The 72,089-nt window shown below is 34.3% G+C and overlaps 4 protein-coding genes across 4 annotated transcripts in view; 3 read left to right on the top strand and 1 right to left on the bottom strand.

Moving 5' to 3' along the window:
* The first annotated feature begins 1,929 nt into the window (after positions 1-1,929).
* On the top strand, positions 1,930-15,036 carry LOC130796750 (uncharacterized). The gene is made up of 9 exons (XM_057659123.1): positions 1,930-2,245; positions 2,340-2,439; positions 7,595-7,775; positions 9,882-9,954; positions 10,037-10,216; positions 13,067-13,164; positions 13,336-13,424; positions 13,512-13,685; positions 14,409-15,036. Exons 1-9 carry the CDS (start codon positions 2,203-2,205, stop codon positions 14,596-14,598), a joined length of 1,128 nt encoding a protein of 375 aa, XP_057515106.1. The 5' UTR covers positions 1,930-2,202; the 3' UTR covers positions 14,599-15,036.
* Positions 15,037-17,474: 2,438 nt separating this feature from the next.
* Positions 17,475-18,605, top strand: LOC130828587 (uncharacterized). The gene is made up of 6 exons (XM_057694552.1): positions 17,475-17,529; positions 17,647-17,717; positions 17,856-18,059; positions 18,179-18,248; positions 18,341-18,422; positions 18,470-18,605. The coding sequence occupies exons 1-6, from the start codon at positions 17,475-17,477 to the stop codon at positions 18,603-18,605; spliced, it is 618 nt and encodes a 205-aa protein (XP_057550535.1).
* Positions 18,606-26,622: 8,017 nt separating this feature from the next.
* LOC130796715 (NAC domain containing protein 52-like) lies at positions 26,623-34,882 on the top strand. Its single transcript, XM_057659085.1, has 4 exons — positions 26,623-27,187; positions 28,088-28,365; positions 31,544-31,711; positions 34,169-34,882. Exons 1-4 carry the CDS (start codon positions 26,977-26,979, stop codon positions 34,691-34,693), a joined length of 1,182 nt encoding a protein of 393 aa, XP_057515068.1. The 5' UTR covers positions 26,623-26,976; the 3' UTR covers positions 34,694-34,882.
* A 29,480-nt stretch (positions 34,883-64,362) lies between these two features.
* LOC130797200 (glucose-6-phosphate 1-dehydrogenase 6, cytoplasmic-like) overlaps positions 64,363-72,089 on the bottom strand; it is a 10,767-nt gene continuing 3,040 nt past the window's right edge. Inside the window, exons 9-16 of the mRNA XM_057659695.1 lie at positions 71,871-71,907; positions 71,491-71,562; positions 70,567-70,714; positions 70,279-70,374; positions 68,403-68,473; positions 65,470-65,585; positions 64,796-64,841; positions 64,363-64,697 (exon numbers count right to left, since the gene is read on the bottom strand). Coding sequence (XP_057515678.1) covers positions 64,530-64,697; positions 64,796-64,841; positions 65,470-65,585; positions 68,403-68,473; positions 70,279-70,374; positions 70,567-70,714; positions 71,491-71,562; positions 71,871-71,907 — 754 coding nt within the window. The 3' untranslated portion in view covers positions 64,363-64,529. The remainder of the gene's footprint in view (positions 64,698-64,795; positions 64,842-65,469; positions 65,586-68,402; positions 68,474-70,278; positions 70,375-70,566; positions 70,715-71,490; positions 71,563-71,870; positions 71,908-72,089) is intronic.

A 72,089-nucleotide genomic window follows, 5' to 3' on the forward strand; every position in this document is an offset into this window, starting at 1 on the left:
CCATTGGAATTGTCGCATGATAACTATTGCTATAAGAAAACTCGACGTGATCCAAATGGTCATCCCACGACCCCATCCACTCTATGGCAATAACGCATAACATATCTTCTAAAATCTGATTCGTCCTCTGTTTATTCATATGTCTGCAGGTGAACGGACGTACTATACGACAACGTAGTCCCCAAAGCCTATTGTAACTTCTTCCAGAAATGTGACGGATAACGAGTACCTCGATCAGACACAAATGTACGGGCACACCATGAAACCGTACAACATACTTAACCTAAGCACGAGCCAACTTTCCATCTCTCAATGGTAGTTCATAGGAATGAAACGTGCAAATTTATTCAACCGATCCACTCCTACCCACAATGCATCATTTTCCGACTTCGTTCGAGGCAACCACACAACAAAGTCCATCGGTATAACATCCCACTACCACACTGGAATCTCCAAAGTTTGAATCAAACCATCCGATCGTTTATGTTCACTTTTTACCTTTTGATATGTCAAACAGCGTGAAACATACTCAACGATGTCCTTGTTCATCCACGAACACCAAAACATAAGCTTAAGATCTTGATATATTTTATCACCCCCAGGATGAACATAAAACTTTGAACTATGACCTTCGTAAAAAATGCGCTCTTTCAAAGTCGGCTCCCCTATCGGCAAAGACTACCGACCCTTGAACCTCAACCTTCATCCTCAAGAACAAAGAATCCCTCAGCTTTTCTTACTCGAGCTTGCTACTTCGACTTTACCAATTTGAGGTCCTTATCCTGCAAAGTCAGAATTTCTTTGAAAAATGAATGTTGTATAGCCAAAGCCCTCAGACAACGTTGTAGCTTGCCTTCTCGTATGACCTCCAAATTCATCTTGGAAAAATATCGCTTTCACTCCTCAACCCCTCTCAAAACAACTAATTAATGACCAGAGTTCCTGCTTAAAGTATCAACAACCAATTTGACCCACCCCTCACGATAGATGAACTCAAGATCGTAATCAGTCATCAATTTCAAACTCTGCCGCCGCCGCATATTTAGGTCACTTAAGGTGTAGAGATACATCAAACTCTAATAGCAACTAACTCCAAATCGTGAGTAAGATAATTGACTTCATGCGTCTTCAATCGCCGTGAAGCGTACGCGATAACCATGGTATCATAACGGGTGTTACATTTATTTCTAACAACATCATCATCAACTATAACAACATACAAGTTAATGTATCTATTAGAATCTACAAGCCTGAAACCTTTTTGTGCATCAACTATATTACTAACATTTTCCTTCCTTCCCCTAATGTTAGTCCATCCCTTTTATACTAGACTTTAAAGGGTTTGTTGAAGTATAAGGCCCTTCTAATATACCCGTAAACAATTTTAAGAGTGAAATTCTCCTCCTCCATTGACAACCCAAGTATATACATTATACACTCCCATTTTCTTATATATTTTGCAAATTTTAAATCAATTCTAAACCTATCACTTATTAAAAAAAACCCTAATTTTGATAAAATCTTATACCCTACTCATATGAGAACTCAAACAACAATGCAATTGAATTAATACTATTAAAATTCAATACAGAATAACAATCAACAACAAAATTAATGCATAGACATTCACCTTGAACTTTGAATTACAGAGATAACACACAACAAAAAAATGAATTACAATTTTTATATCGAAATTCAACATGAATTCCCAAAATGGTTATTGTAAATTAAACAAAATTGAGAGAAAAAAAATCTTAACCACAATATACACTGTTGACGATAAATGTAAAAATAAAGATGATGTGGATATTGAAGTGTGAAGAATCTAATTAAAATTTAAATGGAGAGATGGTAACAATTGTAAACCTTGGGCTATATGTGTATGGTTAACAGTTAAGTTAAAAATAAATAAAAGAAGTCGATGGTCATTAAAAAGTTCGGTCATTTGGCTACAATAACTGAGTGTTTTAATTTGTTGTGATTATAATTTATAAAAATTTAATTTTGAAGTTATGATTAATAAATAAGCGAAACTATGTGACGATAGTTAATAGTAAATAATTTAATTAGTAGTTACAAATAGTTGATTAATTGTATAAAAAATCAAACAGACATTTATACGGAATACAAGAGACTTTAAATCAACGAGATGAATACAAGAACACTATACAGTGGGATGAAATAGAAGATCTTTGTTCCACTATGACTAGCGTTGTTCCTAAGGTTGCAGTAATTGGCTGTGGAAGTATGTTACCCTAACTTCAAATTTCTTAAACAACGAATTTGATGGAAATTATTCTACACCAATTAACTGATCAATTTGTTTGTTTGATCTTTAGTTGCAGGAGCAGTTTGTGCTTCAAATCTAGCTAAAAATGGAGTTTCAGTCACCGTTTTTGATTTAGGTCGAGGTCCTGGCGGCCGCATGTCTCAGAGAAGGTATCCATGATTCTGTTTTTCTTTTTGACTGCATGATTTGGCCTAACCAAGATATTTGATATTCAATTTCACAATTGGAAAAGTGTAGAAGATTTTAGGGTTTGTTATTTTTTTTTCCAAAATTGGATTGCTGGAAATTTATTTAATCAGCTTGTTGAATTCAACTTTGATATTACGTGGGGGTTTGCTGTTTAGTGTAAGGAAAAGGTACGGTATGCAAACATGACAACTTTTGACTTGAAAATATTCGAATTATGGGTCAGAGAATCTCTTTTTTTAATGGGATTATTTAATGTTTTAAACAAATGTTTTGATTTGAATATATTAATTCACATTCTTGGTTTCACACCATTTGTACCCTTTTTCTGTTCATTCTTTGTGGAATGTCTTGTTTTCACTATATTAATTGTCTAGACATGTGGAGTATATTTGTTCGAAATGGACCTATTCCAGATTTCTAGTTTCTACACGTTTAAATTTATACACTTGAGCTTGCAAATACATACAACTCCAAACCCCTTACTTTTTCTCTTGTGAATCCTTGACCGTTTCATTAATGTGAATGAGACCATAGCAATGGCAGAGATTGGTTAGCTATTTTGCTCTCAAACATTTCATAGTGATTGTCCTTATAAAGGATGGATCACTGAAGGGAATAGCACCGAAATTTTACAATCAAAGTTTTTAATCTATGTTCAATATGATGGATTGGTGAGAGAAGAGGATGAGCTAAGTAATAGTAGTACAATTTAGTCAATGTTTTGGATGAGCTGCGTTCTTCAACTAAAAATATCTGAACTTTAGCTCAAAGCTTAGGAATAAAACTTTTGATACTATGTTTGGATAAGAATTTTGAGATAAAAGGAAGGGTGAATGATAAGAACATTTTACTTATTTGTTTAAGAGGAAAAGGAATGGAAAGCATGTGAAAACCCACTTTCTTTCTAAATGTTTTTACTTATGGAGATATTTTATCGTTAAAATAATGAGGGAACTAATCCATTTAAACCCCTTCTTTTCAAATCTATTCCCTCTAAATTTGTTATTCTAACAAAAGACATGGTATCCTGTCAAATCTCTTCCTTTTCTTTCCTTCTAATTCATTCTATTCAAAAAAGTGTAAAAGAAGAAGTCTAGTTTAGTTGCTTCAAGATATGAACTCTTAAGTAAAAGATTAAATACTAGACAAAGAAATTGGCTTTATTTAGGATAAATCGTTAGCTGTTAACACCTAAAGCTAAGTTAATTAGAAGTAAACTATTTTTCTTTACTGGGTTCGCTCTATAGGTTTTGAAGCTTATAAAGTAATCCCACTCAAGTTTTGCACTCAAGTGTAACTAGGCTTACTAGACACAACATGATAACCTGACACAAACTTGAGACAGCCATACTCAACACACCTTACTTGATAGGCGCTAGCGCTATAACATGCTCCACAAATAACCTCTCATGACATGCATCACAAACCTTCAAATTTCAGCTCAATCAAATCTGAGCTTTTTATACTACCATCATCTATTATTATTTGGAACAAACCCAATACGATTAAGGCAAGTCCATAACTCATACATAAGGGACTACACGATGTTCACACAAAGCTAACCACATGCCTAACATTTTCTGATAAAGTCAAGCAGACTATGTTTCTGTAAACCAGTTTAAATGTAAAATCCTACTTGCACATTCAACTACATATTGTAAACTTTTGCTTGAGTTGGTGATTCAATGATCAATCCATGTTCATTATTTTTTTGGCAACTTAGAGTTATATAAGGTGAAAATGGAAGATGCACGGCGAACTAGATGGACCATTCTGCCTTATATTGTTTTTTTAGAGCTTGAATGAGCACAATTCCTTAAGCCTTGGTTCAACTTTAGATTAAGAGCTATTTCAAAGTGACTGTGGAGCCACAAAGGCTATCTTTTATAGAGAGGTATCTCTTGGCAATCCATGTTCATTTGTGAGGAACATTAGTGGAGCTTCTTGCTTGAAATTTCTTATGAACATAGCAAAATTATCAATACAATTGTGTTCCATTGTTTTGGTGAGTTTTACAGTCATTGAGTGGATTTTCCTACCGGAGTTTTCCACCTTCCAAAATTCTTCAATTTATCTTGATTTGTCAAATTTTCATTTTTAATTGTTCTTACTCTAATTTTAACCAACTAGTATAAAAACCCGTGCAATGTACAAAGTTCTAAGTATGAAGATATATAAAAATATAATTTTTAAAGATATTTAATAATAAACATACTTTATACTAAAGATGAAATAATAATTGTTAAGATATGTTAATATTACATTGTTTATCTGTGTAATAACTTAAATAGTTTGTAGATGAACTTGAATATCAGGAATATACTTGTCTTGTAAATTAAATATAATTGATTTATTCATTCATCTATTACGTATAAATTCTTTTTTTAATAGATCATATTATCTTTGTTGTTTCCTAACGTCGCTCCACACTTATAATTAAATTCTCCATAAAACACAAAAAACTTATACAACGGTGCTAAACTTGAATTTACGAAACTAATTTGAAGTATATAATCTCATCATTATTTGTATTTGGACTAAGTTGCTAATTGTTCTTTTGTTTAAATGGTCAACCTCTACGACGCTTAAGTAGATTTTGATCATTCATTTGAAATTTACTTTTCATATCACTATATTTCTAAACAATAACATAAATAAACCTATTAAAACTATTAGACATTTTATATAAAACTAGTTTAGAAGCCAGTGCAATGCACAAATTTATAAAAATCGACATATGTAAATTTTAATTTATAAATACAGGTTAAATTATATATTCATTATCAGATTTCAAATTTCAGTATTTAACAATTTGATAATAGACATTTAGATGTATATATTGATGCAACTAAACATATATATATTTTACCAAATTTAGATTTATAAATAAATTATTGTTTGTTAATTTCTCATAACAACTGTTTATAAGGCTGTAAGATTCAACATTAAAATAATGCTAAATTTGCATTTGATAATTTCCTTATATATGTGTTCATTATAGGTATCAAATATTTTAATGCAATATAATGTAAAAAATGCCAAATTACATTAGAAATAGTTTAAATTCAAAACTCTTTTAGTATGTAATTTTTCTTTTTATAAAAAAATTTCATTATTTTATCCAAGTTTTATTTAGTTTACATCTAAGTAGTTTTTGGCCCACTAAAATCTTGACATTTGTCTGGGTGATTAAAAGAGTGCCACGTGGAATTTGGCAACTCTTTTAATTAGGTGTATGATAGTTTTTGGCCCACTAAAATATTGACATTTGTTTGGGTAATTAAAAGAGTGTCACGTGGAATTTGGTAACTCTTTTAATTAGTTGTATGATTTAAAATTGTTTAGCATGTAATTTATCTCTATTTTTTAAACATTTCATCATTTAATCTAAGGTTTATTTAGTTTACACCTAGGTAGTTTTTGGTCCACTAAAATCTTGACATTTGTCTAGGTAATTAAAAGAGTGCCACGTGGAATTTGGCAACTCTTTTAATTAGTTGTATGATATTAAAAATGAAACTAATGATTTTATTAATCTAGTAATTAATTAGTCTTACAAATATTATAAATAATCAAGACACTTTTAGTTAAGTACTTTTGGTAAACTGCAACCATGTTACAACGATGACAAAGCTAATTAGAAAATTTATGGCTGACATTTTCCTAATTATAAGTAAATATATATTATAAGATATAAAATATAAATAAAAATAAAACCATGTATTTTGGACTATTATTTATGTCAATTATGTCATTTAACTAAGTAACTATTCTAGAAGGGTCATCTCTTATGCCTCGTTATTCTTTTTTTATACTATTATTGTTATGTTATTATTATTACTATTCTGAAAGACTCCAATAAAATGATACAACTCGTATTTAAAAATAACCAATTATGTCATTTGAAAGTACACAATCAATTACTCACAATAACATTTCATTTCATTTTCCCAAGTCTAGAAGAATCTAAATGCTTTTTAATTAATCGGTCATTTGAAAATAATTTGCTTCCAAAAAAATCCTTAAAAAAGTCCAATTTCATATTCAAATTAATTAAACCACTATGTTGGATAAATTTTAATAAATGTATAATCCAAGTTATTTTTGAACCTTATTTATATCATTCGATGCAGTAAAAATTCAGCTGATTAGTCTTATAATTGCATTCAAATTATTTAGTTTATAAAGATAGTAATCTTACGGTATGTAATAAATTCAAATCAATAATTTATTTAATGTAGCCTAGTCTAAGCCAAAATCATTCAAAATATTGTTTTTTTATAAATGGAAAATTACTTCCTAATTATAGGATGGCTAAAAATGACAGGTTGGTTAATTTTTTTGCCACGTAAAGCCAACATCATAAGGATGACATGTTGAATTTTCCAGTTTTTTTTATTAAATTGTATGATTGCTCTAACACTCTTTACTGATAGCCATGAAAAGTGTACCTATCACAAGTTGCAAGAAGCCATTAACCAAACAGGCACATGCACACCAATAAGAACCACTCGAGTCAGCCCCAACATATTGTTTTTTATGGTCCCTCCATCTTATGTATTAATCTATCGCCCATCCATCCTCCGTACTTGTTTGCTAATCAAAGCCTAATAGATTGTTAAAACACCTAGAACTAAGTCATAGCAACTTGATTATGGCTGCGGACCGACACTTTAAAAGTTGCGTATCCTAAAGAGGGATCTACCTCCATTTTAGCTTTAATAAAAAATATAGTAATTCAATCCCTAAAATTAAGATTCTTAAAGAAGTTAACTCCAAGATCGAACTTGATATACTTTGAAATTTGAGCCGTATAACTGAATAAATTTTTATTTTGTATATAGATGAAACACGTCATTCACCATGCTTGTTTCTGATGAATCTGCATTATTGTTTATTTGGTGTTTTGTTGAGTTAATTGATCATTTTATTCGGTTCTTGTTCCTAAATGGGCTATAACCAACACTCACACAATATATGCGTAATTCTAGCTCTATGAGTAACTTTTGTATTTTGGTATCCTTTGTTGTTTCATTTTCTTATGTTATGTGCTAGTGGATGTAAATTTAAATTTCTTTTCCTGATTTTTGTCAATCTCTTTATGTAATGTAACAGGGACATTACAAATGAGGGAAAAGAATTGTTTTTTGACCATGGTGCTCCTTACTTCACCATTGAAAACACTGTTGTTTTGGATGTAATTAAGGAGTGGAAGTCAAGAGGTCTGATTGCTGAGTGGAAAGAAAAGTTTGGAGCTTTTGATTGCATTTCTAAAAGTTTCATTGATTCTGGGGAGGTAAGTGTCTCTATGCTTCTGTTCCATCTAGTATTTACATCATTCTTTCTCTATGATATCAAAGAAAGATATAGAGATCTTCAAAAGCACCTGAGTAAGTTTAATACAGAGTGCAATGGATTTCTATTAGTTGTCCACTAAGGTACAAATATATTGATGGGTTGATGCAGCAAGTGTTTGACTAAGAATAGGATGAATAACTGAGGACTCACTAAGGAAAAAAGAAAGATGTTAACCTTACACTACGATTAATCTACTCTCACTTTATTTGCGCACTAGGCAGGTAGAAACCGTACAAATTTAGATTTCTGTGCCCTGGGTAATATGTTTCAATGCACTGCACCTTTGACTTTGTACGAATTTGCTTCTCTCGTCACTTGCATGGTTAAGCTACGGTTGCTAACAGTTCTCATGAATATAAAGAGAATCTGCAAACTCTTAGTACATATTTTTCAATTTTAAAAGAATGGTGTCAAAGATGTTTGCAAGAGGCGGTAATTTAAACTTGTTGAAAAGCAGATTTTCCAGCTTGCCTATTCATATGCATCCTTTATATCATCTTGTGTGACTTATTAAATCTTAAATTAGAAAAACAAACCATGATTTTCATAAGGGTTTGATTGGGTCAAGTGAAAGTCAGTTGCGAACCCAAGGATGCTGGAAGTTTGGTGCAACTCCTTGTTCGATTTCAAAATTAAGAGTGGTTTCATTGTCTTGGTTTTTCATGACATTTGGTTTGAGGATTAAATTAAAAATCAAACTTTTAATTCAATGTTAAATCAAAATGTTCTTATCTAGAAATCTATCAATTCTGAAATAGTAGCTTGAATGGTGGCTAAAAATTGAAATGTTATAGTTTTGAGACTTTCTAAAGATTGAGAAGAAGATTAAATTTTTGGAGTTTTGTCAAGTCTTTCTTTTGAAGAGGTTTCTTTGGTGAATTTAAGGAAATTGTTGGAGGATTTGGCAGCTTGGAAAGAGTGGCTTCTTTTGTGTTACGAAGTTCAGAAACTCTTTGAAAGAAAATTTCTCATCCTTTACCCTGGTTCTTACATTTTTGAAGACATTTTACAAATTGTTACAGCGAAAAACTTGAGCTCATGTTGGAGAGGAGCAGAATCTAAGGATGTTTTTAGTGATCTTTCCTACTTTAGTTGGTGAACTTTGTGCTAGGGATGAAGAGCATATAAATCATCTTTTTTTCTTTACTTGGTTTCTCACTCTTTGGCACTTCTCGCAAGCTTTTTCCTAGGAGCTCTAAAGATTTTCTTGTTTTTAGAAGAGAAGGATGATAAAAATGTGGCGTGCTGAAGTGTGAAGTTGGTTCCTCTTAGGCCTAGGCAATTTGGTGCTTATCTGAAGAACAAAGGTAACCTCTGGAGCTTTGAGGGTTTATGTTTAGCACATTGGAGGTTTCAATTTCTTTTTTGTGTGGCTTTTGTGTAGTTGGACTGATTGAGTCACGTATCAGCTTCTTAGCTGTTCTTCTGTGAATGAGGCGACACCTCCTGGGGGATGGCGTTACTTTTATACAAATCTTTGTAATTTATGGAATTAAAAAAAAAACTAAGGACACTGTGATTCCAAATCAAACATTTTACTTTATTCGAAATAGGAAATTCATTACAATATTCAAGCATTAAAAATTACGTTCCAAATTTTAGAATTTCCTATATAATACTTGAGAAAAGGGGTACCCATGCTTCCATTGACGCAAATGAAAGCATGTGATACGGGTGGGAGGTCAATAGTTCAAGGTTGCTGGTAGGAAGAGTTTCATTTTCTTGGCTTACAATAAGTAGAACCCTAGGAGCACAAAAAAGGGGCTATCTCTTAAGGATGTAAGAATGTGTGAAGTTCAAGTTTTTTAAAGTTTTGTATTGCTTATGTTCCTATATATTCTTTCTTTTTTAGGGAAGAATCACTTCATTATTTTCTTTCTTTTGGGGAGGACCAGACATTAAAGGTTAATGATAGGGTTTATAGGGGACCATTGCCTGTCAAAATGGAGGGGATATAATTTTGTAAAAGAGAAATTGTAACATTTTAGTACAAGGGAGACCATTTGCTTAACCATTTTATGATTGGTTTTGACCAATAATGCAGGAATTATCAAGCAGGAAGTATGTAGGCATTCCAGGAATGAATTCTATATGCAAAGCATTATGCAATGAGCCAGGTATTGGTGTTATTATTTCAAGGATAAATATTTGATTGATATTCGTTTTCTTCCGAATTCTTAAGGTCAACTTTATGTATAGGAGTTGAAGGTAAATTTGGTGTTGGTGTTGCAAAGATGGAGTGGGCAGTTGATCAAAAAACATTTTCACTGATTAGTTTAGATGGGAAGTTTCTTGGTAATTTTGATGGTTTAGTAGCAACCGATAAGATTCTTGCATCTCCTGGGTTTACCTACATAACTGGACAACCACCGCCACTAAGTAAGTATGTTGGTTGGTTCTTATTAATTTTTGGAGCTAAGTGTTTGGTATTGTTATTGCATTATTGAATATCTTTTGGATTATTCTGTATGCTGAAATTAGCTCATCAAATGTCAATTATAAATGCTATCTCTCTGTTATCATAGGTTTAAGGCTACATTTATGACCTTCCCTTGCCCTTTAGAGTGCTAGAGCGCCTTTGATGTATCTAACTGAAGATATATGTCCATTGCATGTTATAATAGACCATTGCTGAGTTTACCTTTGATTTAGTAGTGGGGACATTGCTTTGTCTAATCTGTTAGAACAATTGAAGTGTGTGATTAGTTAAGTTGGCTAGCAAATACAATTAAGTTTTTATTCTAAAACGATCAATTTTCTAGTGTACATGTTTGGAATTGATTATTTCCATTCTCGATGACAATGAACTATAGTAAAATGGCTAATAAATAATGTGTCAATCCAATCCTTTTCACGTGAAATTGCTGATGATGTTTATTTTTAATGATAAGTTGGAAACTCTTAGTTATTACATGTCTATTTACGAGTAACACGACAAGTAGTTTGTATAATTGTGTCCATAGTGCTTGGTATAACATCGTCTGTTTTATTATGTGACGATGGATGCAGACCCAAGAGCTTCTATTAAAGGTCCTACACATGATGGTACTAGATATTGTGGATTCTTTGCTTATATTAATCAATTATTTAGTGTCATTTACATTTCTTGTTGTGTGTTAGTAAGATGGTCTTCTCTACACCTTTAAGATGATAAATTTTACATGGAAGAAAGGCTAGTTTCCTAAATCTAGTAGGATAAGGAGTCTTAATATCTATGTCGTGTAGGATTAGGGGTAAGGCTGAACGAGGAGCTTCTTTTTGAGCTTTGTTTTGAAAATATATAGAATAATGAGTCACATAAAAATATTAGCAAAAATAAGCAAAAACGCTGTTTGAGACAACGTTTTCAAACCCTAATGGGCTGAAGTTGGGTTTCGGGGCAGCAGAGGGGAAAACGCTATCGGAGACTATGTTTTTACTGTCATGAAAAATCTGTCACAGACAACGTTTTCCATGACTTGCAATTTCCCAACTAGTTTAGCTTGATACGAATTATATACCATTTTTTCATCTCTTTCTTCCTTTCTCTCTCTTATTTCTTTCCCTGTCTTCTCCCCACCACCTTTTTTCATCTCTTTCACCTCATCATATATACCATATTTTTAATCTCATCTTATCTTAATTTTACAGTTAGAATTGAAACAAAAAAATAAAATCATATATACATGCTGGGTACTTCTAATACTTCATCTTTTAAAGGTTCTTTGTGGGAAGAAGTTTGCAGGTTCAGTTTCTTTTTTTTTTTCTTTTTTACATATCAGAATCAATTTTTCATCTCATCATCATCCCCATCCGCATCATTATCAGTAGCATCATCATCTACCATAGTTTCATGGTGGAAATAATTGGAAGCACCTTCAATAGCTCTCCTCTTTGAATCAATTTTTTCATTAAATTCGACACCCTGTGCAAGCCCACTTCAAATTAATGTTTTTGAAAACCCAAAAATACTTAAGATTACCAAATTAATGTTTGAAGTGGCATATCTTGATATCGTGATATACATTTGGGCAACTAATGCCCATTATCAAACCAATATCAATAAGATTCTTTCTTCCCTTCAATATTATATTAAAAAGTACAACAAAATTAAACAAAAAAAAAATGCATTGACAGTTTTCCAGTCCATTTGAGTTTGAAATCGCTGTCTCAGACAACGTTTTTGCTATAAGCTTATTTTTGCAAATGTTTTTACCTCACACTCCCTCTATGTATTTTAAAAAACAAGCTCAAATAAAAAATAAGTTCGTGGAATTATTGTCTTTATATGGTCTGAATATGTAATCCAAATCCTAGTAGGATTAGGATGACGTATATTTAGAGTTCAAACTGGTTAGGATATGGGTAGCAGAGGCTTAGTAGGACTAGTATATGTTTAGTCAAGTTCGTCAAGGGTTAAAACTCTTAGAGTTAAGTGTGTTTGAACGCAAACTAAGATTATTGGACGTGTATGTGTGCGTTACTAAGCGTACTTATAGTAGTAGTTGTACTACGTGCATAAGATCTTCCAAGGTTGTTTAGGACTATTTGATTCTTTTACTATAGATAGACGTCTCTTCACCCCTTGGATGGATATAGTACAACAACTATAATGTCAAAGCCTTTATTCTAAAAGATTGGGGTTGGATGGGTAGAGTAATTTAAATATTAGTCTTTGTGAGTACATAACTTCTTTGAAAAGCAATATCAAGAGTGATTTGTGTTCAAAGAAAACATCAATCTTGTTTTGGGAGTGTGAGCATTTAACTCAATTTTATGATTGGATAGATTTTGGCATGAAGCAATTGACTAGGAGTGTTCTTCAGCATTGCCGTATCCAAGTTGTGATCTTACATAGCCAGGTGAAATAGCTACATGGCTAGGTCATATGCGTACGTGATCTTAGATCAAAGGTTAATGAATACTTATTAAGTTTTCTTAACTCTGATGAATCCAGCTGTTATAAGATTTAGGTGCCTTTCTTTATATTGCATTAGTGCCTATCCCCAAGGAAATCTGTGATATTCAATATGGAACTAAATTATGTTTATAATAATGATGCTTTCTTGATAGTATGAATGCTTGGTGTTGGAGGTCTAAGAATAGTCAAAAGATTTTCAAGCCATTGGCGATGTTTAAAGCTGAAGTTCATGTGGCTTCCTTTCATTTCTTCATCTATAAGAGTATAATAGTCCAATTTGCTGGCCAAAACAAATCTCAATTGGGGAGTTCATGTTGTTATCTTTGCAGATATGAATTTGGCACCACAATTGGCATTAAAGATAGAACAAATACCTTTCAGATCTTATTTTGTTCTCATGCTGGCTTTCAGTGAGCCTTTACACGCTGTGAGATTACTAAAAACCATTATTTGTCATTTAAAAATTGTTTGCTTATCAACGTTGCCCTTGTTAACAGCCGCTTTTTTATTTTTTCATTGCTTACATTATTGATCCCGGCTGCTGGCATTTGTTGTGTGGAAAACTGTCTCCATGTGTACTTCTGGCTCCCATTTTCAGATTTCCGTGAAAGGGTTCTCATTCATACACTCTGAAGTTTTGAGCTCTGCCTTTTGTGACAGTAGTAAGCCGGGCCGTTCTTCTGCCAGGTTTGTGGCCTGATAAGTGCAACCTGCATATCTCACTTTTCTCTCCTCAGCTAATCTGATGTCGTCTTTCTGTTTCTTTATATAAAGTGAATGTTGGGTCTTGCATTCTACCGAGGAGTATGCTAAGAAAGTGATAGCTGATGCTGGACGCAAAAAGGCTTCTGAAGCAACGTTGGCAAAAGTCTCTGAAGAACTTCTTCTGGACTTCCAAAGGACTGGACTTTGCACCTCTCAGCCTTATTTCATGAAAGCTCATCGATGGTGAGTATCTAAATAGACCCTTTCGGTAGAAATGTAATCTATTCTATCAGGCATTCTGCTAGCTCCAGTGCTCTTTAGGAGCAACTGAATAAATTTGATACTGATGGCATGTCTACGTCCCTGCCTCATTGAAATCATCACGGGGTCTACCTGATAAAAGTTGATTATTACAACTTGGTCGTGTAATTAGAAATTTAAAATTAAAATCTGTTAGACAGATTACGTGCTAAATACCTCCTAGGGGGCAGCTACTTTCCACACTCCTAGGGGGCCTTGTAAAACTTGGGCTCTGCTTAAGATATGTTCCTTTGCTCACAAGTATTACCCATGGTGCAAAATTTTGTCAGCATCACCATATCCCGACCGGACTGTAATGGTTTTTGAGCTTATCGCGACCGGAATATAGTACAACAACGCAAAACCATCCAAATTAAGTTGATACGCAGCTTGCATTATGGTAATACGGTCATCAAAATTGGAAAGTTGAGAGCATTTTAGGTTAATATGTGACTAAATATTTACTTTCACTCTTTCTGGGTCTACTCAAATTTCTATGAGTACATTATATGTTTCATCCTAATTCCTAATGTTTTTGTAATATGTGTTAAGGAACCAACTAAACCAAAAGCTTGAGCTAATAGTTGAGGCCCCAGGATATGTTTTGTACTCTTAACAATATGAATTTCAAATACTCAAAAGCAATGTCTGTAATTAAAACTGCAGGGGCAGTGCCTTTCCATCTGCGAGCATAGCCAGAGAAGATAAGTGCTTATGGGATACAACTAAGCCATTGGTTGCTTGTGGAGACTTCTGTGTGAGTCCAAATGTTGAAGGTGCAATTCAGAGTGGCTTGGCTGCTGCTTCTAAGCTCATGGAATTATGTCGTAATACATCGGAAACTACAAGTAACTAGGCCAAACTATTGTGCTTCAGATTATTATTTTGGAAAACTTGCTTGCTTTCTGCTTAGATAACACATCAAAGCATTTTATAAATTGGTCAATAAATTTAACCGTCTTCTATACGTATGATGTAATCCTTTATAAGTTTAAATCTCCTTTAGAAGAACGTGGTCAGTGATTAGTACTGGTGTCTATGGACCTGTACGTATTATTCTTTTTAGTTCTCTCTTTTTCTTGGGTTATAGCCTTAATAGGGCAGGTTAGGCAAGGGGTCAATGAGAATCGAACCCAGTCATCGTCCTATGAATATGGTGCTTGTTGCAAACTCGTCACTGGGATGTTATCTTGTAATAAATGCTGGCAATAACTATATGATTTTGGAATAATGTTTCTATAGGTTGTAACTCTTTTTGGATTGCTAAACAATGATAGGTCCTAATTTGCAATTATTTTCATCGTAAACTTACTTATTTTTGTTGTGATGAAATTTTAACGAAGTGGTGAATATATAAACTATGTTTTTAATTTCAACTCTCTGCTAAGAGAGAGTCTTTATAAGAGACGGCTCTTTAGGTTCAGGCCCAATAATTAAAAATAAAGAAAAAATTTAAAAACTGACGCGCGAGGTTGAGCCTATTTAGAGTTGGTGTTATAACCTATTGATGTTGGTGTTATAACCTATTAAAGTTGGTATTATAACCTATTTAAATTGATATTTGGAGTTGGTGTTATAATCTATTAAAATTGGAATTATAACTTAATTTGTTACAAAGTGGAAAATCCTACCTTGGAGATGCAAAAGTTAGTAAATTAAAACACAAATTCTTACTTGAGACCAACTTTAATAGGTTATAATACCAACTTTAATAGGTTAAAACACCAACTCCAAATAAGATTAGACATCGCATGTTTTTCTAATAGTTGTTTTTGTAAGTAATAATGGGCCGGTATATTTTGAGACGCGTCTCTTATAAAGACGGTCTCAAGTAAGAATTTGTGTTTTAATTTATTCGCTTTTGCATCTCCAAGGTAGGATTTTCCACTTTGTAACAAATTAAGTTATGAAAATTTGGGAGTTGTAAATTTTGAGCAAAAGAGGAGAGAATTATGGAATATAGTTTGGGTATGTGAAAAGATGCAATTTTTAGTGAATCGATAAGAAAAATAGAATCATGGAATATTATTAAATTATTTTATTTATTTATTTATATTTTTTTCCAACTGTTTTGTTTGTGCATCTGTGGCGTTTTCTATTCTTTTTGGTTGGTCTCTTGTTTGTTAATGCGTCTTTAATCTACGTTTTTGTAGGTTATCTGAATCTTCTTGCTTTTGTTGTTTCCATTTTTTTTTGCTTTTTGTTTTGTTTTTTGGGTGACGTTTGATAGTGTCTCGTTTTGTTAGCCCAGTTATGTTTTGTTGTTGTTGTTCGTTAGCTTTGTAAGTCCTTCTTAGTATTTTTGTGTTCTCTCGTTTGGTAGTTCAGTTGGGTTTGTTTGGTTATGCTTGAGTTAGCGGTTTTTATGTTGGTAAGGATGTCAATATCCTTTTTACCTTTGGTCTCGCCCTTAATTGAGTATAGAGGGACAAAGGTCTTATGGTAACCTGAGGTCAGGCCTAAGGATAAGGGTCAAAGGGGAAGCGTAAGCAGGATCTTAAACTGAGAGTGGGGACTTGGAACATAGGCACCCTCAAAGCCAAGTCGTTGGAATTGTTGACAGACCTTTTAAATACAGGATTCATGTGGCATGTGTCTAGGAGACTAGATGGAAGGGGCAAAATACAAGAAATTTAAAGGGTTATAAGTTATGGTATGCAGGTTTGGACGGGAGGCGTAGTGGGGTCGGTTTTTTTTGTAGCTAATGATATTCTAAAACAAGTGGTAGAAGTGAGGAGGTGCAATGAAAGGATTATGCTAGTTAGAATAGTAGCAGGGGAAGAGGTTATATCGATCATTAGTGCCTATAGGCCCCAAGTTGGGCTCGATGAGCACGTAAAGCGAAAGTTTTGGGATAACCTAGGAGACCTTATAGGTACCATCCCTGCCGATGAAAAAGTTTTTATAGGTAGAGACTTCAATGGTTATATAGGCAAGGAGGCATACAATTATAGCTCAGTTCATGGTGATTTTGGCTACGGTATAAGGAATGAGAGTGGAGAGAACTTGCTTGAGTTTGCATTAGCAAAGGAGTTGCTTATAACAAACTCGATCTTTAGAAAGAAGGATGAACACTTGATAGCATACAAGAGTAGTGGGCATGCGACTCAAATTGACTACTGTTTAGTATGGAAGGGTGATCGGACATCGTGCCTAGATTGTAAGGTGGTGTTGGGTATAGAGATGCCCACCCAACATAGGTTATTAGTACTAGTGTTTCGTATGAGGAGGAAAATTGCTGAAAAGAAGATAGAGACCAGGAAAATGATCATGTGGGGAAGACATAAAGGGGAGATGGCCACAACCTTGGCAAGCAAGATCAAATATGTGGGATATCCAAGTAAACCTGACGATGCAAATCAAATGTGAGTGTTTATGGCTGAAACCATCTGAAGAGTGGCAAAAGAAACTTCAGGGGTGTTGACGAGAAAACCAAAGTTGTATAAAGAGTCGTGGTGGTGGAACGAGGAGGTGCAAAGGAAGATAAAGGACAAAAATAAGAGATTCAAGGAACTTATGGCTTGCACAGAGGAGGAGGATATGATACATAAGAAAGAGAGCTACAAAGAAGTAAAACGGACGGCAAAGAAAGCGGTAGTAGAGGCTAAAAGTCGTGTGTATGCGGACTTTTATCAAAAGCTTGATACCAAAGAGGGGAGAAGCATATCTTTAAGTTGGGAAAAGCTAGGTCTAGGCAGAGGCAAGACTTAGGGACAATGAAGTACATCAAGGATGAGGGTAGACGAGTTCTCTTTAGACAAGAAGACATCAAAGTGCGGTGGTATCAGTATTTTTCCCAACTGCTCAATGAGGCTAGGGGAGTAAAGGAGGAGGGAGGAGGGCCGAAAAGCTTCCGAAATTCAAAGAACTCTTGATCATGGATCAACTAGTGATATTACCACAGAGGAAGTAGGAGAAGCTCTTAAAGTGATGGGGAGAACAAAGGCAGTTGGACCGGCTAACATTCCGATTGAGGTATGGAAGGGTTTAGGAGAAGAGGGCACCCGTTGGCTGACTACCCTTTTAATGCCATCATGAGGTCAATTTGAGATTCCAGAAGAATGGAGGATTAACACGCTTATACTACTGTGTAAGAACAAAGGCGATGCACAGGTTTACGAGAACTATAGAGGAATCAAACTTCTAAGCCACACAACGAAACTGTGGGAAAGAGTGATTGAAAGAAGAATTAGACAAGAGACGAGGATTAGAGAGAACCAATTCGGCTTTATGCCAGGAAGATCAACGACAGAGGCTATTCATCTTTTGAGGAGAGTGGTGGAAAAGCATAGGGAGCGAAATAAGGATTTGCATATGGTGTTCATCGACCTAGAGAAAGCGTATGATAGCATACAACAAAGTGTCGTTTGGGATAGCCTCAAGGGAGAAGGTATTTCCCAAAGGTACATTGACGTAATACAGGACATGTATGACAGAGTATCGACTCACATTCAGACACTGGTGGTATAATAGAGTCCTTCCCAATTAAAGTGAGACTACATCAGAGTTTTGTGCTAAGTCCTTTTATTTTACGGTCATTATGGAGGAAATCTCTAAATCTATATGGGAGATTGTACCTTGGTGCATGTTGTTTGCAGATGATATCATTTTGGTCGCAGAAATTAAGGAGGAGGCTAATAGTAAATTCGAAGAGTGGAGGGCAGTCTTAGAGGGTAGAGGGTTGCACATTAGTAGTACGAAACAGAATATTTGTGATGCAACTTCAGTGGGAGAGAATTGATAGGTGAGCCAGAGGTGACCATAGGGGGAGACGTTGTTGCATGCACATCCAAGTTCAAATATTTGGGATCGGTAATCCAGAGTGATGGGGAGATTGATGGAGATGTTACTTATCGCATATAAGCGGGTTGACTTAAGTAGTGAGCAACTAATGGGTTGCTTTGTTATAAAAATTTTCCTAGTAGATTAAAGGGTAAATTTTACCGCGTTGCGATTAGGACGACTTTGTTGTATGGGTTAGAATGTTGGCCCGTAAAGAAGTTTCTCGAACATAGGATGGAAGCTACGGAAATGCGTATGCTGAGGTGGATGTGTGGGAGCACAATGATATATAAGATTAGAAATCAGGAATTTAGAGAAAAGTTAGGAGTTGCACCCCTCTCTGCAAAGATGCGTGAGAATAGGTTGAGATGGTTTGGGCATGTGTAGAGGAAGACTTATGATGTTCTAATAAGAAGGATCGAAAGCATAATAGTGGAGGGTAAGAAAAGCAGTGGAAAACCAAGGAAAACATGGGAGGAACAGTTTAAAAGTGACTTGCAAGAACTACATCTCTCCAAGGACCTGACCAGGGATAGATGCAATTGGGGGCGACTTATTCACGTCTTAAAGTACTGTCTCTGCCCCAATTACCTGTCGTAGTTTTTTTGTTCTCGCCTTTTACATATCGCTCATTTACTCGTTTTTGTCTTTCCGCCTTATTTTTATGTTTTAATTATTATTATGGTCATCGTGTGTTTGTAAGTTGTAGGCTTCCGGGTAGCTGCAGGCTTTCACTCCCTTTGAAGATTTATCTTGAGCCGAGGGACTCTTTGACCGCACTCTTCTTTATGGGTATAAGTTTCCGTCTTCCTTTCCTCCCTCCCCAGACCCTGATCATATTGACAAATTGGAACTGGTATCTTAGTTCATATAGCTGATTTCAATCTTTTAGAACTACGACTATTGCATTATTATTGTTGTTGTCTACCATTAATGAAGGTAATAATATTGTCTGAATATCGTAGCATTTTCATCAATCTCTACTAGACACCTAACGTTAATAAGAAACAATATCACTTTAAAAAAAAATAGAAATTATTAGTCTTGCATAAATTGGAATAACATTAAAAATCAAGTTAAAATGTAATGTTTTTAGATTAAGAAAATTTGAAAATAATAAGCAAATTAATATAAAAAATTTAAAAAATAAACAACTTATAAATTTAGGTTCCAAAATAAGCACTTTTTGTCCAGAGCACATGTTTGGGATTGCTCGCTATTAGTAACAGCAAACAAAGAGGCTTGGTAAAAAAAGTCAAGGTCTTTGTTCGCTGTTAGTAATAGCGAACAAAGATTTTGACCATTTTTTATCAAACTTCTTTTTTCGTTGTTATCAACAGCGAACAATTATGAGGCTAATTTCTTTTTTCTTGTTTTAATTTTGATTGCTATTTTCTTGGGCCATGTCAATTTTACAAGGCTAATTTTTAGGCTTTTAATTATTAGAACTTTATTTTCTAAAAATTTGAGAAAGTTGATAATCATGGAATTAAGGGTGATCTTATTGAATTATATAAATATTTTAATTAAAAACCTAAAATTAACTTTGCTATTTTATTTCCTAAAAATTTGGGAAAGTTGATTATCATGGGATTAAGGGGTGATTTTATTATTCAATTATAGAAAGTTGATAAACGTAGCCTTTTAATAATTAAGAGCCTAAAAATTAGTCTTCTAAAGTTGACATGGCCCAAGAAATAGCAATTAAAATTGGAATAAGAAAATCAACAATTCTTACTTGAGATCGTCTTTTGTAAAGACGGTTCTCAAAAGCCCAGCCCATTATGTTAATTTATAAAAAAAAAACTGACGTGCGCGTGTAAGTGTTATGTGAAAAGTCACATAATATATTGGGGTTATAACAACATTTATTTGGGGTTGTAACATAATATATTTAGTGTTATACCAGCATATATTTGGGGTTTATAACATAATTTATTTTGAATTATAACATAATATATTTGACAATATTTATATATATATATATATATATATATATATATATATATATATATATATATATATATATATATATATATATATATATATATATATATATATATATATATATATTTGAGGTTATAACATGATATAACATATATTTGTGGTTATAACATAATATATTTGGGATTATAACATAATACATCTAGAGTTGTAAAAATGTATATTTGAAGTAATAATATAATATATATGTAGTTATAACAACATACATTTGGGGTTATAACATAATATATTTAATGTTATAAAAATACTATACCCTCAAACACAGACCATTATATATCCAACTATATATTATGTTATAAACCCAAATATAATATGTCATAACCACAAATATATGTTGTTATAGCCTCATATATATTATGTTATATATATATATATATATATATATATATATATATATATATATATATATTGTTATAGCTTCAAATATATTATGTTATAATCCCAAATAAATGTTGTTATATTTCCAAATATATATTATGTGACTTTTTACATAACACTTACATGCGCGCGTCATTTTTTTTCTGGGCTTTTGAGAACCATCTTTAGAAAAGACGGTCTCTCAGGAGAGAGGCCGAAAAATAGCAATTAGCCTCATAATTGTTCAAAAGTGCTTATTTTGGGAATTAAGATTAAAAGTTGCTTAATTTTTGAATTTTTTATATTAATTTGCTTATTCTTTTCAAATTTTCTTAGATTAATTAGGTTAATGTTAGATGACAATTAGAGTTCTAAAAACCTGAAAACAATTTTAAGAGAATTGGAAGCAAAAAACTAAAATTAACTTTTTTGGTTTTTGAAAATTTAAAACAAATAAAAACAGAAAACAGAAAATGATATCGGTTGTAAAATCCACATTAATTCCTATAATTTATTTAGTTATAATATTAAAGAAAATTTACCTAGAATAGCCTTATATTTCATAAGATTTTCTAGAATGATCTAAATTTTCGATTAACCTAATAACATGAACTTTAGAACTGTTATCGTCAGAACATCACTTACACAAATTTGACTTGGTACAACAGATTATTTTTATTTAAAAGTAAATTAAATTCAAAAAGAAAGAAAAAAGGATAAAGAAAAAATGTGGGGTAATACTCACATTTGTTCTAAGTTAGATTTTATTTTTATTATTTTATTATTTTTTATTTTTTTAATGGAATATAGGGCATGAATTAAGATAAATCAGGAAAAAATGAAAAGAATAAGCTCATTGTCATGTATGTTTATTGTTACCAATAGCGAACAAAAAAACTAGTAAAAAAAAGTCAAAATTCTTTATTCTCTATTACTAACAGCGAACAAAGAAACTGGGAAAAAAAGTCAAAATTCTTTGTTTGCTATTACCAACAGCGAACAAAAGAGTGACAATGTCATAGTGTTAGATGGGACAAAAAAATGAAAAACATGTTTGTTTGTTGTTAGTAACAGCAAACAAACTTTGTTTTAAATTTATTTTGTACCTTCTAACATTATGACATTATTTCTCTTTTGTTCGCTGTTAGTAATATCAAACAAAGAATTTAGACTTTTTTATCAGTTTCTTTATTCATTATTAGTAACAGTGAACATATATAACCTCAGCTTTAGATGTAGACACTTATTTGGGAATTAAAATTTTTCAAAGTTTATTTTGAGAATTTTTTGATAATTATCTTATTTTTTTTTCTATTTTTCATAAATCAAAATCCACTAAGGCTTGAAGATCAAGGGACAAATGTTCCATATAATTTTTTTTTTCCAAATAATTATCAATATCCCATTTTACTATCATATGGGCTATAGTATTAATGTATTATCAACTCTACAAAGTAAACAATATTTAAAATCAACAAAGGAAGACCAACTATCATTTATACTATCTAATAGTAAGTCAATATTAGCAGCTCCCTTCACATAGTTATTAATTGCATTTATCACTGACATCAAATATTGTCCGAAAAGGTGGGGGCATGGGATGACAAGGCTGATATATATATTTTTTGAAAATTAATTTTAATTTTTGCTTTTGTTTTTGGTAAATTATTCTTGTTTATAGGTAATGCATTATAGATAAATACCTCTTAAATTTAAAATTATTTATAGTTAATTAAAATGTGAGATTATTTTAAAATAATCAACCAACGGTAAAATTATGCTAAGCAAGATTTTTAGTTTAAACTTATAACCCTCAATTAACAAAGAAATCGTCCAAGTTCAAATTATTTGTTGCATTAAGTTAACTAATATCACCAAATATTGTCCGACAAATTAGATTTACCTTGCAAATAACTCATTATATTTGTTGTTGCATTTTTCATTGAGTAACTACTCTCTTTACTTTTTCGCTCTGAAACTACATCTTTTTGAAATTTTTTATATCATGTATAAAAAATCTCCTTAACTACCAAAAGAATAAAATGTGATAGGCTAAATAAATTAGTGTTGAAGGTGTTGGAATATTTTGAGCATATTAGGATATCTCTTATACTATTTACGTAGTGAGACAAAAAAAATATTTCAGCTAAGTATTCAAGTGCTTGAAAGTACAAAGCAAAAGCGAAACAAACCACTAGCAAGCTTTGAAGAGTTGCACTCATTCAAGCATATAAGTTGCTTATTTGAGCATAGGGGCACATGTTCGAGCACTTTGCTCTAGCTTATGATCTTGTTCAATGTTATTTCACTTTAGCCGATACTTGATTACTTATGGGGCACAAATTAAGGGGATAAATGCATGATAATTTGTATAGATCGGGGGCATGCTTTAGGATTATATACACTAGATTAAAAAAATTGTTTGCATCTTTTTGTGAATTTCGGTTGATTGTGTGCAAGTGCTTGAAAATTACAAAGCAAAAACAAAACAAACCACTAGCATGCTTTGAAGAGTTGCACTCGTTCGAGCATATAAGGTACTCATTTGAGCACATGGGCACTTGTTCGAGCACTTTGCTCTAGCTTATGATCTTTTTCAGTTTATTTCATTTTAACTGATATTTGATCAGTTATGGGGCACAAATTAAGGGGATAAGTGCATAATAATATGTATAAATCATGGGCATGCTTAAGGATTATTTACACTAGATTAAAAGATATTGTTTGCATCTTTTTGTGAATTCTAACTAATCATCTCAAGCACCGTTGTGGGGAATATATCACTCAAGGAAAGTTACACATGCCTGTAATCTTGCATTCGATTTACAAGCAATTTATTGCAAAAAAACATCAACGTTTTGTTCTTTACAGTGATCAAAAGCTAAGAGGCTATTCTCATACATAGAATGGAAGTAAAATTAGTCTTGTACATGATTTGTAGTGTATTTATCTGTAATCAACAGTGAAAAAATATTCACTTTCCACAAGATATCTGATCTGATTCAAACTATTTTGAAGCATAAAAGTGAATGTAAAATAAGAGGAGAATTTAGAAAAAAAAATAACTTATATTCAAGTTTATCATTAATCCATTCAAGCTTTTTTCATATTCGGCTACAACTACTATTACTACATATTGAGTTCTTCATCAACTCGTTCAAGGTTTTTCAAACTTTCAACTATTTTAAGATAATTTTCCATTTTAATTTCTCATCTATCAAACTTTCATTATCTGCATTTTTTCTCCCTCCTTCTTTCCCTTATAAAATGACATTGCGATTTTTGTGTTTTATTTTTGAAAAAATAATTGTGTACTAATTTTGTCTTTTTTACTCCATTGTAGGTCATATTGTAACTTTTATTCACTTTTAGTGCACAACATTGTCATTTATATACCCAATCATACCAAGTTTTGTTTCGATATTTAATTATTGTAAGTTTGTAACTACTAATTTTTATTTGATAAGGTTTAAGGGTTAATGAATGTTTTTTTTGTTTATTTAAATTCAAATGTGATTTTAATTATATCTATAGTTGCTACTTTTGTGTTTTATGTATTTTCAAGTATATGTTATGAGTTTGTTAATTATTTTAGTTTATGTTTTAGTTTGTAAAAAATGGCCTCTTTTGGTGTATAAATGTTGTGTTATTAGAATATACAAAATTTGAACAAAGAATACAACCGTTAATTACGTTGGTGGAAACGTAAGTTATTTTTTTGGATGTCTAATATTTTATTACTTAGTTGGTGAATGTATTAAGTTTATTCAATGTAAAAAAAATTTAATACACAACTTTTTGTCTTAATCTCACTTAGGTTGGCAAAAGTTCGTTTTTAGATGTATGGAAGCATTGAATCGTCAGAATCTGTGGATGTGGCATCCAAATCCTGTAGTATTGTTGTCGAACATCAAGTTAGGACGAGGGGAGTTGATTTTTAATGCCAATGTGTCAAGTGTGGCAATACATCAAAGTTAAATAGTGTATCCTTAAGGAATACATACTTCGACGTGGGTTTAGGCCTCAATATTGGCATTGTGAAGAGGGAGTTTACGAAGGGAAGATAGAGGTTTTGCACGAAGAAGAATGTTTTGCTCATATGGTGGAGAATGATAATGGGTATGAGATAGATGAAAACAACGCCAATAAGGACATAGATCGTGTTGATGAGATGATGGAAAGGGTCAAGGATGAGTTAGGAAAACATCCTTGTGCTTTCAATTTGTTGACATAGGCTTCTCAAAAGCCATTATGCATTGAATGTACAAAATTCACCAAACTAACAACTATGTTGGCAATTTTCAACATTAAGTCAAAGTTCAATTAGAGTGACTCTAGTTTCGCAATGTTATTGAAAGCTTTAGGTGAGATGTTTCCAGATGGATACGAACGTCCAAAATCGACATATTATGCCAAAAAACTCAAGTTCCTTTTGGCTTAGAGTACTAGAAAATTCATGCGTGTTTGAATGATTATGTATTATATTAGAACAAAAATGAAAACTTAGAAGAGTGTCTACGGTGTAGATTGTCATGTCATTAGCATAAAGGGGTTTGTGATGGTAAAGGCCCCTAACTAAGGTCTTATGGTATCTTCTATAATACCTAGATTCTAGCGCTTGTAGACTATAAATAACGATGCTTTAAATTTACGGTGTCACATAGATAGAGTGAAGAATGCTCATTTGCTCACATATTCAACTAATTCTCTCGAGTGGAAGACTTAATAGGCCGCGTTAGACACTTGGGGATGAAGATCGTAACTTGAAGCTCAACCTTGAAGAGTGAGTTGGAAGAAATGGAATCACTGACAGCACATTTCAACCTTTGAATGATGTTGGAATTTAGAAGAAATGGAATAGCCGCTAGGTTTAGGGATTTCCAAATCATTTAAAAAAAAATAAAAAATTACAAACCAGATACCGGGTATTCGGATTTCCCTAAAATGCGATCAGTATCCGACCGATTACCCGATATTTAAATCGGGTACCTGATTTGGATTATCCGAATTTTTTAAACCGGGTAAATCATCCAATTTTTAAAACCGAATAATTGATATTTTGGGTTATATTTTTCAAATCGGATATTTTTGAACACCCCTAGTAAAGACTACTAACCCATCAAGTCAAATAATAGGGAGCATTGAGTTTTTGACTCTAACAACTTGGATAAGTATAAGTAAAAATAAGAGAAATTTCACGTGTTAGCATCAAACTTTCATAAAACGCTAATAGTAGCACTTTTATAAGATTTTTTCACATGGTAACATCCAGTTTATGCCTAATCTAACTGCCGTAGCATTTTTCGTTATATTCTTGTCAATTTCCGTTTAATTCACCATTTTGACGTTTCTACCCTTACTAAGTGTTGGTTATTGTCTTTATAATTTGCCCTAAACTATTTTTATGCTCTCAAATGGTTAATTTACCATTTTGACGTTTAATTCACCGTTTTATTCATCAACGCTCTTACATGTTTATGGCAAAATATAAAGACAACAATCAACACTTAATAAGGTAGAGACGTCAAAATAATGAATTAAACGGAAATTAATAAGAAATTAATGAAAAATATTACGATAATTAAATAAAGTATAAATTGGATGCTACCAAGTAGAAAAATCTTATAAAAGTGCTACCACTACACTGATATTTCATAAAAGTTCAATGGTAGCATGTAGAATTTTCCTAAAAATAAAAAAACGAAAAAAAGAGGAAGATAAGGAAAACGCCAAAAGAGGTTTGTTTAGTGAATTAGCAAAAAGGGAGAATAAGGAAAATCCATCCGTTAAGAATGATGATGAAAATGAAGATGGTGATGATGAATGCATCGGTATTTGGTAGCAGCAGAATGCAGAAGAAGTAGAAGTGGATTACATTGATGGAAGACTTTACTTGAATGCCACGCCTCTTTCACCTTTTCTTGACCCTTACTCAATCCCACCCACTCACTTTCTTCTTCTTCACTCCACCTTCTTCATCTTTCCTTCTTTTTCATTTTCAATTCTCAATTAATCATACCCATTTCCCCTTTTTCTTCCTAAATCTGCCAAAATTTTGCTCCTTTCACTTTTCGATACAACCCCGTCGTCGATGGGTACAGAACCTCCGCCTCCGCCTCCGCCACTTCCGCCTCCTCCCACTCCAGCTACGGCTACTTCTCTTGCTCCTGGCTTTAGATTCCACCCTACTGATCAGGAGCTTGTGGGTTATTATCTTAAACGCAAAATCTGTGGCAAATCTATCCGTTTTGATGCTATTTCTGAGACTGATATTTATAAGTCTGAGCCTTGGGACTTACCAGGTGTTCTTTTCTTTTCTCTTTTTTTGAACTATAAGAAAATGATTTTAAGAATAGATTATAATAGACAACATAATCATCATATCGATCAACACTTATGCTGAGCTTTGAGTGTAATTCATTCATCGCTAAGTTTGAGGTTGTGGGTTTTTGGAATCTAAAGGAAATTCCAGAATATGAAGGTGCCGAGCTTACTTTGATTGATGTTTTTGTTAATTTTACATCTATGTAATTCATTCATAGAATAGTTTGGGATTTTGGGTTTGTTGCAGTCTGTAAAATTTTAAGGTGATTTTCTTGCAGGGCTTTAAATCTTTGTTGATAGAATTGAATGGAGGGCTGTAAATGAGAAATGTGATGGAAAATTATACTAACCTTTGGGTGAGAGTGGAGTTTTTTAAATTTTGCAATTCAAGGTTATTACATACAAGTTTTTACTACTTTTTGTTGAATTAAACTGAAAGGTGGACTGTAATTGACAAATGAGATGGAAAGATTGAGAATGGGGGGTTTTTTTAGAATTATTTTGTTGTTTTTTTATTTGACAAGTTGTGGTCTTGCTGTGATCTTGCTCTTGAATGAGTGAAATAAATAGTGAAGGTTGATCAGATAAATTTGTTTCTTGATGTTATAATTTCACCGGGCTCCGATTTCTAAGTGGAATTTTGTGTCTTGAATTTGTTCGTTGGAATGGGTTTTGTAGGGGATGCTTCCATTTGAAGAAGTTATTCAGTATCCTTAACTTTTCTGATTTGCATTTGAAGGCTTGCTTCCTTCAAATGCTTTCTAGTGTCAAGGAGTTGTGTTCGTATATTTGTTCAGGGTTGTACTTGCTGAGAAGGTATAATTTCACTTTTTATACATCTGTTTTGATCTTTTTTTGACTTCTAATTGTAATTACAGCTTTGTCAAAGCTGAAGAGCCGAGACAATGAGTGGTATTTTTTTGGTGTACAAGATAGAAAGTATGTTAATGGTTCAAGAGTGAATCGAGCAACTGGCAAAGGTTACTGGAAAGCCACGGGAAATGATCGACCGATTGTACACAACTTCCGTACAATTGGTATGAAGAAGACTCTTGTCTTTTACAGTGGACGAGCTCCATGTGGGAAGCGAACTAATTGGGTCATGCATGAATATAGATTAACGGACGAGGAGCTTGCCAAAACTGGTGTTGTGTTGGTAAGATTTTTGGATTGCTTATTGCATTTATGTTACACTTTGATTTCTTATTGTTTTCATGTATTTTGTGAAGCCTGTATCTGCAAGTGCAAATGGATTAAGGCTTCGGCACATATGCTTGCTTCTTCACCTTAATGGAACCCTTATTGTATCGTTACTGGTGGCAATTTTTTAGTCTATTAAAGTTCATATCGTGCACTTTTTTGATATAGCTATAAAAATAACTTGAACTTTTTGATGATAGATGGTTCACGACAACTCAACTTGAACCGTCTAATTTAAGGGTTAAGCAATCTAGAATCTATGCACTTCCACCATATCTTTTATTCCTTGTTATAATTTGTTGAGAAGGAAAAGAGCATGTCCTCGCGAGGTTTTAAAATCCAATTTTCTATTCCCATTATGAGTATTCAATTCATACGTCTTCGCTAAATTAATATAAATCATGTGCAAATCTCTTTTTAAACTTCAAGAATAATCTTATCTTCGTTCAAGTTGAATTTACATGTCACTCACTTTTCCAATCAACTTATCCAATGACTCGAAAAAGTTTTAGTATCCCCTTCTTTTGATGTCACCATTTGATTTCATCTTGTCCTTGGATTTCATTTTTATGCGGCCTTAATTTCATACAAATTACAAACCTGAGGACTATTTTATGATCGATGACTATGCATACTCTAGTATGTCCTTATGTTTAGGTAGTTTCTACTATCATTTTTCTTAGTCAAGAAGTAATAATTTTGGATGTCATTTTCTCCAATTTTGCAAGTCACTAATTGATTTTCATGCTTTTTGTACTACATTTTATTTACTAATAAATAATATGCTTGTGCAAAATCTTAAATATATTGTTCCTTCTCATTTTTCATGCAATATTTAGATCACTACAAACATAAAACCCTCTCTTATTGGATACATCTAACTCCCTCCCAAAATTTTTGTTTTGAGTATTTTCTGTACTTTCGCTTGATGATTATGCATTGTTGACATCTATTATTTCTCTTGCATACACAAGTTCCACCCTAAGAATTCTAAAATTTATTATTCTCATCACAACTTCATCATTGATTTAATGCTCATACATCATAATAGAAACTCCATTTCACATATCTTGTCTAGAATATTATAGTTAGCATATTTTCTCCTTCTTATGAATCTAATACCCTATATGTAACCCACTACGTCTTTTGTATGCAAAGAATGTAAATCATATGTTCTTTGTTACATCTATCTACTCTAATGGTAATGAGAATGATTTGTAGTGTAAAGTTTCTAAAATGTACTATGCATTCCCATGGTGTTGAAACTTTAATCATAAAAACCTTTTTTTTACAATTTTTTCGTTGCCACCTAATGCCACATCTCCAAATGATAGTGCATTAAAATGAATTTTGTGAAGAAGAAGAGGTGATTGAAGTAGGACAAACATGATCATTAAACTTGCTATGTGATTTCTCTGCTAGAATTACACTAGTTTTACATTATGATTCCAAGCAATTATTACTAACAACCAAATAAGCCATAGTTACTTCTTTAAATAGTTTCAACATTGCAAGATGTGAGTCTTAACTTAGATCGAATCCTTTTTTGGTTTCTTTACTCCATAACCTACCAATCTATTCTCATTGACACCAAATTTGAGAGATGTGCCAACTTTTGAGCTTAACCAAGTAAAAATTGCATAATTATTAATTACACTGTACCTGGGTCGAAAAGGTGAAGTGTAAAATCCTTATATGATAATTGTTTGAAAACCTAAATACGCTTGCATGCTTGGCATTACACCCGAGTATGTGTGTCTTGAAGTGTAACATGTCATTGCGTAGGGGACGCTCTCGCATTAATTTTAATTTAGCTCATGACATAAGATGTGACATTATCTTACTCTGGTTGTCACAAGCCCACCTCAACCCTACTTCCTCATCTCTTACCTTGTGTTGTTTTGTTTAATTTAGCTCAATAACTGCATCACGTCCATTACCGTATAACCATGATTTTTATCGTATTTTTGCACTATGTTGTGATTATGGTAATGATAGCGATGTTGCGCACGTGGCATCTTTTAGTGTTATGATTCGTTTTGTAGACATCTCTATTTAAATTATTAACTTGAAAAATATTCATTTTATCATAGTATTTCTAGTATTTGTTGAACATATATTGAATTAAAATCTTATAATAGATCTCTTACAACCTAACATACATTTAAAAATATTATAATGCGTGATAAGATAGAATAACATCTTATAATGACCGGTTCTCAAGGATTTTAAATCACAAGTTTCGCGATAACGTTTTTTGGAACAGCAAGCTCAAAATTCATTTGGCTTATTTAACATAATGATCTAATTTTTGTTCCAATTAGCTTGATATAAAGATTTTTATAAGATCAAACAAAAGCATCAAAATGTAAGATCAAACAAAAGCATCAAAATGTAAGATCAAACAAATGCATCAAAGATCAAATAAATGCATCAACTTGTATTGTCTATCTATGTATTTGTAATATGAAATCCCAGGCAAATTGTCTTAGCTTTAAAGAAAATGTTTTATTATGTGGTGTCTATCATAGTGCAAAATACAGTTGCAGTCACGGTCACAAAACAAATTTCGCGGCCAATACGAATGATTTTATGATTAATAGGACCTATATTTTTGGTTGCGATAAACTCAATAACCTCTACAATACGATAGCGATACGGTGATGCGGCCTTGTTTTTGGACAATAGTGTCCATCTCACCCTTGTCCACTGCAATTTGTTCAAGCATTGATGTAACTGTTGTTTTAATGTATTAAAGGACTTTGAGTAAGGAAAATGATTTGGTTTTTCTTTTATGTTGGAATATAGTAATCACTATTAGACAAAACCGTGAAAACATAAAAATTGTGTTCAAGCATTGATGTAACTGTTGTTTTAATGTATTAAAGGACTTTATAAACGGAAAATGATTTGGTTTTTCTTTTGTGTTGGAATATAGTAATCACTATTAGACAAAACCTTGAAATCATAAAAATTGCGATGAATTATCACATCGGGAGGGGTGATAAGACATTGATATTGTTGTAGTTTAAATGTACGGAACAACTATAAGGAGAAAATTGATGTTTACCTTTCCCATTGCTTAGGACCATAAATGTTCATCTACTATTAATTGCTTGATTTCTGATGGACAGGATGCATATTTATTATGTAAAATTTTGAAGAAAAGTGGTCCCGGATTCAAACCCGGGGAGCAATATGGACCCTTTGTGGAGGAGGAATGGGAGAAGGATTCGTCTACTCTTGTCCCAGGAGAAGAGGGTGATGATGAGGCACTATGTAATGATGATGCACGTGTGGAGGTGGGTTCACTTAGTTGGATTCTTATCATATGAGTTTTCCATCAATTCTTGATAGATACTCCTTGTAATCATTATGTTGTTGCAATCACGCTTTCTCCTCCCCACTTATACCCCACCCTGCATGAAAGAAAGAACGGTTTCCTCTAGAAGTTATAAATATGCATTTTGTTGCCTAACGTGGTTTTTTTAACAAATTTTGTTTTTTGATACATTCCTTATTTTTATTTTCTTTCATCCCATAATTTGCTTCTTCTTGCATTTGAAACCTTATTTCGATCATCTCGATGGGACCAAAGATTTATAGCTCTTTGGTTTCAATTTATAATAGACTATAGTAAAATGACTCATTAAGTCTTGTGCATTTCTTATATGTGATGTTGCGCATGATGTTTGCTACCAAGAGTCGATCGTAATCAACCTCATTAGTGTTATCACCAACAAGGGTCAGGTTGTGTCACCCGCCCCCCTAAATCCCACCCTAGGTGGGAGCCATTGAGTGGCTTTAGGGTAATGAAATGAAGTTCCATTTGATAACTAATTACCATATTAATAGTTAATCTGTATACTTCTTTCTTATTTATGTGAAGTTGCACGCGATGTTTTCAATCAAGGGTCAATTAGGAATATCTTCTTTGGTATTTACAAGTACGATGTGTTTATCTAACGCAACTGTGAACAAACTTTGTAGTTTTAATCACAAAGCTAAAACATCGCTCACTGAATTCATTCTTGTTTTCTTGTACATGGCGATCCACTTGAAAGCATATTGAGAGTGTTGTTTTGATCCCCTCATCTTTCTACATTTTGCTCATCATTTATCTTGAGTACATGATGATATACTGATATATTCAGATCTTGTCAATCATATACTTTCTTATGCATTAGGATATATTCGTAACAAATTCAAACAGATTAAATCCTTAGTGGACAGTTGGCTTGCCATCATTATCTTACACTTACCGGTCCTTAGTAATTACACAAACTACTCTTCATGATGGAACTTGGCTGTTCAATTTGACTACTATTTCAGTGATTAACGTTTTGGTGATCTCAGACTTGCTTTTTTGTTTTTGTTGTGCTTTCTGAGAGTACATTTATGATATAAATGAAGAATGTTGCGTTCTCCCACTGCTGATTTGAACAGTCTCCCCTCATTCTCATCTGCCATTCTTTTTCAGGTGGTTGGTAAAGCTACAGTTTCTATTGCCATACATTGTCACATAGAAATGATGAATTTATCTTAGGGATTAAGTCACTGGTTGGGAACTGGTCAATGGTAGTGGCAGTGTGGATGGGCTAATAGATTAACTCTCTCATATTGTTAACTTTTAACTTCTTGTCCTGAAGTTGGTTGACTGCCTTCAAATTCAGTATCTTTTGTTATTTTCTTGGCATGTAGATAATGTTGTGGAATAGGTAACTTTGGTGGAGAAACATTTTATCTTTTGACTATCAAGAGCCAGTGTTTTATTATTCCCATAAATCAATACCATCTTCCTTGTTTGTTTTATGCATTTTAGTCTGTCCAATATGCATGGCAAGAGAAAAAGTACCATGAGTTTGGTGTAAACATACTGTGGCAAATGGTGGGCTTCCGTTGATGGTATTCTCATGGTTGTACATCACTTGTGTTGTATTAATCAGTTCAATAAACGGTTTTTGGAAGTAGAACACTAGTGGGTAGTGGCCCTGTACATAACCCACAGACATTTATTTTGCTGCGTGAATTGGTCTGTCAAGTATATCCTTATAACTACCACTTAAAAAGCAGTGGAATGAGAAATGTTTTTCTATGGTCTTGTGAGTCTTTTAACACAGCTTAAGATGAATATATTCGGTTAATAAGTTTTAAGTGATGAGAGAACTTATGAAACTTGTCATTTCTGAAACCGTCCTTCCATTAAAGCTTTATTTTCCTGTATGTGTTTTCACCGGTCCTTCGTTGGGAGAGATGATCCAGCACGCTGGTTCACATTGCACTGGGGGTGTAGCAACAGAAACTAGTGAAGCTAATGTCAATATGATGTCATACACATGTTTTGTGGGTATCAAAAGGAGAAAGAACAAATAATTTGGTTCAAAAAGAGATTCAAGTAAAGATAGAATGCAGATAGTGGAACCAAATTGGTAAAGGGGAAGAAGTCATGGGCCAAGAATAGAAGGATTTTAATCATTCATCAAATCATTCACTTTGATCTTTAGATCCACCTTCAACTTAATCATCCTCAATATCTGAGGGCCATTTCACTTGGAAGGGAGGCTACAGTTTGTTTATTGTGTTGATGGTGCAAGTAATACAGTTTGTTTGAGAAGAATGTTGTTTTGGATTTTGTATGCATGCTGTTGATAGTCGTTGACAAACTTGTATCCACTTGCAGTGTTTTCTTGATATGGATTGCTTAAAGTTTCGGTATATATTTTATCATTGTCGTTGAACCTTCTCTTCAACTGTTCCAGGAATCTACACATTCAATGAATAATGAATCTGCAGCGGTTACAAGCTGTGGGCTTTCAACTGAGGTTCAAAATATTCCGCCTCTTTGCAAGATAGAAAGGGCAGAAGGTTGTGCAGTTGATCCAGAAGCACTGTCTCTGGGTCTAAATAAACGTTTTAAGCCGAATGAAGCAGACACATGTCACTCTAATGTTTCAGAGATCTCGACCACATTAACACAGGGACCCTGCTCATCATCTACAGGGAACACGAAATTCTCGTGTCGGCTTTTAGATTTCCCATTGTTGGAGTCTGTAGAACCAAAAGAGTGTCCCTCCCCTCCTTTGGCCAATGCCATCGATATTAATGTCCCTCCGAGCTATTTGAAACTCTTTGAAGACCTGCGTAATGAAATCTATAGAACTTCGATTGAGAAAGAGTCTTTGAAGATTGAAGTGATGAGCGCGAGAACCATGATTAACATTCTTCAGACAAAAGTTGATCATCTGACCAAGGAAAACGAGGACTTGAAGAAGAGCGACTTGTAGGATGGGTAGGTTTTGTAGAGGGTTCTTCCTCGTGCTGTATGCACAACTTCACGATGAATGTAATATAAACTCTAGTAGGAACCTAGTTGTTCCACAATCTTCAAGAATAACACTGCAATGTCGACTCGATGTAGTTTTAGTTTAAGACATCTATTTTTTTCACTCTTGTTCCTTTAAGTTCCTTTTGCATGCTGGTGTCTAATTTTCTTGCTTTTTACTTTTGGAGTATGTTTTCGTTTCTTGGGTACTTCCTCCCTTTCGCCTCATTTTCTCTTGAAATAATTACTCAAACTAATCCAATTTTTACTTGATTTTTTTATAATAATCTTAACTATTGATTAATCATGAATCATCTAAATTTTGATGAACATTTGCCTATAGCATATCTGTGTGACCGGTAATCTGCTGTAACATGTAATGTTTGCAACTAAAAAAGCTAAATTTGAATAAGACTAGAAAAATAGAAATGTTAATTGAAAAAAGTGAAAAAAAAAAAAAAACCTTAAACCACTCAAACCCCTCTGCAACTGCTAGCCCCTCCTCCCTGCCCTAGTAATTTTTGAAACAAAAATAAATTTAATAAAATCATAAAAATAAAAATGTTAATTGAAAAAAGTTAAAAAAACATAAAAATAAAAATTCAACCACTCTCCGACTGCCACCCCTCCCTTGTTGTCACCACCTTCTTTCCTTGCCAATATCAGCAAGCGTCCCTCCCTCCCTATCCGACCAACCTCGTTTGCCCTAATTGACACACAATCTCCTCCCCCAAGCCAAAGTGAACACCCCATTCCCCTTTCCTCAGCCCGTAAGTAACCCCTCTTTCAAAAATTCCTAGTCACGCGCTGCATAAATCCAACACCCCTCATGTGATTGTAGGTTCATCAAAACTACAAACAACATATCACCATCTCCTCTCATCCTTAAGCCTTTCGATGGCAGAAAATTGATAAAGTTAATGGTGGATGAAACTATGAGTAGAGAAAAGAAGGTAAAAGTCGTTCTGAAATATGGGTTCAAGTGACAGAAGAGAACGCGGTCAGCGTCGGTTATGGTGCGGATGCTGGTCGGGTAGGGGGAGAGGGGCGGTGCCAGTGGTGACAATGAGGAAGGGAGTTGGGTGATTTGAATTATACTTTCCAATTCAATTTAGTTGTCCCATTTAGTTTGGGCACAAATAGAGGTGTTCATTCGAGTCATCGGGTCTGTTTCGGACGGGTGTAATTCGGCTCAGTTGGTTTTCGAATCGGTAAATTTTCGGTTGTATACAACAACGGGTCATACTCGGGTCAGATCGGTTGGTTACGGGTCGGTTTAACACCGGTTGTTCGCATTATCGGGTTCAAACCGGTATGTTATCGGTTGAAATTCGAGTCGCGTGTCAATCGAGCTTGGGTTGTCATCGGTCTTACATTAGTTCGGTTTTTTCGGGCAAAAATCGGGTTCGAGCTTTATTTTTCGAGTAGTTATCGGTTACGGACAACTATCGATCGGGTCAATATCGAAATAAGTTAATAGTCGGGTTTTTAATTGATGTATGCTCATTTTATGGCAGATCAATTTATTTCAATTAGTTTATATATATATATATATATATATATATATATATATATATATATATATATATATATATATATATATATATATATATATGAGTAATATGACTATTATTTAATAATGCATCATGTTGCTACTTTTGATAATTGGTTAAATATTAAAACTCGATAATCTAAACTCGATTTGTTTGAATGAATAATAAGAATAATCTAAACTATCTCATAGGCTATTAGAATATATATTACTCTATTACACTAATAATCGATTGTATTTCTAAGTTTGATAATTGAAACTTATCATATATAATAAAGTGAATTAGATTAATCAAGTATTCATAACCATTTTATATGATATTATGTATTTATACTTATTAGTGACCTTGAATACTTTAAAATAATAAATCTATTACACTAATAATTCATCGTATTTAATTTAAAACTTAATAATGTTTGGAACTAGACCTATTGGAGTGAATGAAACTAATACAAACTATCTTATAGAGTTATAGTTACAGTTACAGATTATCATTTACAGTTAACTCAATGCTATTACTTATTAGTTATTAGTATTACTGAATACTGATATTGAATACTCTAAAGTAATTTATAGGCTATTAGCCTATTAATAATCGATCGTAATTCACTTATCATAATTCGATCTATTAAAGACTTATAGTAAATGAAACTAGTACTCCACCTTTTTTGTTACTTTGAATTAAATAGCCTATATTATGCAATTTTACCAAATTCAATAATAAAAATATTTAATATTTGATATAAAATATTTATATTACTCAAATAAATTATTTTAGATTAAGATAACTAATTGTCCAATTTGATGAATATATTACTCAATTGATACATTACTTGCACAAAATGTTATTGGTTATTTGGATAGCACACGGATAAGGTGTTTTAGTCGTTGGATTATAATGTTAATATCAGATCAGCGGTCAAGAACGTGCCACGTCATCGTCATTTGATAAAACATGGCTTAAAGTTCCTTTCTTCATCCTTTCCTTTAACACCGAGTCAGCGACATTCCCAAATCCCGCCCAAATAAACCCTAACTCAACTCTCTCTTCTTCATCCTCTCACTGAAACCGGCGGCCCTCTTACAATACCATCTGTTCTCCTCCAATCCGGCCGGTAGAACACGTTCATCTCCAGCAGACTGTAGTACCGTAGGTATGAAGTTCTTGTTTTTTTTCTTTTCTCTGTACCGTAGCAATTGTATCTGTTAGTAGCAATTTGGCATTCTTTATCTTTCAAAATGAGCTGGTAATTGGAATTAGGCACCAAGTTCTACTGTAAAACTCCTTCTTCCTTTTGATCTAACTTTGATTTGCATTTGAGTTCTAATTTTGTAATGAGCTGAATTTTATTTTATCATAGATTTTTAGGGATGTGATTGAGAGGAATGATGAGTCCACGAGGGTTTTCCAAGCTGCCAAGTTGTGACAGGTTTTGATTGAGATGATACATAAGAATATGAACCGGAATTGTTTTTCTGATCATTTAGAGATTTAGAACGATTGGATCCAATCCCTAAATCGAAATCAAAGTTGTTCAAAGATTTACCAGATTTACCATAATTAGAATTCATATTTTATTCTTTGGATATCAAAATTGAAGTATAGATTTGCAGAATCCTAATGAAAAATGAAAAATTGTGAAAACAGAAAAATTGAAAAAAGTACCTGAGATCAAAACAGAAAAACAGAAAAATTGAAGTATTGTAAACAGTAAAATTCTCTTCCGTATGAATTGTGTTGCTAGTTATATTCATTGTGTTGCTAGTTATATTCATTATGTTGCTAGTTCAATGCTCTTCCGTATGAAGGTTTAGTTCAATTTCTGTATGAACTGTAATGAACAAACATTGTTGTTGCTGCACAGACCTACTGAGCTGCTGCTGACTCTTGCTCTTATAATCTGTATGTACTGATACTAGTTAATGGCTGCAACTTATAATCTGTATGTACTTGCTATGCTGATGAATTGAACAATCAAATTGAATAACCAATCTGGATTACATGCTGTTTGACTTCAGAATGCACCAATGCACAGATTGTGATCATATTTGGTTGCTCAACACAGGATTGATCTCAAGCATATTCATTCAAATCTGAACTAAGCATATTTGGTTATGTTGGAAATTGATTTTTTGTAATTTTTGTTCATGTAATTTTGCCATGGAATTTGTTTTTCGTTCTTTGTGTAAATTGATTTTGAATATTTTTGACTAAATTTTTTCATTGTATTAGTAATCTTTAATATAGTTTGTCTTCATGGTTCTAATTGTTCATAACTTCAATTTTATCATCAGTGTTTATCTTAGATTACATGAAATTGTAAGTTTGGGTTGAACTGTTCAACTGTCAATTCGATTCTTCAACAACTATTCAACTATAAATCTCCAAATGTCACTGTACTCTTGCATCTGTTTTCTTGTTTGGGTTGAAATTGTAAGTTTTTGTATAGAAAAAGGCTGATATTCATGGTTAGCTTTATCAAATGGCCCCTTGTAAGTTGTTCATATGTTGTTCCTATGTTGAAATGGTTGCAACTGTCAAGTTTTTGTAAGTTGTTCATCTGTTGAACCCCTGTTCTGGTGTTATTAGTTAGCTTAATCAAATGGACCAAAATTGGCATCATTTTCTTTGTTATTGGTCATACCACTATGGTTTTTGCTTCACAATTCACAATCATATATTGGATCTGAATATTCTAACATAAATGTTTTTGCTTCTATCGGACACAATTTCCACAGTATCACGAAGAAACAAATTTGTTGATGATGGATCAAGGAGAGCTGTGATCTGCTCATTGTAGTGAAAAAATATTCAAATATTGTTGGTGTCATTCCTCTATGGGAACTACGCGTAAACGCATCGGACCATACCCAGGATTCGGAGGCTTACTTGCACTCTTAGTTGGTGTAGTCTGAGTTGAAGTAGTCTCAGAATACCCACTATAAGTCCTCCAAGCAGTTTTTCTTTGTCACTCATTTTTAATAGCTTATTATTCGGAGAAGTATAAGATAGTTTGTAATTGTATTAGTAATCTTGAATATATATTAATGTATAATTTTGTTCAAACAATGTTCAATACTTCTTTTGAAATTAGAAGATGGGATTAAATTTGTTCAATCTCTAATTCTTAATTGTAGGAAGATGAATTTTAATGAGGCAAATGAAGCTAATGGTTTTCAATTTGACAATATTTCAAACACGGGTAATTTGTTAATCTAATGGTTCAAGTACCTTATATGTTTTGTGTACTTTATCATTCTTTTGCATTGTGATATTGGGATAAATTACTAGCATGTGTATTATTTTGTTGAAATTAACAGCGTTTGAAGAGTTACAAACTAGTGTATCCACTCCAAGGAATGTGAACCCGAACCCTAGACAAGTTTTCCAACGTCCTATTCGTCCACCAAAGCGTGGAAAAACTATTAGAGGAAGAGGTGGAATTTATTTAGCTGGAGGTCGAAGGCGAACTAGAACTGAGTTTCAGGAGGATATTGAAGAACTTGGAAAGCGTACCTCACCAGTTTGGGATCATTTTACCATAGTGGCCGAGAAGGATGATAACAATGTTGTTATTTCATTACATGCTGTTTGTCGCCATTGTAAGAATACTGATTATAGAGCCGAAGGTCACTATGGAACCTCTAATTGTAGAAATCACCTCAAGACTTGTGAACCTTACCAAGAATGGCTTGCTAAAAATGGTGATCTCATTGGTGATTTTAGTCAGAGAAAATATTGTTCTCTTTTTGCCGAGGCCATTATGTACCATGGATACCCCTTAAGCATGGTTGAGCACAAATTCACAAGAAAATTGCATCGTTACTTGAATCCAAAGGTGAAGAATATATCTAGATCCACAATCACTCGATGGTGCATGAGGAAAAATTCTAAGTTAAGGAAAATTTTATTTGAAACTTTGAAGGATTTAGATAGCAAGGTGTCTTTGACATGTGACATTTGGACAACTTGCACATCTCGTGGATACTTGACTTTAACGGCTCATTATATTGACAAGGATTGGTGTTTGAAGTCGAAAGTTCTTAATTTTCGTCATTTCCCTCCCCCACACACTGGTCATGCGATTTATGAGCTTGTTTATATAATGATCAAGGATTGGGGTCTTGAATTAAAGGTTATGTGCATGACTGTTGACAACACAACCAATAATGATTCCATGATCCCCTTGTTACAAGAATGTTTAAATGGCCATTCGTCTTTTCCATGTGATGGTGCACATTTTCATATTCGTTGTGCGGCACACATTTTAAATTTGATTGTTAAAGATGGATTAAAAGCAATTGATCCTGCTGTCAAACTTGTGCGTGATAATGTCAAGTACATTGATTCATCCGAGGCAAGGATGATTAGGTTTAGAGATTTTGTATCTCAATTGGAAAAACCTTCTTCGCTGAAATTGTGGTTGGATGTTGTAACGAGAAGGAACTCTACATACTTAATGTTGAAGCAAGCTCTTGACTATAGAGTTGCGGTGAATCGCTTTGGTAGTACTGAGCCTGACTACACCTTAAAGCTCACTGATCGTGAGTGGGAATCTGTTGAAAACATGGCTTCTATTCTTCAACCTTTCTATGAAATGACCAATCTTTTTTCTGGGTCAGATTATCCCACTGCAAATCTATATTTTGAACAAGTTTGTAAGGCAAAATACCACCTACGACGTGCTTGTGAAAGTGAGGATACCTGCATTAGAGGGACGGGAAATGAGATGTTTGAGAAGTTAGAGAAATATTGGGGCGAGTCCTCTTTAATTTTGTCTATTGCTGCGGTGTTTGACCCTAGGTGTCACAGGCTCAAATTTCTTAATCTTAATCTTCCGATTAATTATTCCGAAATTTCTTTTCGAAGTCCTAATCCTTTGGTTATCTAATTCAAATCACCTTGAATTCCTAAACCTTATTCCGATTTTTGTAATTTCTTCCAAATATTAAACTTAAAAATATATATATATATATATATTCTTAAATTTCTTTATAATCACTAAAATATTATTTTATTATTTTATACTACGAAAAGTAAAATTTTAATATTATATTTACGGTTTTATTAAAACGTTACGTTTCAATTTCGTTTCCTTAAACTAACTTTACTACTTATCATTTTAACTATACAACTTTGATTTAATTATTTTATACCTAAAAATTAACTATATTTTTCTTATTAACTTTAAGTATAGTTTTAACTAAAATTTTCTAAGTAAACTATCATATTTTCATAATCAAACCTTAATCATACTTTCCCATTAATTAAAACATTTCACTAGTATAAACTAGAATAAAAATTTGATGAATCAAAATTCTTTCTACATCAATCCATAATGTTCATCACTTACACAAGCTATCACCATTTCCTTACACAAGTTAACCTTCTTCTACACTCCAAACTCTTACACATCCACTTACACATTCACTTACACACTCTAAATCACTTACACAAGTAAACCTTCTTTTTCATACAATATTATGAACTAAAAAGTTGCCCAAAACCCATTATAAATACCCCTTCTTAGCCATGAGATCACTTGCACCCCCATCATCAAATCTTTCTACCATTCTTTCTTATATCTTCACTTCATTAACATCTTACTAACTTTATACCCTTTTTATTTGTTGAAGAATCAAATGAAGATGGAGCTTGATCTTATCACTTCTTAAGCCAATAATCATCAACTTTTGAAAAGTCAAGTATTATTTTTTGGAGTTTGGATATCATTTTCTTTTGGGTAATTGAATCTTTGAAGCATGGAACCTTGAAGACTTTCTCTTTTGGAGCTTATTTCTTTAAAGTTGTTATTTTCCTATTATTATTCTCATACTTGGTTTAGCACCACCTTCGGAGGAAAATGGTACACATTTTCTTAACTCTCTCGTTATGTGATATTTATTTATAGTTACTCGATAATATAAAAGCATGATCAACATGATTTTATTTTAGTCACTTGAACTTTATATGGTAATATTAAAGTCATATCCAGTTTAATGATATTTTCGTCAAAACAATAATACTTTTGGGACACTCGAAAAAAAAAGCCATATATATGAAAATTTTTGATTAATATGATAATATAAATATATATGAATTTTACTAGTTAAATAAACTTATGTGTTTAAAATGATTCCATATCATCTTGGTGTTTTGATAAATTTTTAATCGGTTTATTGGTAAAATAGTCAAACAAATTTGTTAAAATGCTTAGCATTGTTTTTCTTGAAAACTCATTTCATATAGATTTTGGACCCTTAATAACTTGTCGGATTATGTTATTTTTATAGTGATGATAGATCCGTTTTACTATTTTACTGGTTATTTGATAAAATATGTTATTAAGTACTTAGAAATATTACCCTTGACTGTTATGATTATTTATGACATAATAATGACTTAGTTTAGCCTCAGGATTCTTAGTATAGCTACGAAAATTTGTTATTTAATTAATATTAATTTATTAGATACTAGTAATTTGTTTCTATTAAAAGTAGGGGTGTTCAAAAATATCCGGATTCGAAAACCCGATCCGAAAAACCCGCTATCCGATTTTTAAAACCGGGTAATTTACCCGGTTTTCCAAATTCGGATAATTCGGGTCGGGTACCCGGTTTCAAAACCGGGTATTCGGGTCGGATACGGATCGCGAATTTTGGAAAACCGGGTACCCGGTATCCGGTTTGAGTTTTTTTTTTTTTTTTTTTTTTTTTTTTTTTTTTTTTTTTTTAAATGTCAAAAATGAAATTGAAAAGTAAAACCCTAAATGACTAAATCTATCAGATTCCTTCTACCTTGGGCCGTTTTCTATTCCTTTCTTCCAGTATTCGCCATTCGATATTGCTTCTTCTTCCTCCTTCGTTCTTCTTGTTTGCTGGGCTGCTGGCTGCTGCTTGCCTTCTTCCTCCTTCACCATTCACGACGTCGTCTTTAATTGGGTAAGTTTGTTTCAATTTTTTTGCCATCTTCTTCTTCTTCAGTGTAGCTTCTTCTTCTTCAGTACCTTTTTAATTTGTTTTTTGCCATTTTTCGATTTTGTTATCTACTTATCTTAGTTCATCACCATTTTCGCATTAAACGATTTTGTCACAGAACATCTTCACTCTTCACTCTTCGGTACTTATTTAATTTTTTTTTTTGCCATTTTCGATTGTGTACCAGATTTAATCTGCCTTTTTCGGTAATGAGTTGAAGATCTACATGGATTCTTACCCACCGGTTCCACCATCTAGATTTTCGGTAGTTCTTTATCATTTGTTCAAAATTTTGATATTTGTTCTGATATTCTGTATTTTTGTTGTGATATTCTGATTTTCGTTTGCCATTTAATTTGATAAACTGCTGTCTGTGAATTGATTGTGTACAATTAATGATGAACCAATTGTGATATTCAGATATTCTGTATTTTTGTTTTTTGCTTTACATTTGGAGATGAACTGATGAATGAACTAATTGAAATTGATTATGAACTGATTGCACTAGAAGAGATGGAGGAAGTCAGGAAGGTTAGCATAAATTTTAAAAGAAATAATGAAAAAAAAAAAAACAAAACCGGGTATCCGGTATGGCGGTATCCGACCCGGTTTAAACCGGGTACCCAAATTCCGGGTACCCGGTTTAAACCGGGTCGGATCCGGAATACAAATTTAACTATCCGGAAAACCGGGTAACCGGTTTTTCGGAACCGGGTCGACCCGGTATCCGGTTTTGAACACCCCTAATTAAAAGGGTAGAATTGTCAAAATTTTGACTAGTGGAAGTTTGACTTATAAGAATGTAAACTATTTTGGTTTAGAGTCTTATTTGATATTGCATGATATTGATTGTATGACTCTGATAGTAAGGTAACGTCGAATTATGGACCGGCATGTAAAATCCCGGCGTCCGTGTTAGCCGGCACGTAAAATGCGGTGTCAGACAGGGGGTCCGAGAAAAACCCATCCTGTGAAGTCTCGAGCATAACAGTATTGAGAGGAGTGACGACTCCCACCACAGTTAGGGTTTAGGACTACGGTCCTCACCTAACCAGACCCTTACATATATCAGTTGTCATTATTGTTGTGATCTTGTGATGTGCTATGATGGTAAAGCTATGAGGCTTAATTGAACTTGATTAAATAAGCATTAAGGTTACCAAGTATTTAGTAGCAGTAATGAACTTCTGCAAGTATTGAGAATGTAACTTAATGGCTTAGTAAAAGTCAATAATGAGTAATAACCTTCTATATTGTGCTTGATGATTATTCTGTAAGCATGATTTAACTATCGCATCATAAGCTTGTTGAGAAAATTGTACTCGGCTTTATCGCTGACCGATTTAATCGGCTGTCATCCATATTATGGATGACAGTATTTTGCAGGAAAATTTAGCTCAGGTTTCGATCCAGGCCGCAACTTTAATTATTCTATCGAGGACTTAGCTTCAATGATTTTACTTGATGACTATATTGTACTTATGTTTTTTTTATTGTATTTAAGTAAACCTTATTTTATATTTTCTCAGTTGTAAGATATTTTTTTTACTTATGTTTTGAACAATTTTATTTTAAATGGTTTTTAGCAGTTCGGCGTTTTACACTTCCGCATTATTTATCTTAAGTATAATTATTAATGTTAATTATGTATCGAGAGTGCCGCTCCTGCTACACGTGGTATCAGAGCTAAAGTTACTCGAATCTTGGAATTTTAGTTCCATGTGAAAGGATCGATAGCTGACTCAAAAAAAAAAATTATAAAAAAAAAGAAAAAAGAAAAGAATTTCAAATGATTTTCAAAACAAGTCTTCCTAAAAATTCTATTTGTTTTCTATGTGCTTATGTGACTATGTGTAAAATTACGTGCCAGATTAATTAAGTTAATGTGAAAGTCAGTCACATGTTTAAAAAATTTTTTAGGTGAGAAATGGCGTAACTTCATCCGATCACGAAGCTAAAGTTCGAGAGCTAGAAGCACAACTAGCTCGGATGGAAAGGACAAATGAGTGACTGATCACCCTCATGGAGAATCAGGCTCAAGAGGCCAATGACGACGTGAAATACTTTAAGAATATGGCATATCGTTGTCCGCCGCAATACGAAGGAGAAGCTGATCCGGTTCGCTTCGAGAATTTGCTCGCAGAGATGGAGAAACTTTTAGAGGTCATTAACTGTCCAGCGCACCTAAAAGTAAAGCTGGCTTCTTTCTACCTATCTGGTCCAGCAGAGTTATGGTGGTGTTCTGTCAAGGCCACTATGACTGATACCTTTTGGGATGACTTTCTTATAACTCTTCGTCAACAATTCTATCCGCCATCACTCCAACGGAAAAAGGAGAATGAGTTCTTACATCTTCGTCAGGGTCGTATGACCGTGATTGAGTATAGTTGTAAGTTCAATGAGTTATCTCGATTTGCTTCTGACATTGTAAGCAAAGAAAGTGTTCGTGCATCCCGCTTCTTCGAGGGTCTTAATCTTAAGATCCAAAAGGGGATTGGGAAGTATTCTGACTTCCGAGATCTCTACGACCGAGCGCTTGAGTATGAGAGGATCCTTGACAAGGAGGACAACACCAACAAAAGAAAATTTGGTGGAGGCAACAACAACAGGAACAAGAGGCCAACCAATTGGGATCGCAAGCCGTTCCAACCAACAACTTCAACAAGAGTCACAGTTTGGAAGTGTCGCTTATGTGGTAAGGATCACCGAGGTCGTTCATGCACTGGGAAGATCATCTGCTTCAAATGCAAAAAGGAGGGTCATGTTTCCACTAATTGCCGAGAAGGGATTCAGTTGGGAGCTAGTAGTACTGGTAATTATGGAGCTCCTAGTTCTTCGGGAAATGTTCAGAGTATTGCAGCTAGGAGGATTGCCGGTTTGCATGCTATTAGCAACCATGTAGACAATCTTCATCAGGCGTTTGAGGGTAAGGTCATTTCTGGTCACTTTGTCGTAGGAGACTCTTTGGCTCATATTTTTTTTGATTCAGGAGCTGACCGATCTTTTATCTCTTCTTCTTTCCTTCATAAATCCTCTATCTCTCTTGAACCTCAAAAATTTAATCTCCAAATTCTATTACCTGACGGTTCACCATTCCTATGTGACCGTATCTTTCCTCATTTCCCTCTTGAGATTTCGGACAACCATCTACCTGCCGATTTAATAGTGTTTGAGTTGGGTACATATGATATTATTTTGGGGATGGACTGGTTGGGACGTCATCATGCGAAGATTTTGTGTAAAGAGAAGATCGTTCGGGTTAAGGCTCTAGGTGGAGAATGTTTGATTAGGAAGAATTCTGTGTTTCCCATTCAAACCATTTCTGCAGTTCAAGCCATTGAGATGATTAAACATGAAGATAAGGGATATTTGTGTTTTATTGCTAGTAGTGAGGAGAAAATCAAGTTAAGTCTTGAGGAAACCCCAATTGTTTGTGATTACCCTGATGTTTTCCCTGAGGATCTACCTGGTTTACCTCCAAGGAGAGAGGTTGACTTTCATTTAGATCTAATTTCTGATGCTACCCCTATCTCTAGGACTCCGTATCGTTTTGCTCCAGCTGAGTTAGCCGAATTGAAAAAGCAATTAGATGAGTTATTGGAGAAAGGTTTTATCCGACCTAGTGTGTCACCCTGGGGAGCCCCTGTTCTGTTTGTGAAGAAGAAGGATGGAACGATGAGATTGTGTATTGATTATAGGGAGATTAATAAGATCACCATTAAGAACCATTACCCATTGCCCAGGATAGATGATTTGTTTTATCAGCTAAGAGGCGCTCAGGTGTTCTCGAAGATTGATTTAAGGTTTGGATATCATCAATTGAGGATAGCTGAGGAGGATGTTTCTAAAACAGCATTTCGGACCCGATATGGACATTATGAGTTTTTGGTGATGCCATTTGGGTTAACAAATGCACCTGCAGCATTTATGGATTTGATGCAGAGGTATCTTCGTCCTTATTTGGATAAATTCGTGGTTGTTTTTATCGATGATATTTTGGTATATTCAAGGAGTAGGGAAGAACATGAAGAACACTTGAGAATGATTCTGGAGCTTTTGAGAAAAGAGAAATTGTATGGGAAGTTTAGTAAGTGTGAGTTTTGGCTTGAGGAAATTTCTTTTCTAGGTCATATGGTGTCTAAGGGTGGAATTTCTGTAGATCCTGAGAAGATTAAAGCAATAACGGACTGGCCGATTCCTAGAAATGTGACTGAAGTTCGGAGCTTTTTGGGATTAGCTGGGTACTATAGGAAATATGTTGAAAACTTTTCTAAGGTTGCTCGTCCGATGTTTAAGCTGTTGAAGAAAGGGATACGATTTCAGTGGAATGAGATGCACACAATTGCTTTCGAGGAATTAAAGAAAAGACTTACTACCGCCCCTGTTTTAGCAATGCCTGATTGTAGCAAGCCATTCGAGGTCTATTGTGATGCTTCATTCGAAGGTTTAGGTTGTGTACTTATGCAAGAAGGAAAGGTCATAGCTTATGCATCGAGGCAGTTAAGGCCACATGAGGTGAATTACCCCGTGCATGACATTGAACTTGCTGCAGTGATCTTTGCTTTGAAGTTGTGGAGACATTATTTGTATGGGTTACCGGGTGTAAGATCTACACTGATCATCAAAATTTGAGGTATGTCTTCAACCAAAAAGAATTGAACATGCGCCAAAGGCGGTGGCTTGAGGTTATTAAGGATTATGATCTTGAAATTGTGTACCACCCTGGAAAAGCGAATAAGGTAGCTGATGCCTTGAGTAGGAGACCGAGAGTGTCTGTGAATGCCATTATGTCTGTACCATGGGAGTTGTATCGTGAGATGCAGAGTATGGGATTAGAGATTTGTAGTCGACACGAGGTTGGTCAGTATTTGGGAGCAATGACTATACAATCCACTTTGTTTGATCGTATAATTGAGGCACAACTTGAGGATCCAGAGATTGTTGAGTTGATCCATAGAGTTGAGAAAAATGAGACTGATGCTTTTGAGTTAGGAGAAAGAGGAGAGTTGAGGATGAACGGTAGATTGTGTGTTCCAAATCAATTTGAATTGAAGAATGAGATTCTGAAGGAAGGTCATCAAAGTTTATTTCATTTGCATCCAGGTCGAGATAGATTGAGGAGATAAGAGAGATATTTTGGTGGAAAGGTCTAAGGAAAGATGTCTCTAATTTTGTGTCTAAGTGCCTAGTCTGCCAGAGGGTAAAGTTCGAGAGACAAAAGAGTTCAGGGTTGCTTCAACCGTTGCCTGTCCCAGATTGGAAGTGGGACTCGATTTCTATGGACTTTGTGGTAGGGCTGCCAAGGACCCAACGAGGGAATGATGTTATTTGGGTCATTGTTGATAGATTGACCAAGGTCGCTAGATTTGTGCCAATGAAGAATACTTGGGGGGCCAAGAAATTAGCAGATGCCTATGTCCGAGAGATTGTCAGACTTCATGGTGTTCCGAGGACTATTGTTTCGGATAGGGATCCGAAGTTTTTATCGAGGTTTTGGGAAAAGTTGCAGGAAGCTTTTGGGAGTAAGTTGTGCTTGAGTACTGCTTTTCATCCTGCGACTGATGGTCAGACTGAGAGAACTATTCAGACTTTAGAGGATCTTTTGAGATGTTGTGTGTTGGACTTTGAGGGTTCTTGGGAAGATAAATTGCCGATGGTGGAATTCGCCTACAACAACAGTTTCCAATCTAGTATTAGGATGGCACCGTATGAAGCTCTTTATGGAAGGAAGTGTCGAGTACTTTTGTGTTGGGATTTGATGGATAGGACCATTCCCGAAGGTCCAGATGTGATTCAGGAATCCATTGATGCGCTGAAGATTGTTCAACAGAACATGAGAGCAGCACAGAGCCGACAAAAGAGTTATGCTGATAATCGTCGAAAGATGTTGCAATTTGAGGTTGGCGACAAGGTTTTCCTAAAGGTTTCACCTACAAGAGGTGTCCAGCGTTTTGGAGTTCGAGGAAAGTTGAGTCAAAAATTTCTTGGACCTTTTGAGATCCTAAGGAGAGTCAGGGAAGTTTCTTATGAGTTGGCTTTACCTCCAAGTTTAGCAAAAGTTCATAATGTGTTCCATGTTTCACAGTTGAGGAAGTATGTTCATGATCCGTCTCATGTTCTAGCTCACGAGCCGCTTTTGATTGAGGAGTCTTTGGTGTATGAGGAACGACCAATCAGGATCTTAGATACCCGAGTAAAAGACTTGAGAAATTCGAGGATTCCATTAGTCAAGGTTTTGTGGTCAAACCACGGGGTTGAAGAGGCAACTTGGGAAAAAGAGGTCGACATGAGAGAGCGTTATCCTAACCTTTTTGGTAAGTCCTAGTTTCGGGACAAAACTATCTAAAGGGGGAAAGAGTTGTAACAGGCTCAAATTTCTAAATCTTAATCTTCCGATTAATTATTCCGAAATTTCTTTTCGAATTCCTAATCCTTTGGTTATCTAATTCAAATCACCTTGAATTCCTAAACCTTATTCCGATTTTTGTAATTTCTTCCAAATATTAAACTTAAAAATATATATATATATATATATATATATATATATATATATATATATATATATATATATATATATATATATATATATATATATATATATATATATATATATATATATATATATATATATATATATATATATATATATATATATATATATATATATATATATATATTCTTAAATTTCTTTATAATCACTAAAATATTATTTTATTATTTTATACTACGAAAAGTAAAATTTTAATATTATATTTACGGTTTTATTAAAACGTTACGTTTCAATTTCGTTTCCTTAAACTAACTTTACTACTTATCATTTTAACTATACAACTTTGATTTAATTATTTTATACCTAAAAATTAACTATATTTTTCTTATTAACTTTAAGTATAGTTTTAACTAAAATTTTCTAAGTAAACTATCATATTTTCATAATCAAACCTTAATCATACTTTCCCATTAATCTAAAACATTTCACTAGTATAAACTAGAACAAAAATTTGATGAATCAAAATTCTTTCTACATCAATCCATAATGTTCATCACTTACACAAGCTATCACCATTTCCTTACACAAGTTAACCTTCTTCTACACTCCAAACTTTTACACATCCACTTACACATTCACTTACACACTCTAAATCACTTACACAAGTAAACCTTCTTTTTCATACAATATTACGAACTAAAAAGTTGCCCAAAACCCATTATAAATACCCCTTCTTAGCCATGAGATCACTTGCACCCCCATCATCAAATCTTTCTACCATTCTTTCTTATATCTTCACTTCATTAACATCTTACTAACTTTATACCCTTTTTATTTGTTGAAGAATCAAATGAAGATGGAGCTTGATCTTATCACTTCTTAAGCCAATAATCATCAACTTTTGAAAAGTCAAGTATTATCTTTTGGAGCTTGGATATCATTTTCTTTTGGGTAATTGAAGATCTACTTCTTTGAAGCATGGAACCTTGAAGACTTTCTCTTTTGGAGCTTATTTCTTTAAAGTTGTTATTTTCCTATTATTATTCTCATACTTGGTTTAGCACCACCTTCGGAGGAAAATGGTACACATTTTCTTAACTCTCTCGTTATGTGATATTTATTTATAGTTACTCGATAATATAAAAGCATGATCAACATGATTTTATTTTAGTCACTTGAACTTTATATGGTAATATTAAAGTCATATCCAGTTTAATGATATTTTCGTCAAAACAATAATACTTTTGGGACACTCGAAAAAAAAAGCCATATATATGAAAATTTTTGATTAATATGATAATATAAATATATATGAATTTTACTAGTTAAATAAACTTATGTGTTTAAAATGATTCCATATCATCTTGGTGTTTTGATAAATTTTTAATCGGTTTATTGGTAAAATAGTCAAACAAATTTGTTAAAATGCTTAGCATTGTTTTTCTTGAAAACTCATTTCATATAGATTTTGGACCCTTAATAACTTGTCGGATTATGTTATTTTTATAGTGATGATAGATCCGTTTTACTATTTTACTGGTTATTTGATAAAATATGTTATTAAGTACTTAGAAATATTACCCTTGACTGTTATGATTATTTATGACATAATAATGACTTAGTTTAGCCTCAGGATTCTTAGTATAGCTACGAAAATTTGTTATTTAATTAATATTAATTTATTAGATACTAGTAATTTGTTTCTATTAAAAGTAGGGGTGTTCAAAAATATCCGGATTCGAAAACCCGATCCGAAAAACCCGCTATCCGATTTTTAAAACCGGGTAATTTACCCGGTTTTCCAAATTCGGATAATTCGGGTCGGGTACCCGGTTTCAAAACCGGGTATTCGGGTCGGATACGGATCGCGAATTTTGGAAAACCGGGTACCCGGTATCCGGTTTGAGTTTTTTTTTTTCTTTTTTTTTTTCTTTTTTTTTTAAATGTCAAAAATGAAATTGAAAAGTAAAACCCTAAATGACTAAATCTATCAGATTCCTTCTACCTTGGGCCGTTTTCTATTCCTCTCTTCCAGTATTCGCCATTCGATATTGCTTCTTCTTCCTCCTTCGTTCTTCTTGTTTGCTGGGCTGCTGGCTGCTGCTTGCCTTCTTCCTCTTTCACCATTCACGACGTCGTCTTTAATTGGGTAAGTTTGTTTCAATTTTTTTGCCATCTTCTTCTTCTTCAGTGTAGCTTCTTCTTCTTCAGTACCTTTTTAATTTTTTTTTTGCCATTTTCGATTTCGTTATCTACTTATCTTAGTTCATCACCATTTTCGCATTAAACGATTTTGTCACAGAACATCTTCACTCTTCACTCTTCGGTACTTATTTAATTTTTTTTTTTGCCATTTTCGATTGTGTACCAGATTTAATCTGCCTTTTTCGGTAATGAGTTGAAGATCTACATGGATTCTTACCCACCGGTTCCACCATCTAGATTTTCGGTAGTTCTTTATCATTTGTTCAAAATTTTGATATTTGTTCTGATATTCTGTATTTTTGTTGTGATATTCTGATTTTCGTTTGCCATTTAATTTGATAAACTGCTGTCTGTGAATTGATTGTGTACAACTAATGATGAACCGATTGTGATATTCTGATATTCTGTATTTTTGTTTTTTGCTTTACATTTGGAGATGAACTGATGAATGAACTGATTGAAATTGATTATGAACTGATTGCACTAGAAGAGATGGAGGAAGTCAGGAAGGTTAGCATAAATTTTAAAAGAAATAATGAAAAAAAAAAAAAAACAAAACCGGGTATCCGGTATGGCGGTATCCGACCCGGTTTAAACCGGGTACCCAAATTCCGGGTACCCGGTTTAAACCGGGTCAGATCCGGAATACAAATTTAACTATCCGGAAAACCGGGTAACCGATTTTTCGAAACCGGGTAACCGGTTTTTCGGAACCGGGTCGACCCGGTATCCGGTTTTGAACACCCCTAATTAAAAGGGTAGAATTGTCAAAATTTTGACTAGTGGAAGTTTGACTTATAAGAATGTAAACTATTTTGGTTTAGAGTCTTGTTTGATATTGCATGATATTGATTGTATGACTCTGATAGTAAGGTAATGTCGGATTATGGACCGGCATGTAAAATCCCGGCGTCCGTGTTAGCCGGCACGTAAAATGCGGTGTCAGACAGGGGGTCCGAGAAAAACCCATCCTGTGAAGTCTCGAGCATAACAGTATTGAGAGGAGTGACGACTCCCACTACAGTTAGGGTTTAGGACTACGGTCCTCACCTAACCAGACCCTTACATATATCAGTTGTCATTATTGTTGTGATCTTGTGATGTGCTATGATGGTAAAGCTATGAGGCTTAATTGAACTTGATTAAATAAGCATTAAGGTTACCAAGTATTTAGTAGCAGTAATGAACTTCTGCAAGTATTGAGAATGTAACTTAATTGCTTAGTAAAGGTCAATAATGAGTAATAACCTTCTATATTGTGCTTGATGATTATTCTGTAAGCATGATTTAACTATCGCATCATAAGCTTGTTGAGAAAATTGTACTCGGCTTTATCGCTGACCGATTTAATCGGCTGTCAGGAAAATTTAGCTCAGGTTTCGATCCAGGCCGCAACTTTAATTATTCTATCGAGGATTTAGCTTCAATGATTTTACTTGATGACTATATTGCACTTATGTTTTTTTTTTATCGTATTTAAGTAAACCTTATTTTATATTTTCTCAGTTGTAAGATATTTTTTTTACTTATGTTTTGAACAATTTTAGTTTAAATGATTTTTAGCAGTTCGGCGTTTTACACTTCTGCATTATTTATCTTAAGTATAATTATTAATGTTAATTATGTATTGAGAGTGCCGCTCCTGCTACACTAGGCATAAGATTCCATTTCTAAAACATCATTTTAGAAAGGTTTATCAATCTGAGGATGAGGTTTATCAACAAATTGTGAGGGTTCGCTCTGGACTTGTCAATCTTTTCAATGATTACAAGTCTACAATTACTTTATCGACTAAAACTCATCAAGCTTCTACTTCTGAAAATGTCGCATCAGTTGGTTCATGCTCTCGTGATTCTGATGGCTATGAGGTATGTATTATTTAATTTTAAACTCCTTTTAACAATATATTTATTATTATTACTACTAATAAGTTTCATATGTTTTATTGTTTGCTTACAGAGTTTTGAAAGTTCTCAAGAACTACTTTTTTCTTCAAATATTTTATCGGAAGTGGAAAAATACCTTGAATCACCTTTGCACATGCATGGTGATTCGAAATTTGATATTTTGTTGTATTGGAAAGACCAACAAACTACATACCCAATTATGTCTAAAATAGCTAAAGACATATTGGCTATTCCAATAACCACAGTTGCATCCGAATCAGCTTTTTCTATGGGAGGAAGAATTTTGAATAGATGGAGAGCATCCCTTTTATCAAGACATGTTGAAGCCTTGATTTTAATTCGTAATTGGTTGTTTGGATATGAAGAAGAATCTGATGAAGTAGGATTAGTTGTTGGCAGTGACTTAGTCCCCGATGCAGAATCGCATGCTAAGGGAGATCAGGGTCCAAGTGGATCCTCGTCTTCAGAATCTGGTACGTATTTTACTTTTTAAATAAATGTTAGTTAATTATCATTCTATTATAACTCGTGTTTCGTGTACTTTATGTACTCAGTTATGGTTTATTCACTTGATTGTTGCCATGCAAAAGATGTTGGTTCTTATGGATCTGATTGTGGCTCAAATTGAAACACGGAATCTGGACACAAGTAATTTAACCTTACAAGTCACATGGAAACTTGATAATCTTTGGGTTGGGTGAATGTTATCCATGAGTCTTAGTCTTATAGGCAACTTTCTAATAGCCTTGTTTACTTGAGATTAGGCAATTAGAAATGTTTCCTTAGCTATGATTCATGTTGGTAGCTTGCTGAACATGCGGTGTTTGTTGACCTTCAGAGGCATTACAATGATCTCACCCGACATGTGATACATATTCTGGTAACAAAATTTTAGGCGTTTCTTTTTTGTATCTTTCTTATAAGAATGAATTACTTTCTTTTCATACTTTTTTTGTTTGTTTTTGTTCAAGATTGAAATATGGTACTACAAGCAAAGCAGCAGTACGTGAGAGATTTTGGTGCTCGTTGTCGACTTTTATGTTTTGTTTTGGAGAAAGTATTTAATGGTGGACATACTCACGTACATTTGATGGATGATACTTTTATGGTGGATATATAACTATATATAGTTGCTGATTGAATGTTAATTTTTGGGGTTAAAAACTTGATATTTGTATATATACATTAGGTGGATGTATAAGTGATGGATGTAAATTTTTGGGGTAAAAAACTTGATATTTGTATATGTTAATTTGATGGATGTATAAGTGATGGATGTAAATTTTTGGGGTTAAAAACTTAATATTTGTATATTTATATTTGGTGGACGTATAAGTGATGAATGTAAATTTTTGGGGCTTAAAGCTTGAAGAATTGGTGGAATCTTATTGGTTTATAATTGATTTGCTAAAATATTTATATATAATCTTGTTTACAATCTTTCAATATTAGAAATTAGTTTTCAAATATTCAAAAAATCATAATTAGAAAACTGAAATTGGACCTAATTTGCGAAAATTAGGTGAAAAATTGATTCGGATTTGTAACAGTTCGATTATCAATCGGTTCGGGTTGGTATCAGTTCGGGTTAAAATCAGTTCGATTAATAATCGATTCGGGTTTGTATCAGTTCGGGTTAAAAACAGTTCGATCTTAATCGGTTTTAGTCAGGTTGCATTCGGTTACGTGCATAATTCGGGTCGGATTTGACTCGGGTCGATCACTGTTCAGTTCGGGTAACATCGGTTAAGGTTTATATGTCAGTTATAAAATTCGGTTGCAGTTCGAGTTCGATTTTGCCCTTTTCGGTTATCAAACGGTTCGAGTGAAGTATCGGTTCCGGTAATTGCGGTTCGGTAAACCTAAAAACTTACATTTTTTCGGGTCGGATAATTTTCGATTCCGGGTCGGATTTTCGGGTCGGGTTTGTTTTGAACAGCTCTAGGCACAAATATTAAGAAAATGAAGGACCACCTAAAATAGTAGATTCATTTGTGCAATATTAGGTGTTTTTAATATTAAGAATTGGAGTGGACCACCTAAAATAGTTGAGCCATATGCAATATTAGGTATTTTTAATATTAAGCAAATGATGGGACCACCTATAAATATAGGTCTTAAAATAAAAATGGAACAAGGTGAACTTACCTAATAAGAAAATGGGACAAGTAAAAAGAATTAGAGGGGGTATTAAATTAATTTTTTTCAGATGTTATTTAATTTCTCTTTTAAGTTTTTGAAAATTAACCTATGTAGGATGTCATTAACTTGTTAGGTATATTCAAAGTAAAGAAACCTCAAAGTTTTGATTATTTATGGTTAGTCAATAATTAGGACCAGACCACTATAGCTCAACAAGTCTTTCAAACAGATTAAGCAAGAAATGTGTAAAGCACCTGTGTTTTGAAACTATCTGACTTTACAAAACCTTTTGAAGTTAAATGTGACGCCGATAGAAAGCGCATTGGGGCAGTCCTGGTGCACGAGGGCAGACCTGTGGTCTATTTTAGTGAAATTTTAAGTGGAAATAAACTCGACTACTCCACATATGAAAAAGAGTTTTATACCATAATTTGAGCTTTGGAACATTGGTCACAGTACCTCAAGGTGCAACCTTTTGCATCATGTTGAGACTAAAGTTGTTTATTGGCGGGCAACCTGCTAGGCTTGATCTACTCGGCTCGAAAAACAGGCGGGCTTATACATTAATTTTGAATTGTTTTAAATTTGAATGGGTAATACTTGCTCGATATGTTAAACGGGCGGGTAGCAGCATAACAATAATGCCCGTTGGTAAACTCGCCCCCACTTATTTTATTAAATATACAAATTTTCTAATTTTTTTGTTATTTAAATTAAAATTATGTGACAATATACAATACTCCATGTACCTAAACTTTAAGTCAATAATCTATTTACTTTGATAGTCCAATAGTGTAGCATCTAGAGTTCTAACGTTACTACCTTATGTATTCCTCCTGCACTATCAAGTACCTCATCTTTTATGAATATTTCTTTGTTTGGAGTTGCTTCATGCATTGAACAACAAAGTTTAGTGCCACTCTTTCTAAATTTAAATCTTGAGTAATTCTTAGATTCAAAGTCTCTTTTGGACTTATGTTGATATTTTTATCTTGCGTCCAGTAATGATGTGATTCCTCAATTGCCAATTTTGGTCTGGCCAAACACATTCCCTCCAGGAAGTTTCTAATGCTGCGGAATGCAACTTCATATCGTCTTAAGAAAAATTTAGGACAAGGCGTTGTATTATTTTAAAATTGTATTTCAAATTTTTTATATCGGTCATGCCTATTTATCTGTGGGTTCCGCGCGCTAAGAAACACGACAAATAACAACAAAAAAAAAGGTCTGCAATGGCGGGAGGACGTTTAGAAAATTGAGCCCGCGGACAAATTTTTATAAGCCAGTCCGATCCACTACCGGCCTAAACCCACCCATGAACGCCTCTGATTCAGACCATAAATCTCTAAGGCATATCAATAGGGAAAACAAACTCAATAAAAAATATGATAAATGGATAGAATTCTTATAGTCATTCACTTTCTCTTCTAAATATATATAGGAAAGGCCAACATCATTGTTGATTCCCTACGTAGAAGAAATCACTTATTAGCACTACTGGAGACTAAAATCTTAGGGTTTGATATGCTCAATGAACAATATGCCACTAACCCAAAAATGAAAGAATTGTACCTAAACTATCACAAGGAAACCTAGGAAACCATTCTCTATACAAGAGGGGTTTTGGTTTAAAGGGAATAAACTACGCATATCTAAGATACCGTTGAGATATGTGTTAGTCAAGGAGGTGCATAAGGCAGCACCAGGGGATACTTTGACGTACAAAAAAAACTAGAATTGCAAGCACAATAGTTCTTTTGGTAAAATATGCTTAGGATAGTGGGCAAGTACCTTCTGAGGTGTGAGACCTACCACAAGGCCAAACTAACTTTTCATAAAAGCGATACCCTACCAACAAGTGAGAAACCATGAGAACTCCTTAGCATGAACTTCATAGTTACTTTACCTAGGACTCGGAGAGGGAATGATGCATTTATGGTGATAGTAGACAAATTCTCCAAAATAGCACAATTTATAGCATGTCATAAAACCGATGATGCTAAACACATAGCTAATCTATACTTTTCTGAGATTATCAAATTGCATGGAATTCCTAGGTCAATAGTCTCAGACAAAGATAGTAAGTTTTATGATACGTTTTGGAACACCCTATGGAAACTAATAGGAACTAAGTTACGGTTTAGCATTTTATATCACCCACAGACAGGTGGCAAGATTGTGGTCACTAACAAAACATTAGGCTCCATCCTAAGAACCTTAGTGCAAAAGAACATTAAGGACTAGGGCACAAAACTATGCTATGCTGAATTTGCGTATAATATGAGTCCTAGTCATGCCACTAAGTACTCTCCTTTTAAATGTGTTTGTGATGTTGATCCCTTACTACCTATTACTTTACATGAATTTCCAAAACAGGACAAGATACATGGGATGCAAAGCAGTAGCAAGCTAATTACTAAAGATCCAAAATCAAGTAAGACAGAACATTATACAGGACAACAGTAAATACAAACAAAAAGCTGATAAAGGACTACGAAAATGAGGCACTTTTAGATAAGTTCTTTAGTTTGGGTATACTCAAGGAAGGAAAGGTTCCCGAGGAAGAGAGAAAACACATTAATGGCAAGGGCGGAAGGATGTAACATCTACGCTACCCACTGCTCTTAAGACTTATCAAAGGAGCACAAAGAGGGGTGGGGTGGCGGGTTAGTAGATATCTGATATATGTGTTTGATGTAATAATGTTTTGTATGTTCTATTTTTAGATATAAGCTTAGGTGGCTTTGGCCATGATGTTTTAGGTTTAAGTGGCATTGGTGTTTTTTCTATATGACCCCATCTTGTATTCATTAAAGGTTGTCCAGATTTTCAATAAGAAATAAGAAGAGAAAAGAGTTACCAGCACTTGAAACTGTGTGTGTGTTCTTTTGCGTGGAATTGTTCTTGTTTGTTTGTGTGTTTGTTTTGCTTGAGGCAAGAGGAGTTTCAATAGGTATTAGAGCTGTTTTGCACTCGATGGCATTGGAAAATCAGAAAAGTCAGACAAAAATAGAAAATTCAGTTCAAGAAATTAAGCGGTTAGCAGTGGCTGTGGATCTGACTAACAAGATTTAAGACAAGACTGATCAAGTCTTTGCGACTTTGAAGGAGGGACGGGTGAAGCTATTGGAATTGAGATCAAAAAGAGAGGGAAATTACAGAAGAAAAACACAAAGTCTTGAATGGGTTTGTCGAAAGGAAGATGAAGATCGGCATGTGCATTTTGATGAGGGGTCTCATGGAGGATCAAATTGGAAATCAAGAAGACTAGAATTACCTACTTTCAATGGGCAAGACGTGGATGATTGGATTTTGATGGCGGAGAAATATTTTTCGTATTATTAACTTAGCGAAAAAGAGAATATGGAGGTTTCGGTGGTGTGTTTGGAAGGTGAAGCTATGATGTGGCATAAATGGATGAATCAAAGAATTCCAGTGAGGAGATGGGAGAATTTAAAGAACCTTATTTTGGAGCGGTTTCGTCCCTTCGAAGATGGGGATTTGTATGAACAATGGATGTCGGTGGAGCAAATGGGTAGTGTAGCAGATTATCGAAGGGAATTTGTTGAAAGACTCACTTACTTGGATGTGGTTGATGAACCGGTAATGATGGGAGCTTTCTTGAGGGGATTGTGTGAAGAGGTGAAAATAGAATTGCGACTCATGGGGCCGACATCTCTGGATCAAGCCATGGATTGGGCGGAGCTGATAGATAGGAAGTTTGAATGTCAATCCTGGTTGGGAAGAAGATAGGGGCAGGGGCGGAATTACCCTATTACCCTCTACAAAAATCAGAATCAGCCAAAATTTCCAAATCAGCCCCAATTTAACCCTCATTCCCAATTTACTCGATATAACCTTAATCCTAAATCCTAAATTAACCCTAATTTTTGAATTTCCGAATTCAATAACTAGTCCAACCTAAATCCTAACCCTAAATCACACTCGTACATCCCTAACCCACCCAGAAATCGATACCCCACCTCTAATACGGCCGGCCAACAAGGGGATAAAGAGCGGCCGCTTATTAGTGACAGTGAATACCGAGATCGAAGAGCCCGTTGGTCGTGTTTTAAATGTGACAACAAGTCGTCAATCAAGCATGTGTGTAGCCGAAAGAAGATAAGCGTTTTGATAGGGGTGGTAGAGGAGGAAGAAATCACGGATGAGGGACTGTATGTCAAGAAAATGGAGGAATTGGAAGAAGTGGAGGCAATTGGGATATCTTTGAATTCAATTGTGGGCATTACGAATCCAAAGACTATGAAGAGTTGGGCAAGATTGGGTTGAATGAATTAGTTGTATTGATAGATTCAGGAGCTACTAATAATTTTATCTCCAACCAAGCTGTGCACAAACTGGGCCTAAATTGTAAAAGTTGTGAAAATTTTGGAGTTATGCTTAGGAATAGGGAAGAAATAGTGGGTCAGAGAGTTTGTCAAATGGTAAAGTTAGAGATCTAGGGCTTGACGATAGTGCAAGATTATGTTTCTTTGGAATTAGGAAACTCCGATTTGATACTCGGAGTACAGTGGTTGGAAACTTTGGGTCCGGTGACAACGAATAGAAAAACTCCTACGATGCAATTCATATGGCAAGTGAAAGATGTTATGCTTGTGGAGGATTCTTCTCTCAGAAGAACAAAGATTTCATTGAAAGCAATCTTAAAGGTGTTAAGGAGGGAAGGCGTGGCATACTGGTGGAGTTTAATGGGGTAGAAAATTGTTTGAAGATGGCGGATATACCAGCAAAACTGAAGGGACTATTTGATAGTTATGCAGACATATTTCAGTCCTCGATGCACTTGCCCCCTCAGAGAGCACATGGCCATTCTATCACTCTCAAGGAAGGAACGAATCCATTAAATGTTTGACCCTATCGGTATCCCCATAGTCAGAATAATGAGATCAAGCGATTAGTCCGAGATATGCTCAAGGCAGTAAACATACAGCCATCCATCAGTCCCTTTTCTAGTCCGATTATTTTAGTGAAGAAAAAAGATGGTTCCTCGAGATTTTGCATTGATTATAGGGCTTTGAACAAGGCCACCGTACCAGACAAGTATCCATACCAATGATCGACGAGCTACTTGATGAATTATATGGAGCGACAGTGTTCACCAAACTAGATCTTAAATCAGGATATCATCAGATCTGGATGAAGACACAGGATGTTCACAAAATGCTTTTAGGACACATGAGGGCTATTACGAGTTTCTCTTTATGCCATTCGATTTGACGAATGCTCCCTCTACATTCCAAACATTGATGCATGAAGTACTCTGCCCTTACTTGAGGAAATTTGTATTGGTTTTCTTCGATGATATCCTCATATACAATAGGGCACGAGAAGAGCATTGTACTCACGTGGAACAAGAGTTTCAATATCTCCGCAAGCACACATTGGTGGTGAATGGAAGCAAGTGTGAGTTCGGGGTGAATAGAGTGGCATACTTGGGACATATCAAATCGGCAGCTGGGGTCTCGGTTGATGGGGACAAAATATCCGCAATGGTCTCATAGCCTTCTCCGAAGAATCTTAAAGAGTTAAGATGATTCCTTGGGCTTACGAGTTACTACCGAAGATTTATGAAGGGGTATGCGCAGTTGACAAGGGTCCTGACTAATCAATTAAAAAAAGATTCATTTGCATGGAACGAAGAAGCCAAACGAGCTCTCCAGTACTTGAAGATAGTGATGAGTAAAGTACCCGTGCTCGCGATGGCAAACTTTGAGAAATTATTCGTAGTTGAGACCGATGCATCACAACATGGATTAGGGGCTGTTTTGATGCAAGATAGACATCCACTTGCATATTACAGTAAAATTTTGGGCATTCGGGCTCGCAAAAAATCCATCTATGAGAAGGAGCTTATGGCAATTGTGTTTGCCATTTTGAAGTGGAAGCACTACCTTCTTGGTCGAAGATTATTCAGGGTGAAGACGAATCAAAAGAGTTTGAAACACTTGTTGGAGCAAAGAGAACTGCATGGGGATTATCAAAACTGGTTGATAAAGTTAATGGGTTTCGATTTCGCGATTGAGTATAATCCAGGAAAAAACAATCTGGTGGTTAATGCTTTGTCACGGGCTACTCACGATGGTATGGAATTAGGTGCATTGTTGAGTTTGCAAGAAATAGATTGGCACATGCTTCAGGAAGAGGTTAACAAGGATGTGACATTGGTTAGAATTTGAGAGGCCATGGAGAAAGGTGAGCAGGTTCCCACTAGTTCTTTGATTGTCAATAAAGTGTTATTTTACAAGGAAAGATATGTGTTGGCTAAGTCTTCTCCTTTCATTCATGTTTTGTTGAGAGAGTATCATGATTCTCCGTTGGGGGGACATGTTTGGCGGGTGAATGGTATTGGGAGGGTATGCGGAGGCAAGTCACACGATATGTTCGGGAATGCAAAGTATGTCAACAAGCTAAGACTTCAAATCTAAGTCCGGCTGGGTTGTTACAAAATCTTCTAATTCCTTCACAAGTTTGGGAGCATGTTACTATGGACTTCATTGAAGGTTTGCCAAGGTCAAAGGAGGTAGACACTATATTGGTGGTTGTGGATCGGTTGACTAAATTTGGACATTTTGTGGCTCTTAAACATCCATTCACGGTGTTCCAGGTTGCAGATAAATTCGTGAAGGAGATAATTAAGCTACATGGGTTTCCGACGTCCATTGTCTCCGATAGAGATACAGTGTTCATGAGTGTCTTTTGGAGAGAAATATTTCGGCTCCAACAAACTCATTTACTTAGGAGTACGACGTACCATCCACAAACGGACGGACAATCTGAGATCGTAAATAAGATGTTAGAAACTTATCTTCGTTGCTTATGGCAACCAAAGAAGTGGGCAAAGTGGTTATATAGGGCCGAATTTAGCTATAACACTTCTCCTCAACTATCGATCAAAATGACTCCATTCCAAGCATTGTATGGGAGAGTGCTCCCTGATGTGGTGCGTATGGGACATCAACAAACAGCCGTGAATTCATTAGATCAGCTCTTGCAAGAAAGGGACGCAATATTGGATGATTTGCAATTCAATATGGCCAAGGTATAGCAGCGCATGAAGTTTTATGCTGACAAGAAATGAGGGACGTAGTGTTTGAGGTCGGAGATTGGGTGTACCTCAAGATGCGACCCTATTGACAGAAAACTTTGGCAAGTTGACTTAATGAAAAGCTTGGGCCAAGGTTTTATGGGTCGTTTAAAATCACCCACAAGGTGAGAAGAGTAGCATACCGTTTCGAGCTACCTAAGGATTGTCTATTGCATCCGATTTTTCTTGTCTCACAACTCAAAAGAGCCGAAGGGGACACTCACTCTACAGCAGCCAGCCCTCCATTGACAGCAGAATTAGAGTTGAAACTCCAACCAATAGATATTTTACAGGTGCGACAATTGCCTTCCAATCCTCGTGAAGTATTGGTGTTATGGGAAGGTCGGGATGAAACAGAAGCTACATGGGAGGATGCCAAAAGGTTCCTTGCCACCTTTCCAGATGCTCACCTTGAGGACAAGGTGCTTAATTTGGCCGGGAGTATTGTAACACCTACGTTACCCACTGCTTTTAAGACTTATCGAAGGAGGAGAAAGAGGGGTGGGTTGACAGGTTAGTAGATACCTGATATGTGTGTTTGATGTAATAATGTTTTGTATGTTCAAATTTTAGATATATAAGCTTAGGTGGCTTTGGCCTGTATGTTTTAGGCTTAGGTGGCATTGGTGTTTTATCTATATAAGCCCATCTTGTATTCATTATAGGTTGTCCAGAATTTTAATAAGAAATAAGAGAAAGGAGTTACCAGCACTCAAAGCTGTGTGTGTGTTCTTTTGTGTGGAATTGTTCTTGTTTGTTTGTGTGTTTGAGGCAGGAGGTGTCTCAAAGGACCATTCAACATCATATCCATCGGAGTGTCTCTTGAAATCACTAATGTAGTTCTCTTCATGCTGCATCTTAAGACACCAAGTTTGCAGAAATTTATTCCTTAGATGGTGCATATACCAAATCCAATAATCCATAATCAATCAAAAAAAAAAAAAAGAAAAAAAAGAAAAAAACAGAGAGCATCATAAAATCCCTTAAAAACTTTTCTTGATAAATTTGCAAATTGTTAAGTGGTGATCATACCTGATAAAATTGTGGGTGTTGGTGTGGGCACACAGGATGAGAAGAACTTTGCTTAGGAATATGACTCGAACACATCAGTTGAAATTGGTTGCCAGATGAATTTCCTCGATATATTGAGAATTGGAAAACAAAACATATATGAAAACAAAAACAACCTGTACAAGTGATTAGATCTTGCACATATAACTATCACACATATAACTAAATTCAAAAAAGCATATTTGAGAGTTGGGCTCAAAGTAATTTTATTATGTAGGAGCGTAAGCGTGAATACACAATAAACAAGTGTACAAGAATCCATTAAGATATCTGGCACCGATACAGTATAACAAACACATTCTAATCATAGCAATTTTGTAGCTTTACCAGCAATCCATCATCGCATTCCTATAAAGTGGGAGGAACCCAGATATAACCATGAGTTTGAACATAACCAGCCTTTTCAAGTAGCGTATCCGCCTCAGCTGGGCCTCGAGTTCCAGGCTTATATGGAATGGATTTCAGATGTCCGTCATCAATTCTGTGTAGAAGAGGAGTGAAAATCTCCCATGCAGCCTGAACGATAATACCCTTTAGTTTGGATGCTTGTGATGCAAACTTCTAATAATTATAGACTATCAAGGAACATAAATGTAAATTCAAGGTTTTGTTACCTTAAGCTCATCTCTGCGGACGAAATGCTGTTGATCGCCTCTAACTCTGTGGAAGAAAGTACGAAGATAATCATTAATGCATAAAAGAACAATATGTATTGATCAAACACATCAACACTTCAACTTGAAAGATGTAGTACTATTTACCAGACAATATTAACAAGTACTCCCTACCACTGTAACATAATTTTCCAGTTAATTCGCTATTTAAATATACGATTCGCTTAAAATGACTCTAAAATAGCCCAAAAATTTGTTTTTTGATTCGTAATTCGCAAGGAGAATGTGAATCATGTGACAGTGCTCCCTACACCTCCTTGATTTTGACCCACATATATAGGGGTGTCGGACCATTTTGAAAACAATGGGGTAAAATCAAAGGGATAGAGGGAGTATATACTCAAGTACGTGGAATCTAGAGTTTTCGCATCCAACTTTTGGATTAGTCTGTAGTTTAGGGAGCTTATTCCACCAGAACCTAACCGTGTGTTTCCTACCAATTATCAAAAAAGGTAAGGCGAAGGGGGAAGGGAGGTGAGGCGAGGAGTGTGCTTCCAGTTTTCACTTCAATCTCTTTTAATTAGTAGAAAAGAGGATACCAAATGTTGGTCTCATGTGCTGGAAAGTTAGTGTACACTATGAAGTACTACATTTAACACTCCACAATTACTTACGTGTCAAGAATCAAGCGTTCGTAGGCCTCAGGAATAACAACTCCCTGATATCGTTGCCTATATGACAAATCCAGTTCACTTTGAACAGTTGACATTTCCAGTCCTGGCTGTTTCACCTGTCAAAAGGATTAAAATTTGTTACTCGTGTGAAAATGAGCTTTTTAAATAGGAACATTAACATATCCATCCAGAATAAGGACAGCCAGAAGGATTTCTTTTAATGTTAATTCACCTCAGTGAGTTATGGAAAATAAAGAATTTATACCAAGTGAATTGATCTTGTAAGAGGAAGACTTGGACGTTTACTCTTTCCTGGTTAATACTCATGAGCAGATACATATGATGTCTATCGATGTACAAAGTACAAACAAATAGCTTTTGTTGAAAGAAAATTCCCCTTCCCCTTCCCATTTCTATTGAATTGTTTGTTTAAAATCTCTTAGGGAGCATTTCTACGATTTGAGCAAAATTTTCTGACAGTTATTATTAGTCCTTTGATGCTGCGAGTTAAGATCAAATCTTAACATTTCTAAAAGTCCATAAGCAACCTTACAAAATCATGCTCGCGAGTGTTGATCAACATCGTAGAACCAAAGTGAATGATTATAGTACATAAATTAAGACTCGTAGCCTAGTTTATGTGTAGATTTTGGAATATTACCTGCCATAGGTTAGGTGGTGGGTATGAAAATTTTAGGATGTTATCAAGTAGGAGAGGAGTGATACTCACTACCACTTCACCCGATTCACATCACCACTGACATTACTAGTACAAAGATACATATCAATTATTTCTTATTTTATTGAATTGCCTAAAGTGTGTCCCTAAAATTCCCTTGATTCCCATACTAATTATAGTTTTTTTGGAAAGGCACAACGTTTAAATGATAGGTCGCGATATGGTTATATAGTTACCTTATATAAAGAATGTGCAAGTAAGGTGGGGAATGAGGTAGCTCCAAGGGACTATTATACAATTGGTGTGTCCATGCAAATGATAGAAATATTGAAACTAATTTTGAATGGAAGGAAAAGAAGGTGCTGGGATTTAATTTTGGATGGTGGGATTACTTAACATACAATGATGCTAGTTTGTTTGTTGATGGTGTATATTAGTATTATTTTATTGGTTTTCAAACATTAACACTTTGTTTGGATAACAATTTTAGAAGGGAAGGGAAGATGGGTGTGTTTTCCTCCAAAATCTTTCCACTTTTGGAAAGATTTGTTTCGTATAAAATGTGGAGTTTCTCCAACTATTCCCTTCCCTCCATTTCCTCCATTTCCCTATTGATATCCAAATGAAGGAAATGCAATCCCTCGATTTCTCTCCACTTCTTTTGCCTCTATTTCCTTCTATCCAAATATACATATTGTTTAAGTGAAATATAAGGTAAGCTTTCAGAACAGAAAAAACAAAGGAAAACATAAATTTAAAGGTAGAATGAAATGATATTTCTTTCATAAATTGTTTATCTGCAAATGTCTGTATATTATTAGATCACAAGTACTCTTTCATGCTGATATGATGTGACTCTTTAAGCTTAACTACTGTGAGCTCCTAAAAGGAAAGGTTCAATGCAGATCAGATCTCAAAAACCAAAAGTAATCCAACCCTTTTGATTAATGAATTCTGCACATGTCACTAATACAAGATCTTCTCATTTTAAATCTTAATCAACACTTAGTATACAAAAAGAATATGCATCCATAGAAATCTTCAGTTTCAGGACATGTTAAGGTTTTTCAACTTCTCAACATTGAGAAAGTGACTAAATTAAAAGGTTTTATGTGCAATGATTGAATTTAATTACATTCAAAGCCAAACCTTAACAGTTCATAGCTTAGTCAACAGAAAATTCTAGTTCTCTCTTCGCAAGGTTCTGTGAAGTTCTTTCTTTGAGTAACACCAGTTAAGTACTCGGGTACGCTAGAGTTGAGTTAAGTCTTACTAACTAGTCATTTTTCAATTGCTACTATTATTATAATTCAGACGTAAAAGAGCGTACTCGTAAATCAACATTGAACCAACCCAAGCTGAAAATTTAGGTGACTAATATCGGTTATTGATTAACCTCTACTACATTTTGAATTTAGTTTTCTACATGACAATGGACAAGGATCTCCACATTCTCTTCACTTTTCTATTGATTGAAAACCAATTCTAAATAGTGAAAGAATTCAGAGTCAGTAAATAATTAGTTTCAAAGAATAAAACTAATTTAGTGTTAGTTTGGTGTGAATTATATTAAGGAAAATTAGTTTGAATAAGTTCAGAGCAAGAAAGGTCAGTAGAAGAAAATAAGTTTCAAGAAGTTTAGAAAAGGTCCAACAAGTTAAAATAAAGTCTAATATTAAAACATATTCAAATAAGGGACAATAAGGTCATTATACCACAGTTTCACTTATTTTAGTAAAAACAAAAATAACTTGTAAATAAGGGATAATAAGGTCATTCGAAAAAGTCCACGGATTTTCAAATAAGGGTTAACAAGTACAGGGTCACTTTAAATAAGCTACATTGAAAGGAGCCTTATTCAATGAAAATGGGTTTTTCATGAACAATAAATTTTGAAAATAAACGAATATGAATGATTTGGTTTGTACTCTAATACACAGACTAGAGTCCTTAACTATTTCCACTATTTTTTCAGATCACACAATTTTGAGTAATTAAGAACCATATAAATCATAATTTATGCACCATATTTTTGCAATCCAAATGAAACGAGCAAGGAGTTTTGTCGGAATAGAATACATTCTATATGAGGGCTACATATTCACAAAAAAGGAGTAAACGAAGTAGAGAGAACTAATAATATATAGTGTGATGCAGAGAGAATGATAATGATTTAGTGTGAGTTCTGAAGTAGAGAGAAATTAACAAGTTTTAAACAGTATACATAAATGACTGATCATTTTAATTCGCCTACCGTAAGTTTCATGTAAAGAGCCTCCGAAGGCTGTAGCCGCATCACAAATTCATTTCTTCCTTGCTTTTTACCTGTCAAAATAGCAAACATTATTAATTATAAATATTGCAAGAGAAACCATAATGGTGATGCCATTTCATTTTCCAATGAAAGAAACAGACAGCAAAACATAACATCTTATTAGTTATCTCAATGACAAAGTATGTATCTGCATGGCAAAGAAATATGCAGAAAATCAAGTGGTCAACATTTTCACAAAATCGTAATAGAGCAATCTCACAAGGAACTAAAATGATAAGTGGGGCACACTGAAAAGAACAAAAGGGGTTTTCCTTTCCCCCTCCTAATAGATTCCTATAATGATTAGAATTCTTACTTTGAATTAAATTGCTCTCCCATACAATTTTGTACTTGTTTCCCAAGCAGGGCCGTTCCTGACCATAGGCAAGGTAGGCATTTGCCTAGGGCCCAAAGTTAGAAAGGGCCCTAAATTAGAAAATGCTAATAAATGGAAGTACACGCTTAAAAATTTGCAATTTATGAGTAGTTCTTTTATCATTTAAGGATTATATGATACGTCTACATTTTTATTGCTAATTATAATATATAGGGTCCATCTTTTTCCAATCACCCGTTTAAATTCAGAATCGACCCTTCATAGAGAGGGCCTACATCTTTCAGTTTACCTAGGGCCCATACAATGCCAGGAACGGCACTGTTCCCAAGCAATCCAATTTTGACTCATAATCTTTACACAAATGAGAAATGGATAAAATTGACGAAAATAAAAAAGGAGTGTGACTACATAACATAATTCTAATGTGAACCTAAATGGTTTTTAGGAGACATCCCCTCTCTCGCCCCCTAAATATAACTAGACAAAGGAAAGAACATAGCCATGCTTAACCTAAGTTGGACTCAAGTGCTTATGTTAAAGTGACATGAACACGGTAACAGATGGATTCTTCATAATGAACATCAGAATTAAAATTTAAGCGAAAATAAACAATTATCTGCAGCCACATCTAACCACACAAATTATGTCCTAGTCCATTTAAAAGTCAAATATGAGGTACTTTATGCGGGAAAGCATTGATGCTGACATCCCATTACTTCCAACTTTTTTTAACTCGATGTATTCATGCTTGATCTGGTTCAATTAAATATAGCTCTATGAAGGGTTTAATAGGTCAATCACCACTCTGCTATGAACTGATAATTTGGAATAAGACAGTAAAATAGAATTGAAATGATAAAATGACAAAACAGAAATTATACTATCAAATTGATGATTAAAGAACGATTACAAAGTAACGAAAGATAGATTCAAGCCATTCGAGACGCTTGAGATCTCCCCATTGAGTATTAAACTCACCCACAATGTGTTTACTAATTTCTTGATGATTATGGGTCTCTAATTCCCCTTATTTATAATAAACTAGTAACTTTTTCCCCAAGTCTTCCCTAATATGAAAATTACTATTTTACCCTTTCATAAATTCAAATATCAGGTCATTGCACACTCCTGCCATTTTGTTTCCACAATAGAAGCTTGTGACCATGCTCAATGAGTCACATCACATGACACTACAAATGAAGAAATTTACATCGATTATGGCCTTGTGGGTTCCCTCACTAAAACTATCACCTAACTCACCAATCTATTCAAGAGATACTGGTATCATAATCATTATAAGCCAGACGCCAGTTCTCCACACTCATATCTGCCAGGCACCAATACATCAAATGTTCTGACAAGCTCAAGAGTCATCCAAACAAGGCTACAACTTGTAGCCCCTTACCATTAATGCATGAAAATATAATCATATGAACAGGAAAAATTAAAATAACGACAATAGCCAAAAAGACACTATACATCTGAATATATCACCAGGGACCTCCTTGAACTGGATACGGATCTCTGCCTTTCTTGAATTCAATGCTTTCCCGGCCTTAAGTATAAATGGAACACCTGCAATACATTGCGTTGTTTACAGAAGAATGATAAGAATGAGCTTTGGCCCGAAATCCCATATCAGCTGATAATATAGCAAATCTATATTTTATATGGTCTATTTGAACAACATATTCAACCGGTCAACACCCAACAAACAACAATATTTTTTCAGAAAAATAAAGCCCAGAGACAATAGTTAAATCATACCTTCCCATCTTTCATTGTTTATCCGCAAAATCACAGTTGCAAAAGTCGGTGTGTTTGAATTGTTTGGAACAGTTGGATCATCTTTGTAGCCTTCATATTGCCCAAGAACAACCTCTTCGTCGTTGATTTGATCAACTGCTTGTAGAACCTTAGAAAAACAAGAAGCAATTGACCAGGGGAAAAGTTGAATACAGATTATAAAGTTATTGGCAAGCTGTTATTTTTAAATGTACACTCAGATAGAATCCATACCTCCACATTTACTTTCCAACATAGAAATTAAAATCATACATGGTCATCAAACATAGGATAGGAATTTTATTAAAAGAAAATAGGAGTTTGTAGTTTGTATGCCATCACAAAATGGAACTAACTTAGAAGTCTTGCAAAATAAAGTCACTAATAAAAGACGACCCGTGAAATTTTCTTACAAAATGATTACAAAAAAAATTGTAAGAACCATGCCAACATAGTGATCACAATAAGTAAAAATAAAAATGAAAACGCAGACACCGTACTAGTACTCGCACTTTTAATATCTTTGGTGATAATGTATTCATAATAAGTACTTCTATGTTAATGCCTTCAATACATAGTATTAAAAATTACAGTATTACATCAAGGATAGAAGATAAAAACCACATCATAAAGGCCTACCTTCATAGTGTTGAATTAGTGTTCGCAAAAAAAATATAAAAGGCCTTTGGGATTGAAAAGAAAACAATTTCTTTCATTGTAAGAAGTTGTAATATTTCATTGATATATTAATTACTTGTGTGGGAGAAGGTATTTATGATACTACATGGAATAAGATAATTTGAGAAAATGACCAAATAATGACTAGAAGTAAGGGCTAACCACCACACAAACACAAGTCATGTAACAGAAAATATAACAAGTTGATAAGGGAGTATAAATATACACCTTCACTTTTTCATCACGAATATGCTCTGGCTTAAGTGACACTGGCTTCTCCATGGCAACCAAACAAAGAACCTGAAAGACAAAAAAAATTAATTTATCTCACAAGAATTGAACAGAAGCCGCTAGACCACTAAGCATGGAAACCAACCTTTCTGTGAGAAAATATAAATAAACATAACCGGGAATGGGAAGAGGGGAACAAAAGTGAACACGTTCAAGAGCAGTATCTCGCGTTATTGAATGCGTACGAACATATTCTGGAAATGTACATCCAGGATTTTTGATTGAGAGATTGATGATGACTGATCATATAACACCAAGAATTTGGGGACCAAGGGGGATAGAAAATGAATGTAATAGAAATCTATACATATTATTACCTGCAAGAGGTGGTTTTGAATAATGTCACGAATTATTCTGCAAGTATATATAAACTCAAATTTAGTGACTGAACAAAATAGTATCTATCAGGGATTAGGATAGAAATAGCGTCGAATAGTTAATCTAAGATAACCATAATTATATGCACAGTTCACATAATGTGGTGGAAAAGCTCGTAGTATTTACTATAAAGTAGAAAAGAAATGATAATTTTTTCT

The sequence above is a fragment of the Amaranthus tricolor genome, chromosome 12 (assembly GCF_026212465.1).
Source record: "Amaranthus tricolor cultivar Red isolate AtriRed21 chromosome 12, ASM2621246v1, whole genome shotgun sequence".
Lineage (NCBI taxonomy): Eukaryota > Viridiplantae > Streptophyta > Magnoliopsida > Caryophyllales > Amaranthaceae > Amaranthus > Amaranthus tricolor.

What these genes read in the sequence shown, in the direction of transcription:
- LOC130796715 (XM_057659085.1), top strand. Translation starts at nt 26,977, where the DNA reads ATGGGTACAGAACCTCCGCCTCCGCCTCCGCCACTTCCGCCTCCTCCC. An exon ending in CCAAAACTGGTGTTGTGTTG is followed by an intron (nt 28,366 to 31,543) that starts GTAAGATTTTTG and finishes TCTGATGGACAG; the next exon opens with GATGCATATTTATTATGTAA. An exon ending in ATGATGATGCACGTGTGGAG is followed by an intron (nt 31,712 to 34,168) that starts GTGGGTTCACTT and finishes CAACTGTTCCAG; the next exon opens with GAATCTACACATTCAATGAA.
- LOC130828587 (XM_057694552.1), top strand. Translation starts at nt 17,475, where the DNA reads ATGAGGGTAGACGAGTTCTCTTTAGACAAGAAGACATCAAAGTGCGGT. An exon ending in CGGCTAACATTCCGATTGAG is followed by an intron (nt 17,718 to 17,855) that starts GTATGGAAGGGT and finishes GGCGATGCACAG; the next exon opens with GTTTACGAGAACTATAGAGG. An exon ending in GCAGTCTTAGAGGGTAGAGG is followed by an intron (nt 18,423 to 18,469) that starts GTTGCACATTAG and finishes ATGCAACTTCAG; the next exon opens with TGGGAGAGAATTGATAGGTG.
- LOC130796750 (XM_057659123.1), top strand. Translation starts at nt 2,203, where the DNA reads ATGACTAGCGTTGTTCCTAAGGTTGCAGTAATTGGCTGTGGAA. An exon ending in GTTTCATTGATTCTGGGGAG is followed by an intron (nt 7,776 to 9,881) that starts GTAAGTGTCTCT and finishes CCAATAATGCAG; the next exon opens with GAATTATCAAGCAGGAAGTA. An exon ending in TGGACAACCACCGCCACTAA is followed by an intron (nt 10,217 to 13,066) that starts GTAAGTATGTTG and finishes TTATCTTTGCAG; the next exon opens with ATATGAATTTGGCACCACAA.